The sequence below is a fragment of the Triticum aestivum genome, chromosome 6D (genome assembly GCF_018294505.1).
Source record: "Triticum aestivum cultivar Chinese Spring chromosome 6D, IWGSC CS RefSeq v2.1, whole genome shotgun sequence".
Classification (NCBI taxonomy): domain Eukaryota; kingdom Viridiplantae; phylum Streptophyta; class Magnoliopsida; order Poales; family Poaceae; genus Triticum; species Triticum aestivum.
In genome coordinates this window covers 114876771-114948859 of record NC_057811.1, presented here as the reverse complement: position 1 = coordinate 114948859, position 72089 = coordinate 114876771, and the positions used below count along the sequence as shown (strand labels likewise).

General features: G+C 44.3%; 3 protein-coding genes across 10 annotated transcripts; 1 reads left to right on the top strand and 2 right to left on the bottom strand.

Annotated features, from left to right (window-relative positions):
• Nucleotides 1-19975: 19975 nt before the first annotated feature.
• Nucleotides 19976-25085, bottom strand: LOC123143970 (uncharacterized). Its single transcript, XM_044562969.1, has 6 exons — nt 24423-25085; nt 23510-23602; nt 22714-22806; nt 21836-21981; nt 21655-21765; nt 19976-20695 (listed from the first exon to the last, which is right to left on the bottom strand). The coding sequence occupies exons 1-6, from the start codon at nt 25048-25050 to the stop codon at nt 20114-20116; spliced, it is 1653 nt and encodes a 550-aa protein (XP_044418904.1). The 5' UTR covers nt 25051-25085; the 3' UTR covers nt 19976-20113.
• Nucleotides 25086-36699: 11614 nt separating this feature from the next.
• On the bottom strand, nt 36700-44385 carry LOC123143968 (F-box protein At3g07870). 4 transcript variants are annotated; one of them, XM_044562966.1, is made up of 4 exons: nt 42102-42334; nt 41953-42024; nt 38063-39240; nt 36700-37295 (listed from the first exon to the last, which is right to left on the bottom strand). In XM_044562966.1, the coding sequence occupies exons 3-4, from the start codon at nt 39212-39214 to the stop codon at nt 37191-37193; spliced, it is 1257 nt and encodes a 418-aa protein (XP_044418901.1). In that variant the 5' UTR covers nt 39215-39240; nt 41953-42024; nt 42102-42334; the 3' UTR covers nt 36700-37190. The 4 variants fall into 4 exon arrangements, 2 of the variants coding, with proteins under 2 accessions (XP_044418901.1, XP_044418900.1); XR_006471161.1 differs by lacking the exons at nt 36700-37295; nt 38063-39240 and adding exons at nt 40297-41008; nt 42867-42937; nt 44097-44385 and having other exon boundaries at nt 41953-42774; XR_006471160.1 differs by lacking the exons at nt 36700-37295; nt 38063-39240 and adding exons at nt 40297-40988; nt 42867-42937; nt 44097-44385 and having other exon boundaries at nt 41953-42774.
• On the top strand, nt 40597-50577 carry LOC123143969 (uncharacterized). 5 transcript variants are annotated; one of them, XM_044562967.1, is made up of 4 exons: nt 40597-40875; nt 41518-41559; nt 41648-41729; nt 44107-44801. In XM_044562967.1, the coding sequence occupies exons 1-4, from the start codon at nt 40674-40676 to the stop codon at nt 44342-44344; spliced, it is 564 nt and encodes a 187-aa protein (XP_044418902.1). In that variant the 5' UTR covers nt 40597-40673; the 3' UTR covers nt 44345-44801. The 5 variants fall into 5 exon arrangements, 2 of the variants coding, with proteins under 2 accessions (XP_044418902.1, XP_044418903.1); XM_044562968.1 differs by having other exon boundaries at nt 43906-44801; XR_006471163.1 differs by lacking the exon at nt 40597-40875 and adding an exon at nt 43906-44006 and having other exon boundaries at nt 41005-41559.
• Nucleotides 50578-72089: the final 21512 nt, after the last annotated feature.

Sequence of the window (72089 nt, the reverse complement as noted above, 5' to 3'; positions counted from 1 at the left end):
AATACACATATATACCGTTTTTGTTGTGCCTACCCCTACCACCAAAGCTACGGCAAGTTAGCAAAGCTTCACAAGTCCATCGCTGTGAACTTGAGGCACCACCATCAACTTCACCTTGGACTTGGGGCACCACCATCAAATGTCCCATAAAGAGAATCATCTCGTTTCACTGCTCTAAACCGAGTTTCAGAATCATTCTTTTTTCAAACCATGCGTAGGATTGGATATGTTACAGAGTGGAGTCTTTACACAATTGGAAAACGATGGCTCTCCGGAAACCCTAGCAGATACCGAAAAACCTAGGGGGTGATCAAAGGACCCAAGCTCCCACCAACCCACTGCCTAATATCGGGATCGATGACCCTCTGGAACGACATGAAGACACTATCAAAGCCTGTTGTCTTGCTCCCTTCATATGCTCCAAATGACCAGAGAGATAAAGTCATTCATAATTTTCTTTCGCTCATCCTGCATTCTTGACCTAGCATCCTATCACCAGACTCGAAGAGCAGGATCAGTATGAGTGACCTCGTTTCAGAATTATTCTAAAAATAAAATATACCTAAAGGCCATCAATAGGAAAGAACACAAAATTCTTCAGTACTGACCAGGCTTCTTTATGTAAATCTGGATAAGAAACAAAAACCAAAGACATCACAACATAAACTGTATAGGGAAAATTCATTTAGATCACATGGACATGCTGGCTGCATGTATGAGTCAAATGTACAAAGAAATAAGACAGAGGGGCCAAGGTTGCTGCTATTTCAGTGCACACAAAACCGTATCTTGTATGAATCTACGAGTAGCCATTTGGCAACATCTATAGGAGAATTCCAACATGGGACCAATGAATAGTAGACTGGATTTATAAATCACACAGTTTCTAAATTAGCTGGAGCACAATTCTAATAAATGATTCGATGGAAGCTTCGGTTATATCTCACTATTGTTTGAGGTTTCATAATTTGAGAAGAAAAACACTGTTGTGAAGGATGCCTTTATTTTTCTCAGAATAGGTGTGTAGCTTCCATAGCCAAGAAAATTAATCATCAACTATTTATCCTAAGAAAATTGGACCATTTGATGGCGTGTTTAGCATATCATTATCTAATAGAAGCGGCAATGGCGTTGGTTCTATTAATCCTACATGAGTTTCTCGAGTTGACGCCGCCATTAAGCCCTTCCACGAATCCGAAGGAGGAGCAGTTGGTTAACTGGTAACAGGCTCACTAAACGGGTAAAAGGCAATCATACTATGCTCTGTGTTAACGGGTATTACACACAGATACTGGAGTACTGGACCATGAGAAGGTGTACACAAATTTAACTTCTTGGCCTAAAATAACATTAGTTCATCATCTAACAACAGGAGACTATACTGGTAAATAACTATAGAAAAAATTGTGTGTGCGGATATGATGATATATAACCCGATTCAACTAATAAGTGCACATCGAGCCGTCCCTTTCTTTTCTCAAACAAATAACACCAGGATCGTCTTCAGTAAGAAGTGCACATAACAATCATGCCTCAATTGATAAATAACAAAGCAGTAATAAGAATATATAAAAACTTGACTTAACCAATATTACATTGTCCCTTCTAAACATAAACCAAGCAAACTAACATGGGATCTTTAACCTGACCCACAAATAAGAGTTTAGCATAGTATTTTGCAGACCTTTAACTTTCACACCTTCCATATAAAGTGTCAGATTACTACAACTAGCGTAACTACAACACTTAGTGATGGCATACATGACAAACAAAAGATTATGTCTGGTCATTGCAGAATTCAGAGAGTGGCATGTTCAGATATTAATAAGTACCTCATACGACTTTGTTTAAATTTACATGGACCATTTATCATGCTCATGAATTTTACACTCATTTATATGTCAAATCAACCAAACACCAAATCTACAAATAATGTAGATGCCAACCATTCTCAATGGTGGCCGCTACTCTCAGTTTTACATTCATTTATATGTCCAAGTAACCATGGCTGGGTTAAGCGACTCTAAAGCAGTTGCCTATACATACAAAATATCTTGCGAAGAAACAAAAGTTGGATACCTACTGGCATAAGTCGCGAGTTGGCACCAGGATTAAGGCATTTGGTGCAGATTTCTGAATACGCCCTTCTTTGCACAACTTCAGCAGCTCTTGCAATAGCGGGAGAAGGTAGGCAAAGGTCTTTCTAGAACCAGTCTTGGCCTTTGCAACTACATCCTTCCCTTCTTGGAATCACATCATTAGGCTGTCGTTCAGTACCATGAAGGAAACCTAAGTTCTCGCACATAATTCAGTCAAATGGTTGTCCATGTAAGAACTGGTGCATTTTGAACTAAATTCTAGCACATAGTCAAGTCAATTGGTTGTCCATGTAGGAACTGGTGCCATCACAATCTTTTTGTTAATTGAATTATCTTTTATACCATACTTTATTGTGACACAAGAACATGGGATGAAAGGCACAATTACGCTCCACTGAATAAATTATCGAAAACTCTAAATAATACTGACGCTAGGCACTGGTAGGAATCCAGAGAAAAAAACAGTAAACCAAAGATTTCCGGTGGTTGTTCCTGATTGCATATGAACTTGGAGGAAATGGGAGCAAGTGGAGACTTGGATGAACAAACTATCTGTCTAATACTTTATTCCAACATTCTACTACTGAATAGATTAATCTGAGAAGTGGCAAAGTTATGCTCAAGCACATCCTAGAATCAATCAAAGTAACGCTATAATTTACTGCAAATAAATCACCCAATAATCATTTGGCTGCCCCGTAGAGCTCAGCTAAGTTAACTGATAAGCACTTAAGTAGTACCAATAATGGCTACAATCCGACAACACTATTTTCAGCAAGCTACCATGATGGCAGTTCGCAGAATAGTCCAACATAAACAAAGAAGTCGCAACCAACATGTGAGAATCAGGGAATATTAAAGCGAACATGGCCGCAAAGAAATACACGACTGAACTGGAGAAATATGGAAGAAGACCACTCCAAACATTACGCAACCTATAGTCGTTAGTGCGCAAACTAAATCTCATTGAGGTGGAGATAACTCATAACCTGCAGGTGAAAATAAGAGCTCACCTGCAGCTTGGGACCCTCGATCTAACCATGGAAGGCTAGCCATACAGAGTCGAGCTTCGATGCCGAAACCAAGGCAATCGTGGCAAGGTCCCACCTAACAACGCCCCATTTCCTCTTACTCTATCTATTTCCCATAACTTAGAAGCATAATCAAATAGTCAGGTGAAATAACAATCCCCGTCCGACAATAAGTTACAATTTAAGGAACTGATTTTATACCAAGATTACCTAAACTAACTTTCATCACAGGGATGACAAAACAAGCCAGTACTTGCCTCACTAAATCGGTGTACTATTCTCACACTATATCCTAACTTCAGTTTCTATATGTCCTTACATGTGTCCTTCTATTGTTCAGTGGAAATGGCCAATATCATAATTCCTGAAAGCTAAAATTTATGTGCCGCAAAAGTTCAGAACCAACAAACTATGTTTCCACAATACTATTGTGATTCAATAAATCTAGTCTTGAATATATATATATATATATATATATTAGGTACCTTCCATATGATAAGATCCACATAGTCTTGAAAGTGAAAATAAAATTTCTTCTTCAGATGCTGGACCCTCTGCAAATAAAAAAATACTATTTCAAACAAGTCAAGACAAAACATTTTTTCATTCACAACAAAGACCACACGACCAACAAAGAAAGGGGCGTAAGCAATTAAGCATAAGTTTGTTTCAACAATTCAAAAGATGCAAGATTCACTATACACAATAATGACAGGGAGTGTGAAAATTTCAGCAGTGAATGCAATAAGTTAGAGATGATTGTAAGCATCATAATTGACTTGAGCATTCAAAACATTGAGATCAATCTGGGAATAACCAATCAAGTAAGAATGCAAAGGACAGATCAAGATCATATAGCAAATGAATGAATTGCGTGCAAGATAGCTAAGTAGGTAACCAAAGCCTGTTCAGGTTCCTCATTCCAAGTCCTGCGGAAAATAAATGATGGCAACCGTTGCTTGATACCGGGAAGAAAAGAACTCCGTTGTGCAGCCTGCAAGAATAAACTCCATTATCAATTGCGTACTTCACAAGTTCAATATCAGACAATTTCCAACTAACCCTATGGTGTGATCCACGCGCGCACTCATATGATGGGCACCAAAGGACAGCAACATGACCACAAGCAAATTAAATCAATCATAGCAATTCATCAACCACCGATAGGACAACGAAAATCTACTCAGCATCATAGGATGGCAACACATCATTGGATAATAATATGAAGCATAAAGCACCATGTTCAAGTAGAGGGTACAGCGGGTTGCGGGAGAGTGGACCGCTGTAGATAGAGGGGGAAGGTGATGGAGAGGTTGGTGAAGATGGCGGAGGTGTTGGTGAAGATCGCGGTGATGATGATGGCCCCCGGCGGCGTTCCGGCGCCACCGGAAGCGAGGGGGAGAGAGCCCCCCTCCTTCTTATTCTTCCTTGACCTTCTCCCTAGATGGGAGAAGGGTTTCCCCTCTGGTCCATGGTCTCCATGGCGTGGGAGGGGCGAGAGCCCCTCCGAGATTGGATCTGTCTCTCTTTGTTTCTGCGCTCTGATTTTCTGCCCTTTCACCGTTTCGTATATATATGGAGATCCGTTACTCCGATTGGATTGAAACCTTCGCCAAGATTATTTTTTCCGAAAATTAGCTTTCTTGCGGCCAAAGAAGAGCAGCAACCGCCTTACGGGGGGCCACAAGGGGGGCAGGCGCGCCCCCTGCCTCGTGCCCCCCTCGGGCACTGTCTCGCGTTGATTCTTCTTCCCATATTCTCCAAATATTCCAAAAATATTCTCCGTCCATTTTTATCCCGTTTGGATTCCGTTTGATATGGGGTTTCTGCGAAACATAAAACATGCAACAAACAGGAACTGGCACTGGGCACTGGATCAATATGTTAGTCCCAAAAATAGTATAAAAAGTTGCCAAAAAGTATATGAAAGTTGTATAATATTGGCATGGAACAATCAAAAATTATAGATACGACGGAGACGTATCAGTCAATTTTGCTAATAATATGTAAAACCCTAAGCTTGGGGATGCTAGTTTTGCTATGTCTACTACTTGTTGCAATGATCATGATTGGGGTGATTTTTCTTATGATCTTGAAAATTTATTTAAGCCCCATGATGTATATGAGATTGATAATAGTGTTTGCAATATTATTGAAAGTGGGTTTGTAAGAGTGTCAACTTTAGATCCCACATATTTGGAGAATGTTCAATCTTATGAAAATTTTGATAAAAGTGGGTTTGGAGAGGTCATGACTCTAGCTAATGTTAATCCCACTATTTTGGAAGAGTGTCAACTTCGCATGCATATGGGTCGTATTGAGAATATGTTATGTGATAGCTATTTTGTTGAATTTTCTTATGATCCTACATGTAATTATTATGAGAGAGGAAAATATGGTTGTAGAAATTTTCATGTTACTAAATTACCTCTCTTCATGTTGAGATTGCTACCGTCACTTTCTTCTTCCTTGCATATGCTAGTTTTTGATTGCCTTGCAAATTTGTTTGCTTATAATATGCCTATGCATAGGAAGTATGTTAGACTTAGATGTGTTTGTCAAGGGTTTTATGATGCTCTCTTTGCGCTTCAATTCTTGTCTTTCATGTGAGCGCCATTAAAATTATCAATGCCTAGCTAAAAGGCTTGAAAGAAAAGCGCTTGTTGGGAGACAACCCAATATTTTTACTTGCTGTTATTCAATAAATCTTCCATCTATCCTCTGGTTAGATGTGTTTTTATGTTTTAATTAGTGTTTGTGCCAAGTTAAACCTATAGGATCTTCTTGGATGATAGTTATTTGATCTTGCTGAAAATTCCAGAAACTTTCTGTTCACAAAAACAATTGTTTAAAATCACCAGAACGTGATAAAATACGTATTCCAATTGAAGTAGATCAATAAACAAATTATATAGGTCTTCCTATTTTGGTAGATTTTTCTGAGTTCCAGAAGTTTGCGTTTGATACAGATTACTACAGACTGTTCTGTTTTTGACAGATTCTGTTTTCCGCGTGTTGTTTGCTTATTTTAATGAATCTATGGCTAGTAAAAGAGCTTATAAACCATAGAGAAGTTGGAATACAGTAGGTTTAACACCAATATAAATAAAGAATGAGTTCATTACAGTACCTTGAAGTGGTGTTTTGTTTTCTTTCGCTAACGGAGCTCACGAGATTTTCTGTTAAGTTTTGTGTTGTGAAGTTTTCAAGTTTTGGGTAAAGATTTGATGGACTTTGGAACAAGGATTGGCAAGAGCCTAAGCTTGGGGATGCCCAAGGTAAAATTCAAGGACAACCAAAAGCCTAAGCTTGGGGATGCCCCGGAAGGCATCCCCTCTTTCATCTTCATCTATCGGTAACTTTACTTGGGGATATATTTTTATTCACCACATGATATGTGTTTTGCTTGGAGCGTCTTGTATGATTTGAGTCTTTGCTTTTTAGTTTACCACAATCATCCTTGCTGTACACACCTTTCGAGGGAGACACACATGATTCGGAATTAGTTAGAATACTCTATGTGCTTCACTTATATCTTTTGAGCTATATAGTTTTTGCTCTAGTGCTTCACTTATACCTTTTAGAGCACGGTGGTGGTTTTAATTTTATAGAAATTATTGATCTCTCATGCTTCACTTATATTATTTTGAGATTATTAAACAGCATGGTAATTTGCTTCAATTGTGAAATTAATCCGAATGTGATAGGCATCCAAGATGAGCATAATAAAAAACTTCCATATTGAGTTCATTGAATATCATGAGAAGTTTGATACGTGATAAGTGTTTTGAGATATATAAAGGTGGTAATATTAGAGTGTGCTAGTTGAGTAATTGTGAAATTGAGAAATACTTGTGTTAAGGTTGGCAAGTCCCATAGCATGCACGTATGGTAAAAGTTGTGTGACAATTTTGACTTATAAGGTGTTCTTTTATTGCTTTCCTTATGAGTGGCGGTCGGGGACGAGCGATGGTCTTTTCCTACCAATCTATCCCTCTAGGGGCATGCGTAGTAGTACTTTGCTTCGAGGGCTAATAAACTTTTGCAATAAGTATATGAGTTCTTTATGACTAATGTGAGTCCATGGATCATACGCACTCTCAACCTTCCACAATTTTCTAGCCTCTACGGTACCGTGCATTGCCCTTTCTCGCCTTGAGAGTTGGTGCAAACTTCGCCGGTGCATCCAAACCCCGTGATATGATATGCTCTATCACACATAAACCTCCTTATATCTTCCTCAAAACAGCCACCATACCTACCTATAATGGCATTTCCATAGCCATTCCGAGATATATTGCCATGCAACTTTCCACCGTTTCGTTTATTATGACACGCTCCATCATTGTCATATTGCTTTGCATGATCATATAGTTGACATTGTATTTGTGGCAAAGCCACCATTCATAATTTTTTCATACATGTCACTCTTGATTCATTGCATATCCCGGTACACCGCCGGAGGCATTCACATAGAGTCATAATTTGTTCTAAGTATTGAGTTGTAATTATTGAGTTGTAAGTAAATAAAAGTGTGATGATCATTATTATTAGAGCATTGTCCCATGTGAGGAAAGGATTATGGAGACTATGATTCCCCCACAAGTCGGGCTGAGATTCCGGAGTAAATAAAAAAAAGGAGAAGAAGAAGAGGCCAAAGAAAAAAATGATAAGGCCCAAAAAAGAAAAAAAATGAGAGAAAAAGAGAGAAGGGACAATGTTACTATCCTTTTCCACACTTGTGCTTCAAAGTAGCACTGTGATCTTCATGATAGAGAGTCTCCTATGTTGTCACTTTCATATACTAGTGGGAATTTTTCATTATAGAACTTGGCTTGTATATTCCAATGATGGGCTTCCTCAAAATGCCCTAGGTCTTCGTGAGCAAGCAAGTTGGATGCACACCCACTTAGTTTCTTTTGTTGAGCTTTCATATATTTATAGCTCTAGTGCATCCGTTGCATGGCAATCCCTAGTCCTCTCATTGACATCAATTGATGGGCATCTCCATAGCCTATTGATTAGCCGCATCAATGTGAGACTTTCTACCTTTTTGTCTTCTCACATAACCCCCGTCATTATACTTTATTCCACCCATTGTGCTATATCCATGGCTTGCGCTCATGTATTGCGTAAGGGTTGAAAAGGCTGAAGCGCGTTAAAAAGTAGGAACCAATTGCTCGGCTTGTCATCGGGGTTATGCATGATGAGAACGTTTTGTGTGACGAAATTGAAACATGGCCTAACTATATGATTTTGTAGGGATAAGCTTTCTTTGGCTATGTTATTTTGATAAGACATAATTGCTTGATTAGCATGTTTGAAGTATTATTGTTTTTATGTCAACATTAAACTTTTATCTTGAATCTTTCGGATCTAAATATTCATACCACAATAAAAAGAATTTCATTGAAAATTATGCTAGGAAGCATTCCACATCAAAAATTATGTTTTTATCATTTACCTACTCGAGGACGAGCAGGAATTAAGCTTGGGGATGCTTGATACGTCTCCAACGTATCTATAATTTTTGATTGTTCCATGCTATTTATATTCTGTTTTGGATGTTTAATGGGCTTATTTATACATTTTTATATTATTTTTGGGACTAACCTATTAACCGGAGGCCCAGCCCAAATTGTTGTTTTTTTGCCTATTTCAGTGTTTCAAAGGAAAGGAATATCAAACGGAGTCCAAACGGAATGAAACCTTTGGGAACGTGATTTTCTGAACAAACTTGATCCAGAGGACTTGGAGTGGACGTCAAGCAACCAACGAGGAAGCCACGAGGCAGGGGGCGCGCCTACCCCCCTGGGCGCGCCCTCCACCCTCGTGGGCCCCTCGTGGCTCCACTGACCTACTTCTTCCTCCTATATATACCTACGTACCCCCAAACCATCGAGGAGCACCACGAAAACCTAATTCCACCGCCGCAACCTTCTGTACCCGTGAGATCCCATCTTGGGGCCTTTTCTGGCGCTCCGCCGAAGGGGGCATTGATCATGGAGGGCTTCTACATCAACACCATAGCCTCTCCGATGATGTGTGAGTAGTTTACCTCAGACCTTCGGGTCCATAGTTATTAGCTAGATGGCTTCTTCTCTCTCTTTGGATCTCAATACAAAGTTCTCCTCAATTCTCTTGGAGATCTATTCGATGTAATCTTCTTTTGCGGTGTGTTTGTCGAGATCCGATGAATTGTGGGTTTATGATCCAGATTATCTATGAACAATATTTGAAATTCCTCTGAATTCTTTTATGTATGATTGGTTATCATTGCAAGTCTCTTCGAATTATCAGTTTGGTTTGGCCTACTTGATTGATCTTTCTTGCAATGGGAGAAGTGCTTAGCTTTGGGTTCAATCTTGCGGTGCTCAATCCCAGTGACAGTAGGGGAAACGACACGTATTGTATTGTTGCCATCGAGGATAAAAAGATGGGGTTTATATCATTTTGCATGAGTTTATCCCTCTACATCATGTCATCTTGCTTAAAGCGTTACTCTGTTCTTATGAACTTACTACTCTAGATGCATGTTGGATAGCGGTCGATGTGTCGAGTAATAGTAGTAGATGCAGGCAGGAGTCGGTCTACTTGTCACGGACGTGATGCCTATATACATGATCATACCTAGATGTTCTCATAACTATGCTCAATTCTATCAATTGCTCGACAGTAATTTGTTCACCCACCATAATACTTATGCTATCTTGAGAGAAGCCATTAGTGAAACCTATGGCCCCCGGGTCTATTCTCTATCATATTAATCTACCGTTATTGCTATTACCGTTTATTTCACTTTCTTTACTTTTAATCTTTATCATAAAAATACCAAAAATATTATCTTATCATCTCTATCAGATCTCACTTTTGCAAGTGGCCGTGAAGGAATTGACAACCCCTTTATCGCGTTGGTTGCAAGGTTCTTATTTGTTTGTGTAGGTGCAAGGGACTCGAGCGTGGCCTCCTACTGGATTGATACGTTGGTTCTCAAAAAATGAGGGAAATACTTACGCTACTTTGCTGCATCACCCTTTCCACTTCAAGGGAAAACCAACGCAGTGCTCAAGAGGTAGCATAGACATGACCGAGACACGTCTCCGGTCAATAACCAATAGCGGAACCTGGATGCTCATATTGGCTCCTACATATTCTACGAAGATCTTTATCGGTCAAACCGCATAACAACATACGTTGTTCCCTTTGTCATCGGTATGTTACTTGCCCGAGATTCGATCATCGGTATCTCAATACCTAGTTCAATCTCTTTACCGGCAAGTCTCTTTACTCGTTCTGTAATGCATCATCCCGCAACTAACTCATTAGTCACATTGCTTGCAAGGCTTATAGTGATGTGCACTACCGAGAGGGCCCAGAGATACATCTCCGACAATCGGAGTGACAAATCCTAATCTCGATCTATGCCACCTCAACAAGTACCATCGGAGACACCTGTAGAGCATCTTTATAATCACCCAGTTACGTTGTGACGTTTGATAGCACACTAAGTGTTCCTCCGGTATTCGGGAGTTGCATAATCTCATAGTCATAGGAACATGTATAAGTCATGAAGAAAGCAATAGCAATAAACTAAACGATCATAGTGCTAAGCTAACGGATGGGTCTTGTACATCACATCATTCTCCTAATGATGTGATCCCATTCATCAAATGACAACACATGTCTATGGTTAGGAAACTTAACCATCTTTGATTAACGAGCTAGTTAAGTAGAGACAAACTAGTGACACTCTGTTTTGTCTATGTATTCACACATGTACTAAGTTTCCAGTTAATACAATTATAGCATGAATAATAAACATTTATCATGAAATAAGGAAATAAATAATAACTTTATTATTGCCTCTAGGGCATATTTCCTTCAGTCTCCCACTTGCACTAGAGTCAATAATCTAGTTCACATCGCCATGTGATTTAACACCAATAGTTCACATCACCATGTGATTAACACCCATAGTTCACATCGCCATGTGATCAATACCCAAAGGGTTTACTAGAGTCAATAATCTAGTTCACATCGCCATGTGATTAACACCCAAAGAGTACTAAGGTGTGATCATGTTTTGCTTGTGAGAGAAGCTTAGTCTACGAGTCTACCATATTCAGATCCGTATGTATTTTGCAAATTTCTATGTCAACAATGCTCTGCACGGAGCTACTCTAGCTAATTGCTCCCACTTTCAATATGTATCCAGATTGAGACTTAGAGTTATCTGGATCAGTGTCAAAACTTGCATCGATGTAACCCTTTACGACGAACCTTTTGTCACCTCCATAATCGAGAAACATATCCTTATTCCACTAAGGATAATTTTGACCGCTGTCCAGTGATCTACTCCTAGATCACTATTGTACTCCCTTGCCAAACTCAGTGTAGGGTATACAATAGATCTGGTACACAGCATGGCATACTTTATAGAACCAATGGTTGAGGCATAGGGAATGACTTTCATTCTCTTTTTATCTTCTGCCGTGGTCGGGCTTTGAGTCTTACTCAATTTCACACCTTGCAATACAGGAAAGAACTCCTTCTTTGACTGTTCCATTTTGAACTACTTCAAAAATTTGTCAAGGTATGTACTCATTGAAAAAACTTATCAAGCATCTTGATCTATCTCTATTGATCTTGATGCTCAATATGTAAGCAGCTTCATCGAGGTCTTTCTTTGAAAAACTCCTTTCAAACACTCCTTTTATGCTTTCCAGAAAATTCTACATCATTTCCGATCAACAATATGTCATTCATATATACTTATCAGAAAGGTTGTAGTGCTCCCATTCACTTTCTTGTAAATACAGGCTTCACCCCAAGTCTGTATAAAACTATATGCTTTGATCAACTCATCAAAGCATATATTCCAACTCCGAGATGCTTGCACCCGTCCATAGATGGATCGCTGGAGCTTGCACATTTTGTTAGCACCTTTAGGATCGACAAAACATTCTGGTTGCATCATATACAACTCTTCTTTAAGAAATCCATTAAGGAATGTAGTTTTGACATTCATTTGCCAGATTTCATAAAATGTGGCAATTTGCTAACATGACTCGGACAGACTTAAGCATCGCTACGAGTGAGAAAATCTCATCGTAGTCAACACCTTGAACTTTGTCAAAAACCTTTTTCGACAAGTCTAGCTTTGTATATAGTAACACTACTATCAGCGTCCGTCTTCCTCTTGAAGATCCATTTATTTTCTATGGCTTTCCAATCATCGGGCAAGTCAACCAAAGTCCACACTTTGTTCTCATACATGGATCCCATCTCAGATTTCATGGCCTCAAGCCATTTCGCGGAATCTGGGCTCATCATCGCTTCCTCATAGTTCATAGGTTCATCATGATCAAGTAACATGACCTCCAGAACAGGATTATCGTACCACTCTGGTGTGGATCTCACTCTGGTTGACCTACGAGGTTCGGTAGTAACTTGATCTGAAGTTACATGATCATCATCATTAGCTTCCTCACTAATTGGTGTAGGAGTCACGGGAACAGATTTCTGTGATGAACTACTTTCCAATAAGGGAGCAGGTACAGTTACCTCATCAAGTTCTACTTTACTCCCACTCACTTATTTCGAGAGAAACTCCTTCTCTGGAAAGGATCCATTCTTAGCAACGAATGTCTTGCCTTCGGATCTATGATAGAAGGTGTACCCAACTGTCTCCTTTGGGTATCCTATGAACACACATTTCTCCGATTTGGGTTTGAGCTTATCAGGATGAAACTTTTTCACATAAGCATCGCAACCCCTAACTTTAAGAAACGACAACTTTGGTTTCTTGCCAAATCACAATTCATATGGTGTCGTCTCAACGGATTTAGATGGTGCCCTATTTAACGTGAATGCAGCTGTCTCTAATGCATAACCCCAAAACGATAGTGGTAAATTGGTAAGAGACATCATAGATTGCACCATATCTAATAAAGTACGGTTATGATGTTCGGACACACCATTTCGCTGTGGTGTTCCAGGTGGCATGAGTTGCGAAACTATTCCGCATTGTTTCAAATGATGACCAAACTCGTAATTCAAATATTCTCTTCCACGATCAAATCGTAGAAACTTTATTTTCTTGTTACGATGATTTTCCACTTCACTCTGAAATTATTTGAACTTTTCAAATGTTTCAGATTTATGTTTCATCAAGTAGATATGCCCATATCTACTCAAATCATCAGTATGTATTATTTCCAACAAGTCTGTTGCTCGCTCCATTGTTCCGGAGAACGGAGTCTTAGTCATCTTGCCCATGAGGCATGGTTCGCAAGCATCAACTGATTCATAATCAAGTGATTCCAAAAGCCCATCAGCTGGATTTTCTTCATGCGCTTTACACCAATATGACCTAAATGGCAGTGCCACAAATAAGTTGCACTATCATTATTAACTTTGCATCTTTTGGCTTCAATATTATGAATATGTGTATCACTACGATCGAGATTCAATAAACCATTCACCTTGGGTGTATGACCATTGGAGGTTTTATTCATGTAAACAGAACAACAATTATTCTCTGACTTTAAATGAATAATCGTATTGCAATAAACATGATCAAATCATATTCATGCTTAACGCAAACACCAAATAACATTTATTTAGGTTCAACACTAATCCTGAAAGTATAGGGAGTGTGCGATGATGATCATATCAATCTTGGAACCACTTCCAACACCCATCGTCACTTCACCCTTAACTAGTCTCTGTTCATTCTGCAACTCCCGTTTCGAGTTACTAACCTTAGCAACTGAACTAGTATCAAATACTGAGGGTTTGCTATAAACACTAGTAAAGTACACATCAATAATAACATGTATATCAAATATACCTTTTTTCACTTTGCCATCCTTCTTATCCGCCAAATACTTGGGGAAGTTTTGCTTCCAGTGACCAGTCCCTTCGTAGTAGAAGCACTTAGTCTCAGGCTTAGGTCCAGACTTGGGCTTCTTCACTTGAGCAGCAACTTGTTTGCCGTTCTTCTTGAAGTCCCCCTTCTTCCCTTTGCCCTTTTCTTGAAACTAGTGGTTTTGTCAACCATCAACACTTGATGCTTTTCTTGATTTCTACCTTCATCGATTTCAGCATCACAAAGAGCTTGGGAATCGTTTCCGTTATCCCTTGCATATTATAGTTCATCACGAAGTTCTAGTAATAACTTGGTGATAGTGACTAGAGAACTCTGTCAATCACTATCTTATCTGGAAGATTAACTCCCACTTGATTCAAGTGATTATAGTACTCAGACATTTTGAGCACATGCTCACTAGCTAAGCAATTCTCCTCCATCTTGTAGGCAAAGTGCTTGTCAAAGGTCTCATACCTTTCGACATGGGCATTAGTCTGAAATACTAATTTCAACTCTTGGAACATCTCATATGCTCCGTGGCGTTCAAAACGTCTTTGAAGCCCCGATTCTAAGCCGTAAAGCATGGTGCACTAAACTATCATGTAGTCATCATATCGAGTTTGCCAAACGTTCATAACGTCTGCATCTGCTCCTGCAATTGGTCTGTCACCTAGCGGTGCATCAAGGACATAATTCTTCTGTGCAGCAATGAGGATAATCCTCAGATCACGGATCCAATCCGCATCATTGCTACTAACATCTTTCAACTTAGTTTTCTCTAGGAACATATCAAAAATAAAACAGGGGAGCTAAACGCGAGCTATTGATCTACAACATAGATATGCTAATACTACCAGGACTAAGTTCATGATAAATTTAAAGTTCAATTAATCATATTACTTCAGAACTCCCACTTAGATAGACATCCCTCTAGTCATCTAAATGATCACGCGATCCAAATCAACTAAACCATGTCCGATCATCACGTGAGATGGAGTAGTTTTCAATGGTGAACATCACTATGTTGATCATATCTACTATATGATTCACGCTCGACCTTTCGGTCTCTAGTGTTCCGAGGCCATATCTGCATATGCTAGGCTCGTCAAGTTTAACCCGAGTATTCTGCGTGTGCAAAACTGGCTTGCACCCGTTGTATGTGAACGTAGAGCTTGTCACACCCGATCATCACGTGGTGTCTCGGCACGAAGAACTGTCGCAACGGTGCATACCCAGGGAGAACACTTATACCTTGAAATTTTAGTAAGGAATCATCTTATAAAGCTATCGCCGAACTAAGCAAAATAAGATGTATAAAAGATAAACATCACATGCAATCAAAATATGTGACATGATATGGCCATCATCATCTTGTGCTTTTGATCTCCATCTCCAAAGTACTGTCATGATCTCCATTGTTACCGGCATGACACCATGATCTCCATCATCTTGATCTTTTATCAATGTGTCGTCACATGGTCGTCTCACCAGCTATTGCTTTTGCAACTATTGCTATCGCATAGCGATAAAGTAAAGCAATTACATGGCACTTGCATCTTATGCAATAAAGAGACAACTATAATGCTCCTGCCAGTTGCCGATAACTTTAACAAAACATGATCATCTTATACAACAATTTATATCTTATCATGTCTTGACCATATCACATCACAACATGCCCTGTAAAAACAAGTTAGACGTCCTCTACTTTGTTGTTGCAAGTTTTACGTGACTGCTACGGGCTGAGCAAGAACCGTTCTTACCTACGCATCAAAACCACAACGATATTTCATCAAGTATGTGTTGTTTAACCTTCAACAAGGACCGGGCGTAGCCACACTCGATTCAACTAAAGTTGGAGAAACTGACACCCGCCAGCCACCTGTGTGCGAAGCACGTCGGTAGAACCAGTCTCACGTAAGCGTATGCGTAATGTCGGTCCGGGCCGCTCCATCCAACAATACCACCGAATCAAAGTATGACATGCTGGTAGGCAGTATGACTATTATCGCCCACAACTCACTTGTGTTCTACTCGTGCATATAACATCTACGCATAAACCTGGCTCGGATGCCACTGTTGGGGAACGTAGTAATTTAAAAAAAATTCCTACGCACACGCAAGATCATGGTGATGCATAGCAACGAGAGGGGAGAGTGTCGTCCACGTACCCTCGTAGACCATAAGCGGAAGCGTTATGACAACGCGGTTGATGTAGTCGTACGTCTTCATGATCGACCGATCCTAGTACCGAACGTAAGGCACCTCCGCGATCTGCACACGTTCAGCTCGGTGACGTCCCACGAACTCACGATCCAGTAGAGCTTCGAGGGAGAGTTCCGTCAGCACGACGGCGTGATGACGGTGATGATGAAGCTACCGACGCAGGGCTTCGCCTAAGCACCGCTATGATATGAACGAGGTGGATTATAGTGGAGGGGGGCACCACACACGGCTAAGAGATCAATGATCAACTTGTGTGTCTATGGGGTGCCCCCCTCCCCCGTATATAAAGGAGTGGAGGAGGGGGAGGAGGTCGGCCTCCTAGGCGCGCCCCAAGGGGAGTCCTACTCCCATTGGGAGTAGGATTCCGCCCCTTCCAAGAGTAGGAGTAGGAGGGAAGGAAGGAGGAGAGAGGGGGAGGAAAAAGGGGGGGCGCCGCCCCCCCTTCCTTGTCCAATTCGGACTAGAGGGGGAGTGGGCGCGCGGCCTGCCCTGGCCGCCCCTTCCTCTCTCCACCAAGGCCCATGAGGCCCATTACACTCCCCGGGGGATTCCGGTAACCCCCCGGTACTCCGGTATTCGTCCAAACTCACTCGGAACCCTTCCGAAGTCCAAACATAGTCATCCAATATATCGATCTTTATGTCTCGACCATTTCAAGACTCCTCGTCATGTCCGTGATCATATCCGGGACTCCGAATTACCTTCGATACATCAATACACATAAACTCATATTACCAATCGTCACCGAACGTTAAGCGTGCGGACCCTACGGGTTCGAGAACTATGTAGACATGACCGAGACACGTCTCCGGTCAATAACCAATAGCGGAACCTGGATGCTCATATTGGCTCCTACATATTTTACGAAGATCTTTATCGGTTAAACCGCATAACAACATACGTTGTTCCCTTTGTCATCGGTATGTTACTTGCCCGAGATTCGATCGTCGGTATCTCAATACCTAGTTCAATCTCGTTACCGGCAAGTCTCTTTACTCGTTCTGTAATGCATCATCCCGCAACTAACTCATTAGTCACATTGCTTGCAAGGCTTATAGTGATGTGCATTACCGAGAGGGCCCAGAGACACCTCCCGACAATCGGAGTGACAAATCCTAATCTCGATCTATGCCAACTCAACAAGTACCATCGGAGACACCTGTAGAGCATCTTTATAATCACCCAGTTACGTTGTGACGTTTGATAGCACACTAAGTGTTCCTCCGGTATTCGGAAGTTGCATAATCTCATAGTCATAGGAACATGTATAAGTCATGAAGAAAGCAATAGCAATAAACTAAACGATCATAGTGCTAAGCTAACGGATGGGTCTTGTCCATCACATCATTCTCCTAATGATGTGATCCCGTTCATGAAATGACAACACATGTCTATGGTTAGGAAACTTAACCATCTTTGGTTAACGAGCTAGTTAAGTAGAGGCATACTAGTGACACTCTGTTTTGTCTATGTATTCACACATGTACTAAGTTTCCGGTTAATACAATTCTAGCATGAATAATAAACATTTATCATGAAATAAATAATAACTTTATTATTGCCTCTAGGGCATATTTCCTTCAGCCACCGAGGCATTTATGCATCTTAGGATTCGTGGTCGAACCTCCACCAAATAGTAGGAAAAAAATCACAATGTCAATTGTGTTTGCAATCCCTTTTTTTTACCCCCATACTCTCTTGCAAGTTTCGCTTCTGCATTCATATGTTGTTGTAGACTTGCATGTATAGGTGTTCCTAAGATTCCAAGTACAAATGGCTAACTTTGCCAACTAAATTTTGGAGTTTCTTTTTTGTTAGGACCATTCACCCCCACCCCAACCCCCTCTAGTCCATAGAAGTCAATCCATTGTTTTGTTGGTTTCACTTTTTGGCTTACTTCTGCTTAGTGATTGCCATCTATAATTATTCGACTAACCATCATGGGATGCTGGAGTATTTGGACTCAATAGAAGATAACATATTCAGAAATGTTGTTCAAGATATCAATGGTTGGAGACATTATCTCGAAGAATGTCTCAAGATCACTATGTTATGAAATAACAAAGGGCAGAACTATTAAAGAATTGGTACACAGTTAACTTGTGAACCATAGAGTTTACGGTTCCCTTCATTTTTCCATGTGGCCTAGAAAAGGAATTGGATAGCTTTTCTTTATTTTAATTTTTACTTTGCATATATTTTGTACATTATTATTAATATGAAATTACTATGAAACAATTGTTCTACGGTTCATGGGTCAAAAGAAAAATTCTTTGACTAATCGATCAACCTTTCTCAAAGTGATAAATCAAGAGTTTCAAGCTTTGCACCTTTTTAAGATTAGGAGGGTCCATTGCCAACACTACCAATTAGTTAGCCTAATGACCAATGTGGTATTTTACTTCTTGGGCATTTTTGCCCCCTTTCCTTCCTCTTTTGTCAACAACTGTCATTTGAGGTTTTGTTTGATGACCACATATATATGTGTGAGTGATCTTGGCTTTGTATCCCGGTTTCAATTCTCTTTCCGTCCATGTTCATTTTTTCCAAGAATTTAGCTTGTATTCCCTTTCCATTTGTGTTGATTCAAAACTTTCTAAGAATTGTCTTTCCGTGTGACCATTGTATGGATCACATAATATGCAAAATGTATCAAAACCACCCATATCAATCCCCTCGCTTTCCAAATGAAAGTAGGTAACTACATGGATGTAGATCCATGCATCCATAATGGCAATTCTTTTTTTATGGCGTCTCAATAAGAGTTAACTAAATCTTACAAATCATGTTGCAGTTGTACATGTTCACCAGTTTAGCACCATACATGTTTTCTTCTAATTTTGTGTTCATCTACCGTGTTGCTCCACACCAGTGTTGTATTCTTATATATTTTTTTATTTTTTTCACGTACATAATTAATGTTTATTATACATATTTCTTCTAGTTTTTTTTAAGTTCTAGGTTTGTCGTAAGTAAAACTTTTTAAGTTTGACAACTTCATGGATTGTTTTTGCTAAATATCTACAATATCACACATAGTAGTGGTACGGAAGTATATGTTATAGTGAATCTAATGAAGTTGATTTGGTGTTGTAGATGTTCGTATGTTTTTCAATAAACTTGGTTGAACTTTAAGTTAGACTTAGGACAAACCAAAAACTTCAAATATTTTGGTTATTTAGAACGGAAGTGGAATTGCAGTACATGTCATTCCAGTATGGTAAGATACAGGATAAGTAGGTGGGAATTTTGTGTGTTATAAACCCATCACGCTTTAGATGATACTCCCTCTGTCCCAAATTATTTGTTGCAGAAACGGATGCATCTGGAACTAAAAATACATGTAGATACATCCATTTCCGTGACAAATAATTCCGGACAAAGGGAGTACTTCTCACCCTTGTCTCAGACTTCATAAAGAATATCATCACAAATACATCTATGGAACCAACAAATGAGGAAATCAGAGCAAGATACAAGAATGCCCAAATGAAGCAGAACGCAGAATTACTATTGCAGCTGCAAGCTTAATTGTTGGCACGGTATCCTCAGTTGGAACTTGGAACCAAGCGAAGAACATAGATGAAACTAGGGTTTCATACCAGCATCGCGGTAATGCTTTCGTTTCATATTTTGCGTGACACGGCCAGCCGCTGCTGGAGGCAGCCCCTGCTTGGGCACTGTCATGCAAAACTAAAATTGAGCACGATAAAGACAGAACGTTTCCCCAGTAACTGAAGTAAACAGTAGGGGACAGAAACGGTCTCTAAGTTATCTTCTCAACCAGGGGTAGAGATACTTCATACATACTTTCCATTGGGCTACAAAATTCACCGCCACTACTACTACTACTACTTCTACTAGGGAACGTTTTTTCACCATACTTTTCAACCTGATGATGCGTAGGTGATGCTCAGAACAAGCCCGAAGTGGTCGCTAGGCAACACAGGATACTCAATGTTCTGGACTACCTTGCGGACTGTCTTCTCCTTGTAGTGTGATATCCCAGGTATCGCCTCCTTGCCGATCATCTCGATGGTGTCGATCTCGAAATCCGGCAGCTTGCACACGAACCGGTCCAGCCTCTTCTGCAGCTTGCGGTTGCCTGCCAGCATGCCGTTAGCCCTCGTGTCGTACGTCCAGCCGTCCTCACCTGGCTTCAGCTCAGCCCAGGCATCGAGCCAGCCGTCTGAGAGAGGGAAGGGCCCGTCGCCTTTGTCGTCCCAGTTCATGTCTCCGCAGAATATCACGTTGCGGAACTTGTCCAATATCCTCATGGATGCATTCGCCTGAGTTACTCGTTCCTTGCTGTACATCTGATTCCACGCGCAGGGGCTCTCCAGGTGGCTTGTGGCCAACACCAACTTGGTCGCGCCTCCAATGTTGATGTCTGCCACGCACAGCTCCCTTTCCATGACTGAGTTGGAAAATGGGATGCATTCGAATGAACTCACGGGCAACTTGCTCATCTGCACTTATTGCAATCAAATCACATTACTGAAATACATGAATGAAATGATAAGAGGATGCATGCTCTAAAGCTGCAAAGGGGAGCAATAGAATGTTTGAGAGCAGTAGCGCTTTACATGGCATTATATAAACAGATTGGTCATATGTGCATCTTTTTTTTTTGATAGTAATAGACTTTTATTCCTCAAATAATGGATAGATCGTTTACAAGCAAATGAGAAATAAAGTCAGGGATGGACATATCCCATGAACTAGAAGATCTAGAGCTAAACGAGTTGCAAGCTAGTTCATCTGCTACTTGGTTTGCCTCCCGGTAACAGTGCATGTAGGTCACTTTAGCAAAGTCCAGAGATAGTTGTTTACACTCCATAAGTGTCGCCGTATCAGGCCCTAGGTACTCATCCATCAGCTGTACCGATCTACTGCAAAGGCGCAGTCAGATTCTATCTCCACCATGTTACAGCCTATGTTTGCTGCCAGAATCAGTCCGTTCTTGATGGCCATAATTTCCGCCGAGTCTACAGTACTAACATGTGGTACAAACCAAGTTGCTGCTGAAATATAATCTCCTCTATCATCTCGAGCAACAGCCCCACAAGCTCCTGACAGTGTCTCTGCATTGAACGATGCATCAACGTTGATCTTTATGGTTCCACGGTTAGGCTTTTTCCACATATGCTCCTTCAACCGGTTGGAATTTTTTGACGTACATGATCTTATATAATTTGTTGCCAAAACCCGAATTGAAAGAGCAGTTGCATGCAAACAGTTGGTCATATGTGCATCTTGGTGGCCATAATATAGAAGGCACACTTTATTTTAATGGAGATTAAAAATTAACAGTTGCATGCAAACTGTAGAAGAAGATGAGTAAATCAAAATTCACAAAAAAATAAAATCAAAATTCACATATGCTTGCACTCGCCCATATATGAAGTTTGCAAGAAGCGGTGAATACCTGCATGCAGTAATACTGTCTCTGCATGGCCATCCTAGCTGACAGCGAGCATTTGTATTCTTGCCACCAGCCAGATTTTTGTAGAAGCATATATATGTTTGGTGTAACCTCCTGCAGTTAGACAGGGAAATTGAGAAGGGGAAAATAAGTAACAATAAGTTCAAACTGAAAAACTCTGGACCTGGAAGCATATAAGATCTGGGTTGTGGTGCTGAATAAGATTTCCAAGAGCATACATCCTTTTTGTCAGTTCCAAATCCTCCCGAAACCATACGTTGTATGTCATGACTTTGATGGTCTTCTTATCCAAATGAGTCTCAGAATTTACTGTGGAAAGCATTATAAATATTTAGCTTCTAACCAGCATAAAGTAGCTAGAAATATTTGTTTAGTTCATCAGTTTAGACAAACAACATAGAAGGGTTCACTGGTTTCAAGATAAGTTCATGCTGGGTTTCAAGACAAAGAACATATGATATCTAAGATAAATCTGTTAGTGACTTTTATAAGGATCATGCATTCATGCTGAGTTATATTCAGCATAACAGGAAACAGACTATATAGACTCGGCATCAGTCTGTAGGCAATATACTACTCCCTCCGCCCCATATTAATTGTCGTTCAAACGGATGAACGACTAATATGGGACAGAGGGGGTACATTTGAACAGATTCAGATGAAAGGACACCATCAATCAGGAGAGACATAATACAGAAGCAATTCTTCCACATTCCACAACTAGAAAACTCCATCGTCCAATATATCTAGACATGTTTTAGTGTTGGATACATCCGTATCTAGATAAATCGAAGGCAATCTTTTTGGGACGGAGGTAATATTATATATATACAACGTACCCACGTATCTGTGTTTTTGAAAAAATGACGTATCGCAGTGTCCGTATCCGTATCCATATTGCTGTATCCATGCATTATAGGGAGAGACGTAGTAGAGGAGCGATTTTTGCACATTCAACAACTAGAAAACTCCAGTACTTCATTCAGAAAAGGTATACCAAAATAAATAAATAAATCCTTTTTACTTTAACCCTAGATAAACCTTTTTCGTTGGTTGTCTCATCCCTTTCATTGGAGCCGGCGTCCTCATGGACGATATCTGGTGACGCCACGCAGCCTCTCTTCCTTGAGCACTCTAGATAAATGAAGTAAATATTATTGCACAGACAAGGTTATGCTGTAGAATAAATTTGACAACAAAGTCAAGACTATCTTATATAAAAAAGTACTCCCTCCGTCCCATAATATATGAGCGTTCTTTACACTAAACGCTCTTATATTATGGGACGGAAGGAGTAATACATTAAGCAGAAACTGCAAACCCTGTGTTGTATTACCCCCATCCCAAATTACTTGTCTTAGATTTATCTAGATACGAATATATCTAAAACTAAACACTAAAAAGTGTTAGACACATCTGTATCTAGACAAATCTAATTTGGGACAGAGGGAGTACTAATTAGTAACCATGGTAAAGGCTCAAATACAATTCAAGTGAACACAAATTGGAGCAAAAACCGAAAACCAATATATCCCTCGTCATTGTACATCAATTTTCTAGTAGTTTACTATGTTGTGAAATTCCATATGTGCCCATTTGACATGGGAATTTAAGCCCCTTCCAAGATTTGATTTACATTATTACTTGTTCCCAATTATACAACTTGACTTTAAAATAGTTTACTCGAGTGCATTATGAAACAATATGAGATAAATCAGGAGCAGTTACTCTTCTTTTACCTCACTAATTATAGATAAGCAGAAAAACTCCAGTACTTGATTTGTTAAAAAACATACAAAATCAAAATAATCCTTTTTTACTTTAACCCTAGAAAAACCTTTTTCAGCGGTCGTCTCATCCCTTTCGTTCGAGCCGTCGCCCTCGTGTACGATGTCTGACGTTGCTGCGTGGCCTCTCTTCCCAGAGCACCCTAGATAAACCAAAGGAAATATTATTGCATGGACAAGGTCATATTGTAGAAGAAATTTGACATAACAAAGTGACATTATTTTGCATGAAAAATTAATACATTTAGGCAGAAACTGCAAGCTCTATGTTGTACTCCCTCTGTAAACTTTTATAAGACATAAGACGTACTTTTATAAGACGTTTGACCTAAAATGTCTTATAAAAGTTTACAGAGGGGAGTACTACTTAGCAACCATGCTAAAGCCTCAAACACAATGAAGATCAGATATATCTCTCATCATAGTACATCAATTTTCTCATATAGTTTACCATGTTTTGAAATTCTATCTGTGGCCATCTGACATGGGAATTTAAGCCCATTTACATATGCCATTAGCATTATTACTCGCTCCTAATTACTCAGGTTGATTGTACCATAGGTATCCAACTCTGTTAACAAACAATTTAAGGGCAATCACGAGCATTACTCTCTTTTACCTCACTAACTATAGTTAACTTGTCGTGATTTAAGATGTGTCAGACTGAAATTTGTATAAGATCCCAACATTTCATCCAAAAACAAGAAAGATCCATTGTTACAAAATAACATTTGAAAGATTCAGATAAAAAGACAGCAGATCAGGAGAACACAACGGAGAATCGGTTTTTGCACATTCAATAACTAGAAGAACTCCAATATTTATTTTTTTAAAGCACACAAAATCAAAATAACCCTTTTTAATTCAATCCTAGATACTGTAGAAGAATCTTGATAGGGAACTCAAAGTAAAGATTATTTTGCATACAGAATAAGCAAAAAATATATATAACCCTAGATGAACCTTTTTCGGCGGCAGTCTTATCCCTTTCGTTCGAGCCGGCGCGCTCGCAGACAGCGTCCGGCGACGGCGCGCGAGCTGACTTCATCGCGGCATCAGAGCGGCCTATGTTCCTCGGGTCCCGACGGAGCGGGAGGAACGAGGCGCCGGCGACGGCGGAGAAGTCCAGCTCGTCGCCGTCGTCAACGACCACGGGGCGCGCGGCGCCGCAGACGGCGCAGGCGGCGGAGCTCCCGGGGTTGACGAGCGTGCAGCGGGCGCAGGACCACTGGGCCGGCGGGAGCGGGCGAGACGACGAAGAGGCGACGACGGCGGACAGGCCCAGCGACGCGCCGTCGACGTCCACGGGGCGCACGGCGTCGCACGCCGCGCAGGCGGCGGCGCTCAGCGGGTTGCGGAGCGTGCAGCGGGCGCAGGGCCACTCGGGCGGCGGCGGGGAGCGACTCGGGGGCCCCGGCGGAGGGAGCTTCGAGGGGGAAAGGGGCGGCGGGGGCGAGGAGGCCATGGTGAGTCTCGGGGAGCGGAGGCGGAGGGTTCTACTGGGAAGGAAGAGGGGTTTGGGCTGGGGGAGGAGGCGGCGGAGGGGAAGGAGGCCGCTGTGAAAAGGGGGGCGAAAGAGGAACGTGGCCATTGGAAAATTTTGAATTTTGAAGTCGGGGGCTCCGTCCGCCGGTGCGTGTGGTGCGCGAGGCCGAGCGTCCTCTCGAAGGAACCGGGTCTTCCAAAGGCCGGTGGATAATACCATCCTTTCTTTCAAGGGAAAATATACCATCGAAATATACCATCTTTTTTTTTTTGAACATCACTACAAGCACAAGGGCTCATACATACACGCATACACTCACCCCTATAAACACACGCACATCCTACCCTATGAGCACCTTCATGAGACTGAGTTGGCATGTCATCTTCAAATTTACAAAGTCACCGTAGGCGTCTCGTCGTCGACGGGAACGTCTCCTCACACTGAAAGCGCATCGTCGGAAATCCTGAATTAAATCCAGAAATAATGCGAGCACAAGTACTTGAACCCTGGCGGGCTGGGATACCACTGTCCCTCTAACCATCCAACTAAATTTGCCATCCTCGGCCAATATAAATTGTCATGCAAATCGTTCGCAACGGCCATGCTTCCTTTGTTGGGGAACGTAGTATTTCAAAAAATTTCCTACGATCACGCAAGATCTATCTAGGAGAATGTGACGCCCGGATAATTAAGCCACAGTAACTTTCTACTAATGATGCCACGTCACCTCGATTACTGTTGCTAATCTCGCGTTAGTTCGAAACTGATTCAAATTCAAAATCAAGCAAACAATAAAAGTTTTTAAATATTAAAACTAAAATGTTCGGGGTGAGCCAAATAATCCATACTAAATATTGGTGTAGAAACCACACTCCTCTAAAGTATTTAAATGCACCATAGTAATTAAAACAGCGGCAAAACTGTTATTTAATAAATACTTTTAAATAATAAATAATTACAAAACTATTTTATTTAGGTGCCAAAGTTAATGTGGCAGTAGTATATTTATAAATACAAATTTAGGTGCTAGTGTTAATTTTTATAAAACTGAAATAAAAAGGAACAAAAATAAAACAGAAAAATAACAACAAAACTAATCTACTGGCCTAGTGGCCCATTAGCCGAAAACACGGCCCACTTAACCCCTTCCCCATTCTCGTGTTCACCCCCGTCGCGCTGAACGCGCGCACCGCGTCCATGGCCGAAGATGGCCACGGGGCGGCCATCCGGTGCCCCCCGGCTCCTTTAGGTCGACGGCGACCCCTCCCCGAACCCCCCCTGACGAACCCTAGCTCACTCTTCCATCTCCCTCGCGCCACTCTCTCCTTCCTCGCACGACCCCGAAGCACTGCCATCATGGCTTCCGTCGATCTCACGGCCACCGTCGCCCCCACGCCTCGAGATCGCGCCTAGGAGGTGCGCCGTCGTCCACTACGTCCTCTACGAGGACTAATTCGAGCTCTGCGCCTCTCCATCGCCGGATCCGCATCGTCTTCTACCTCCAGCCACTGAAGCTCCGCCGCGTCGCTTCGCCGCCCCCGTGCGCTCCGAGACCTCAACGAGCCTTCCTTGTGCTCCCCGGTGAGCTCTGCCTTTTTCCCCTCTTCTTTCTCCACGGATCCGTGCCCACAGCCTAGTAGCCGCCTCCGCTGTAGCTTGCCTCCACCGCCGTGCTCGTCGCCGTCAGCACCGTCACCGACGAGCTCGTCCGAGCATGTAGCCGTACTCGGCGCACGCATAGGAGCTCAACGCCACCGCTAGCTCGCCCTGCCATGCCCCGCATCACCGTTTGCGCTCACGCCCAACTCCGGCCGTCCGCCGATGTGCTCGCCGCCGTCACTTCCAGCCACCTCCAGCCACGCCACTGGATGCGGCTCACCGCACTCGTTCAAACGCCACCTCCCGCGCTCGAAACGAGCCACCGTAGCCGAAACCCGGCCACCTCCCGACGCGCGCCGCCGCAAAACGTGGTCACCGGAGTTACTCCGGCGACGGCGCTGACCTGGCGCTACGTGGCGGCCTACTGGGTCACTGACCCGTGGGCCCAGGGCCCCTAGGTGACTGGGTTGACCAGTCAACCCTGCTGACTGGGCGCCATGTGCCACCGACATGTGGGACCCCCCTCAGTTAACTAAGACTAATCCAAATTTTAAACTTAAACTATAACTAATATTGCCACTGACAGTGGGGGCCACCTGCTAATTAGACTATGTTAGGTTTAAATTAAACTCTAGTTAAGCCTCTCTCTATGACATGCGGGACCCACTGGTCAGGGTTGACCTGGACCATCTGAGGTTTGACCGCTGATGCCTGGATGATGTCATGCTGACATCACCGGTCACTGTTTTGGATAATTCAAATTTAGATAATTAAATTAATTCCAGAGTATTAATAAAACTTTAAAAATTAATATAAAATAATCTGTAACTCGGATGAAAATACTTTATACATGAAAGTTGCTCAGAACGACGAGGCGAATCCGAATACGTAGCACGTTCGTCCGCCACACATCCCTAGCATAGCGAACACGCAACTTTCCCCCTCCGGTTCATCTGTCCGAAAACGCGAAACTTCGGGGATAATTTCCCGGATGTTTTCCCCCTTCGCCGGTATCACTTACTACCGCGTTTGGGCACCCCTAGCAACGCTCATTGTCATGTCATGCATCGTCATGCGTATGTTTGCATTATATTTATTGTTTCTTCCCCCTCTTCTCTCGCTAGACACCGATACCGACACCGCTGCTACCCAGTACGACTACGGTGTTGACGACCCCTCCTTCTCGACTGAGCTTCCAGGCAAGCCCCCCCCCCCCCTTGATCACCAGATATCGCCTATTCTTCTCTATACTCTTGCATTAGAGTAGTGTAGCATGTTACTGCTTTCCGTTAATCCTATTCTGCTGCATAGCCTGTCTTTGCCACTATTGTTGTTACCTTTACCTGCAATCCTACATGCTTAGTATAGGATGCTAGTATTCCATCTGTGGCCCTACATTCTTGTCCGTCTGCTGTGCTATACTATCGGGCCGTGATCACTTGGGCGGTGATCACGTGTATATACTTATATACTTTATACATGATACATGTGGTGACTAAAGTCAGGTCGGCTCGAGGAGTACCCGCGAGTGATTCACGGATTGGGGGCTGAAAGGACCTTTGTCCCGACGGCCCTCTGGGTGGATCTTTGTGGCGGAGCGACAGGGCAGGTTGAGACCGCCTAGGTGAGAGGTGGGCCTGGCCCTGGTCGGTGTCCGCGGTTACTTCAAAATAACACGCTTAACGAGTTCTTGGTATTTGATCTGAGTCTGGCCATTTGGTCTATACGCACTAACCAACTACGCGGGAACAGTTATGGGCACTCGACGTCGTGGTATCAGCCGAAGCCTTCGTGACGTCAGCGACTGAGCGGCGCGCGCCGGATTGGACTGGAACGCCTGCTAGGCTAGGTCTGCTTTCGGCCGCCCTCGCAACGTGCAGGTGTGCAATGGGCGATGGGCCCAGACCCCTGCGCCATAGGATTTAGACCGGCGTGCTGACCTTTGTGTTGTGCCTAGGTGGGGCTGCGACGTGTTGATCTTCCGAGGCCGGGCATGACCCAGGAAAGTGTGTCCGGCCAAATGGGATCAAGCGTGTTGGGTTATGTGGTGCACCCCTGCAGGGAAGTTTATCTATTCGAATAGCCGTGTCCCTCGGTAAAAGGACGACCCGGAGTTGTACCTTGACCTTATGACAACTAGAACTGGATACTTAATAAAACACACCCTTCCAAGTGCCAGATATAACCCGGTGATCGCTCTCTAACAGGGCGACGAGAAGGGGATCGCCGGGTAGGATTATGCTATGCGATGATACTTGGTGAATTTACCATCTACTCTCTTCTACATGCTGCAAGATGGAGGCTGCCAGAAGCGTAGTCTTCGACAGGATTAGCTATCCCCCTCTTATTCTGGCATTCTGCAGTTCAGTCCACTGATATGGCCCTTTACACATATACCCATGCATATGTAGTGTAGCTCCTTGCTTGCGAGTACTTTGGATGAGTACTCACGGTTGCTTTTCTCCCTCTTTTCCCCTTTCCTTTCTACCTGGTTGTCGCAACCAGATGTTGGAGCCCAGGAGCCAGATGCCACCGTCGACGACGACTCCTACTACACCGGAGGTGCCTACTACTACGTGCAGCCCGCTGACGACGACCAGGAGTAGTTAGGAGGATCCCAGGCAGGAGGCATGCGCCTCTTTCGATCTGTATCCCCGTTTGTGCTAGCCTTCTTAAGGCAAACTTGTTTAACTTATGTCTGTACTCAGATATTGTTGCTTCCGCTGACTCGTCTATGATCGAGCACTTGTATTCGAGCCCTCGAGGCCCCTGGCTTGTATTATGATGCTTGTATGACTTATTTATGTTTTAGAGTTGTGTTGTGATATCTTCCCGTGAGTCCCTGATCTTGATCGTACACGTTTGCGTGCATGATTAGTGTACGATTGAATCGGGGGCGTCACAGAGAAGCATAGCAACGAGCAGGGAGAGTGTGTCCACGTACCCTCGTAGACCGAAATCGGAAGCGTTTAGTAACGCGGTTGATGTAGTCGAACGTCTTCGCGATCCAACTGATCCAAGTACCGAACGTACGACACCTCCGCGATCAGCACACGTTCAGCTCGGTGACGTCCCTCGAACTCTTGATCCAGTTGAGGCCGAGGGAGATTTCCGTCAGCACGACGGCGTGGTGACGGTGATGATGAAGTTACCGGCGCAGGGCTTCGCCTAAGCACTACGACGATATGACCGAGGTGTGTAACTATGGAGGGGGGCACCGCACACGGCCAAAAGATCAACTTGTGTGTCTATGGGGTGCCCCCTGGCCACGTATATAAAGGAGGGGAAGAGGTGGTCGGCCCTAGGGGGCGCACCAGGTGTGGGGAATCCTACCAAGACTCCCCAGTCCAAGTAGGATTCCCCTCCTCTTTCATATTCCTAGTAGGAGGAGAGAAGGAAAGCCCCCCCCCCTCAACCCTAGTCCAATCCGGTTTGGGCTAGGGGGCGCGCGCCACTCCCTGGCCAGCCTCTTCTCTTCCACCACTAGGCCCATGAGGCCCAATGGGGGGGTTCCGGTAACCCCCGGTACTCCGAAACTCATCCGGAACGACCCAAACCATTCCGGTGTCCAAATGTAACCTTTCAATTTATGAATCTTTATGTCTCGACCATTTCGAGACTCCTCGTCACGTCCGTAATCTCATCCAGGACTCCGAACAACCTTCGGCCATCAAATCACGTAACTCATAATACAAATCATGAACGTTAAGCGTGCGGACCCTACAGGTTCGAGAACTATGTAGATATGACCGAGACACATCTCCGGTCAATAACCAATAGCGGAACCTGAATGCTCATATTGGCTCCTACATATTCTACGAAGGCTTTATCGGTCAAACCGCATAACAACATACGTTGTTCCCTTTGTCATCGGTATGTTACTTGCCCGAGATTCGATCGTCGGTATCATCATACCTAGTTCAATCTCGTTACCGGCAAGTCTCTTTACTCATTCTGTAATGCATCATCCCGTAACTAACTCATTAGTCACATTGCTTGCAAGGCTTATGTGATGAGCATTACCGAGAGGGCCCAGAGATACCTCTCCGACAATCAGAGTGACAAATCCTAATCTCGATCTATGCCAACTCAACAAACACCATCGGAGACACCTGTAGAGCATCTTTATAATCACCCAGTTACGTTGTGACGTTTGATAGCACACTAAGTGTTCCTCCGGTATTCGGGAGTTGCATAATCTCATAGTCATAGGAACATGTATAAGTCATGAAGAGAGCAATAGCAACAAACTTAAACGATCATAGTGCTAAGCTAACGGATGGGTCTTGTCCATCACATCATTCTCTAATGATGTGATCGCGTTCATCAAATGACAACACATGTCTATGGCTAGGAAATTTAACCATCTTTGATTAACGAGCTAGTCTAGTAGAGGCATACTAGGGACACTTTGTTTGTCTATGTATTCACACATGTACTAAGTTTCTGGTTAATACAATTCTAGCATGAATAATAAACATTTATCATGATATAAGGAAATATAAATACCAACTTTATTTGCCTCTAGGGCATATTTCCTTCATCCTCTTGGCTGGTTTAGCCGGATGATGGGTGATATTTTTTCCCTTTTTAGAGCATCTCCAACAGGCGCCCACAAACTGCTCCGTGCGCTAAAATTCGTCTTTTTGGGCGTCGGAGACGCTCCAGCAGATGCTGCAAAATAATGCCCGCGCAAAAAACTGCTCCGCACGCGCTAAAAAGCGCTATCGAACGCTGCAAATGTTGGGCGCTGGACCGCGCGCACTTCATAATTTGCACTGCGTGTTTTTTGGGCGCGCGTTTTTTGGCATCTGAAAAACCAATGTTGGCTGCGGCGGGCTAAAAGTGCTACAGTGGCGATGTAAAACTACTTTAGTGCTCGATATTTTTGCGCCTCCGTTGGAGATGCTCTTAGAAGAGTGAGAGGGAGCTTTGATCCTTTTAATTGGGCCTTGGTGGCCACCTCACCCATCTCGTATGGCTTAAAAACCTGAAACAGTGGTCTGAAAAACAGTACAAATATATTTGCACTAGGACGTGCACAATTTGTATTAGTTTGCATTTTTATCAAAAATCTATACATTTTGCTAGTAAGCCTTTGGGGTGGTTACACGTCGTGTCGTTTTTGGGGGGGCTTGTATTCTTTATGGTGACGTAGTTTTGGATTTCTTGTTTGCACAATGTATGGAGCAAGATCATTTTATTGTCTTCCAGTTTTATGCCTTATATTTTATGTTTATGAAATGACTCTTACATTGTGATAAGTTTTAGTAATCATTTTGTGTGTGCTGGTTCTTTTGTGTTAACTTGGCGCCATCATTTGCACATGAATGCCCTGGGAGGTGTATTGTTATGGTTTGGTAATGTGAAGGGGCAGAGGTGTAGTCCTTGGCCTGGGGCGTGGCCATGAAATCCTTCGTTGCCTACAGCTACGATTGCTACTGTTGGAACTTGTGTAACACCCCCAGTGTCATGCTACAGTAATCCCCTGTTAATGGTGCCATGTCATCATTTTTCACTGTTGCTAAAATCCCCCTTTGATTCAATCCGGTCCTAATTCAAATTTCAAATTCTAAGTGAACTCCAAAAGTTCGCAAAACATGAAAATTTAAAATGTTGATCATGTGACAATTTTTCATTTGTTAATATTGGTGGTGAACCAAAATTCTTGCAAATTGGTTGAATGCCCTAAACTAAAATAAAACAAAGTGCTAAAAAGAAAAATAGAAAATGCCTCCCTTTCCCTCGTGGGCCTCGGCCCACACCCAGCGAGCCCACCCCGCGACTCCCTGGCCTAGATGGCTCTAGGCCCAACCACCCACCACTACTAACCCCCTGGCACCTAACCCTAGCCCGATCCACCACCACACTCCCACTTCCCCCACGATCCCCTCGCTCCTCCCCCTTCCCCCTCGATCCAGATCGGGCGCCCCTGGCGCCAATCGACACCAACTCCGCCGCCGCTCGGACCCTCCTTCGCTGGACCGCCTCGCCCCACCGACATCGCCCTCGACTTCTTCGTCCCCGATGGCGCCACCTCGTCCTGATGTCGCCCCGTCGCCTCGTCCTCATCACTGCGTCGTGCTCAACCTCCTCAACCGCGGCTCCTCCGAGCCTCGCCGGCGTTCCCCTGCAACGGGGGTGAGCCGCCGTCCGTCCTCCTCTTCCCCCTCTGCCCCGATGCGTCCACCACACCCCGCGCATCACCCCACCGTGGCCACGCGTCGGTCGCGCCCGTGTAGCGCCGGCCACGCCCGACGCGCGCGCCCACGAACCGCGGCCCTTCTCGGCGCCCTCACTGTGCCCGCGCCCCGCCTCTGTCCCGCGACCGCGCGCCCGCCGGAGCTCTGCCGCTCGGGTCGCCGCTGAAACTACATCCTCCTAGCGCCGCAACGCCGCCGCCCTGCAGCCCTGTCGCTACCGCCACACCTAACTCCGCCGGCTCTGCTCCGTCCCGCGACCCCGTTCGCCGTAGCTCCGGCCACCCCCGTGACCGCGCCGGTCGTTGCCTGTCCTGGCCTTGGCCACCGACGCCCCTGTGCCCGTGCGAGGCCGGGCAGGGAGGCCGGTTGTGCCTCTGCTAGTGGGCCAACCCAACTAGATTAGGGGGCCTAATTAACTCATTTAACTTAACCTTTTACTAACCCATCACTTACATGTGGGTCATCTTGCTAATAAAACGTGGCTAAATAAGTTTACTAAAACTGTGTCAATGACATGTGGCCCCGAGGGTAATATAAAAGGTTTAATTTAACTCTAGTTAAAACCCGGCTCCATGACATGTAGGCCCCACAGAACTGTTCACCTTTGACCAGTTAACTGTTGACTCCTCAGTCAACAGTTGACCTGGCCCCACCTGTCATACTCTAAGGCTAGCTGTTGCTGTGTATAAAAGAGTTTTGCACTGTTTTGGATAATTCAAATTAAATAATTACAGAAATTCTAGAAAATTAATAAATCTTAGAATTCATAGAAAATAAACCGTAGCTCGGATGAAAATACTTTGTCCATGAAAGTTGCTCAGAACGACGAGATGAATCCGGATACGTAGCCCGTTCGTTCGCCGCACATCCCTAGCATAGCAAACACGCAACTTTCCTCCTCCGGTTCATCTGTCCAAAAACGCGAAACACCGAGAATACTTTCCCGGATGTTTCCCCCCTTCGCCAGTATCGCCTAGTACTGCGTTAGGTCACCCCTAGCACCGCGTATTGCCATGTTATGCTTTGTGATGCTTTGATTGCTCTGTTATTTATTGTGTTCCCCTCCGTTACTTCTTTTCGGTAGACCCCGAGACTGCCGGCGGCCCCCAGTTCGACTACGGTGTTGACGACACGTCCTTCTTGCCAGAGCAACCAGGCAAGCCCCCCCTTTGATCATCCCGATATCACCCATTCCATTCCCTCATGCTTGCATTAGATTTTGCTACTGTAATTGATTGCTCCTATTCTGATGCATAGCCTGCTTTTGTAACCTGCTTATTGTTACCTACCTGCTTATCCTAAACTGCTTAGTATAGGTTGGTTAGTGATCCATCAGTGACCCCCACCTTGTCCTTGTTGCCCCTGCTTCATCATTGAAGACCCGATCAACGAGATCGAAGACCAGGCCCCGGCACCGCACATCACTTTCCCCTTAGCTGCTCGACACTACTGGGTTACTATCGAGTGCCGAGGGTGAGACCTCTACAGCACTTCTGATGTTAACCCAGTAGTGTAGCAATTCGGTCATGGTCATCGAGGGTGATTTCGCCTTAACCACTTCCGATACGACTCTGTCGTGCAACCCCTCAAGTGTGAACCTCGGGGGTGGTTCCTCTTACGTTCACCTTGATGATTAAATCGAGTGGAATCCACCGGGGGTGATTCCTCAGGTTTTCCCCTTGATGTTTGGACACACAGTCACTATGGTTACTATGACTTTACACTGAACCATGTTACTAAAGACGGGTCGGCCCTGAGGGGTACCCGCGCGAGCTTAATTGCGAGTGATGTGGAGACGGGTTGACCTGTAGGGTGCCCGCGAGATAACTACGAGGCATGGTCGGGCATTCCTAGCCCTTGCCGCAAGTCCTCGAGACGGGGCAACGGGGTCACATCTTTCGTGAGTCTCTGCTTGTTACCGCGCGTTCCTAATTCACTACGATTTGGATATTTGATCCGAGGGGCCTCTGGCCTGATAGCACTAACCATCACGTGGGCATAGTATGGGCGTTCTGCGTCGTATACATCAGCCGAAGCTTAATAGATGTCAGCGACTGAGCGGCGCACGCCGGGTTGGACTGCGTAAGCACCTGCCTTGTCGAAGGAGGTAGCTAGGTCTGCTCACCGGCCGCCCACGCAACGTGCAGGAGTTCCCGGGGAGATGGCCCATGACCCCTGGGGGCATAGGTTTAGTCCGGCGTGCTGACCTCTCTATTAAGCCTAGGTCAGGTTGCGGCGTATTGTTTGGCCGAGGCCGGGCATGACCCAGGAAAGTGTGTCCGGCCGGAGTTAAGCGAGTGTGGTGGGTAAGTTGGTGCACCCCTGCAGGGAAGAAAACATCTATTGATAGCCTGTCCTACGGTAACGGACACTTGGAGTTGTATCCCGATCGATACAACTAGAACTGGATACTTGTGATGAGAAATGGATTGTGATGATAACTGGATAGTATGGCTCTGGGATTGCTTTCTCGCAGGGAGTCGAGAAAGGATCTCTGGCCGAGGTTGATAACACTACTACTACTTTACTTTATGCTACTCTACTCCCTCCTGTTGCTGCAAGATGGTGGTTTCCAGAAGATGCTAGTCTTCGATAGGACTAGGTTCTCCCCTCTATTCTGGCATTTCTGCAGCCCAGTCCACATATATAGCCTTCCTTTGATAATGTTGCATATGTAGTGTAGATCCTTGCTTGCGAGTACTTTGGATGAGTACTCACGGTTGCTTTGCTCCCCCTTTTCCCCCTTTCTTCTTCTTTCCGGTTGATGCAACCAGATGTCGGAGCCCAGGAGCCAGATGCCACCGTCGATGCCTACTACTACGTGGAGACCGCCGACGACCAGGAGTAGTTAGGAGGCTCCCAGGCAGGAGGCCTTGCCTTTTCGATCATTGCTACTTTTGTGCTAGCCTTCTTAAGGCAAACTTTTCTAACTTATGTCTGTACTCAGATATTGTTGATTCCGCTGACTCTTGTGTATTCGAGCTTATGTATTCGAGCCCTCGAGGCCCCTGGCTTGTAATATAAAGCTTGTATTATCTTAATTTGTGTCTAGAGTTGTATTGTGATATCTTCCCGTGAGTCCTTGATCTTTATCGTACACATTTGCGTGTATGATTCGTGTACGATTGAATCGAGGGCGTTACAACTTGAAACTGCTCACACTGTGGTACTGAGACTGGCCAACGCATGGCTCATTCCTGGCTATGCAGCTGGTAATGTGTGTCGTTGATTGTATCATCTATTTATATTAGTTTGATATATTTCTATGTTTTTTCATTTTTCATTTTGTTTGTCCTCGGTCGAGGTGTTCCACCAAGAAAAGTCTCTGCAATCTTCTCTTTTGGTGGTCTCTTATTTTATTTTAGATGGATGTATATATGTTGAATATGAGAAAGTTTTTAAGTAGGCTGTGAGGATTTGTTTGATTTTGGTTTAGGCCTGATGTGCATGATTTCTCATGGTGATATATTGGTTGTTGGCCAATGGGTGTGCGCATTTTGTCAGTTGATTTATATATTTGATTCCGATGAGTGTGTATTATGTATGCAGAGGACTAGTCCATGGAGGGAAACGTTTGGAACCAGATGTATGTGCACCCGTTTAAAAAAAAGTAATTGTAAAAATGGTTGAAAAATCACGAATTTTTTGGCAACAAACTTGCTCACGCGTTACACTCGTCTAAATTTCCTTTCCAAGAAATGACTCTTGTTGGTGAAAAAAACAAAATCAACATCAACACTATATTAAAGTTACTATTCACTCTATTGTCCTTTAAACTTTATTTTGTTCGCAAAGATTTTTTGGGTGATTTTTTCTTAGTCAAAATTTTTATACGAGTACGCCAGTAGGTCAAGTTTGTTCGAAAAAAGTTTCGACGATTTTTTACCTTTTCCTGAATTGCAAAGAAAAAAAAACTTATCAGGTTCATCACGGTATTTTCCACTAGCCCGTACACTACTTTGGAACAAGGTCAAAAACAAACAACAAAATCCTGACTTGTGCGGCCGGCTAGATCAGCTTGTTCCGACTGTTATAGGCGACGCTAGGCTCACGCTTGGAAGAGAGCAGCGCCAGATTTCTTGCCACAGATTCCAGATTTTTTTTGTTCCACAAGGCTTCACTCTTTTCCAGGTCCACAATGGTAAATCCATATACTGCATCAGGAAATCACAAGATCAAGCATATTTTCTTCCGTACCAAACATAAATATATGTTTCAAAACAAGCTCCATCAAGAAAAGACTCGCAACAGCGTTCTCCAAAATCCAACTAGGGAAGCATTTGAAAACTAAATTTGTTGGATCATACTTGAAATTGTCTATTGGCAGTTGGTAAAAACCTAATGGATGCCCAGTTCACCGCAGCCTTCCAAATGCAAGAATGGTGTGCGCTGCATACACACCTAGAGCCAATATGGACCGTGGCGAAAAGATGCCCGGGAAGTTCAACATGCCCATGCATATGCACGCAACATACAATCTTCACAGGTGTCAGAACATTTATCAGCTTCGAGGGTGAAATAGCAGCCGCAGGTAGTGCATCGTTCAGCCTGTAACAAAAAAGGGGTGCATCAGATCTGGATTTAACAAAAAAGGGGTACACCATAAAATGTAGATAACCTGTCAATCTATAACATACTTAACCAACAGCATATAAATAGGACGAGCAGCCACAAAAGTAAACTGCACAAATCTGAACATCGGTGCTATAGGTAGGTTTGTAGCGACCATGGCAAATCAGATGCTTGATTTTCTTAAATTTTTTATTCTATATTTGAGTGCTATGACACACATCGACAGATGGACACTTCTTACATGTGATACTCTCACTGGTGGATCTTTGAATAAGACCCACTTCTCAAAAAGATCCATCATACAGTCAGCATTCTAAATTTATCAATGCGACCGTAATTTCCACCTAAAAAGGGAAGGGATTATAATCTGCGGTTGCCCAAAACTGCAACAGTTTGACACTACAATAAAAATTGAATATAGAACAAAAATCATCAATCAGACCTAATGACCATCATTTGATTCCTATAAATACATACAGATCAATTTGAAGGGCATATAATCAATTGAAAAACATGACCATAAATATAGGAAAAATCCATATGCTAGTGTTGCGCATCACAACTATGACACTGCAACAACTGCTTTTGCTAAAAATGCACCTACAATTCTTTAACCCATAGGTGTTCCCCACAGTCACCTAGAAAATTATCTCAAAGATACAATAAGAAAAGCAAATAGTACTGACAGGACAACCATACATAGATAATAGCAAAATATACGAGGATAAGTGGATAACACTCACCTCAGAAGTGAAAGTGCTCTCTGAAGACAATAGACTTCCAGTGTAAGTACCAACAGATGTGGAATTCCCCATCCCAAAATCAATGTAAGTCTTGGTAACTGGGTTATAGAATCTTAGCAATCCTGATGCAGAGATGACTATCCTCCCATCATTTAGAATGTCTACTGGTTGAGCAAAGAGATTTTCACGTTGGGGATCTATGCTGTACCTTTTATTCCAGAGACATTTCTCAATATCCATCAAAAACCATAAGTCCCAAGGGCCATATTCAGGATCGTGTGCCATAACTAAGAAGCCATCCAAACATACCAGTGATAGCTCCATGTCTAGACTAAAGTAACTGGACCTGCCATTGCTGTCCTCAACAAAGCTGCGCACTGGCATTGGACCTTTGAGAATCCCCATCCACTCCTCTGTCTCAAGGTTGAACAAAGCCATGCTACCCGGTTCGACATGGTCCCCAGAAAATGTGGGACATCGAAATTCCAACAAGAAATGGGCAACTCCATTTACAACAACACTTTTGTCACGCCTACGTGCGATAGGGGCCGGAGGGCCCTGTTTGCCCCTCCATCTTGCATGGCGGCCATCATCAAGGGTGATGACCTCACAGAGCAACAGGTCGGACTGACTATTGGAATTATCGAAGCTGACACAGCGTATAGCCTTGTACTCTCCCGTGGAGCCAACCTGTCCAAAGTCAAATGATACGGGGAAGAAATGTTCCACATGTGCATGCTCCTTTGCACGGTGAATGGGCAATGCAAACGTATCCCCTGTGGCAGGGTTGATCACATGGCAGGTCGCAAAGTGGTTACTTCCAGTGACACAAATAAGATCCAAGCGGCATGTGCGCACCAACCTGGGAGCAGCCATGCTGGTGGCTATCCGTTTAACAACAGAGCCAGACAAGTCCAGAATGTCAATGGTGCCTCTTCCATACAATCTACTACATGTGGCGATTAGTGGCCCAGAGTGGTGGGACTTGTGCGCTGCAACAAAGAGCGGATCTGAGAGGAGGAACCTCCAGGATCGGCAGACCGCTCGGAAGAGGCATATCATCTTTGCCGGGAGGCGCACAAGGATTTGAAGCAGCATGTCTTCAGGCAGCACGCCATCGCTGGATGCGGCGACGCGCAACTTCTGCGGCATCACTGAGGGCAGGAGTCACACTTCGTCTGCAACAACAACAGGGGAGTATGCTTATCGTGTTGCCCAATAATCAGGCGAGCAAGAACACCCAAATATGCACAATAGAGACAACAGGTTCACATCAAGTGTGCATTTTTTTTTCATTGTACCATTCACCACCCTTAGGTCTATTGCATTGTATTGCCCTTGCCTATGACCACGGGGTTATGAAATTAGTAGGTGCCACTGCAAACGTCTAGGGTTCCGGAAGCTGATTAAGACCGAAAGCCCCCATAATAGGGGCTTAAGCGGCGATAAGGGGTCGGCCAGGAAAGAGGAAGGGGTTGTTACCACGGAGGCGAAGCTGGTGAGGTGCGCAGGCGTGCGGCCGGGATGGATGGATGGCGGCGAGATCGGAGGCGGCGCGGGAGCAGTGACGAGTGGAGACTGGAGTCGCCTAGTCCCCGGGGGCGGCGCGGGAGCAGTGACGAGTGGAGACTAGAGTCGCCTAGTCCCCGGGGGCGGCGCGGGAGCAGTGACGAGTGGAGACTGGAGTCGCGGGCGTGCGGCCGGAGGAGGGGTGGATGCCTACGAGGCCGGAGGCAAAGCGGAAGAGGTGGCGACTGGCGAGCGGAGAGACGCCCCTATGAGCACCGACTGAGCCGGCATATCATCTTTAAATTTACGAAATCACCATAAATACCTCGTCATCAACGGGAACATCTCCTTCACTGAACTAGTAAGCATGCACGTGCAACACACGTCTCTCAAATATAACACATGCTTTTAGAAATCTATTTACTCCTGAAGTTGATTTTTTATCGAATTGATTTTTACTTAGTTCCCCCACCCAAATAGGGTATCATGGGCCTAACGGTTTAAGCATGAGAGTGCAATGTACGATTCACACACACAACAATTTTTTAAATCGACAAACCATGAAAATATGTGACTGAATATATATATATTTTTGGGATTTTATGACATTCCAAAAATAAATTTTCATGCGCGGAGCACGTGCTCCTGGGAGCCCAAATGGATTTCCCATGTTTTCAATAGCTTCATACTCATCAGACATATACTGTATTATGCAATAAAGAATATCCAAAAATCTTAATAATTTGAATTAAAATTTAACTTCCAATGGGTTCTTTATATTATTCACAACCTAAAGCACTCCTTGACTGACTTGATAAAAAAATGACACCCGTCGGACACACGCACGCACACGCCGTGGCCACACACACCACTGACACACTCTCTCATCTTGCTCCCGGACAAGCAGCGCCTCCGCCCTCCCCACTGCATCCCGCCGCCGGCACAGGGACCCCCCCTTGCTGCGCGCTGCTTCGGCAGGGACTGCCCCTCTGCCTCCCCAGTCCCCATCGCTGCTGAGACGGCCGCCCTTCTCTTGCCTCTCCACCTCCGTCGGCGGAGGCGCAGACTTCCTCTCCACCAGATCCTCGGTCGTGGACTCGACATGAGAGCTGGAGGGCTCCCCTACGCCTACCTCCTCCTCCCGCGGGACAAGACGCAGAATCGGAGCGAGCGCCGAGGATCGCCGGCTAGGACGCCTTGCTCCGATGGGTTGGGCGTGTCGCGAGCCTCACCGTGGCCAAGTACCACATGCTCCAGAGTGGATGGTCGACGCCCTCCCCACCTGGCCACCTCACCCATGACTGGTATTTCGTCATCCCGCCTCTGCTCGATTCGGCTCCGTCCGATGGCGCTGCTTGCGCCTTGATGACGCCGCCGTAGCCACAGCCCCACGCCTCGCACGATGGCCGCCAGAAGCCTATGCCTTGGCCACTTTAGCTATTGTGCATAAGCGTGATCTAATAATCAGAAATGTTTTAATGTAATCCATTGCTCATGCAATTCTATAGTCTGTGGAAACTGCTCTTTTACACTGGTACAATTGCAGTCTTAAGTTGGAACTTATTTGTAGTTTATTCAATGACTACATAATATCTCTATATAATGCCATACCAATAAGGCATATTTGATTAGTCTTGCTTGGTCTGAACATTCTTAAATGTAATTCAGGATGCTCTAGCTAATCTTTTTTCTCATTTCTGACAAGATGCATTGTTGTTTATCTGAATAACAGTTTCGTGGCATGAAAAATAACATATATATAACAATGCATTCCATGGGGCTGCAGTACTGGAAAATTTCCTGATCGTTGAGGCAATCAACATGCATTTGCATAGCTTCTGTAACTCAAATGAATGCTATGTAAATAATATTTTTTTCGTCTAACTATTATCAAAATGCATGCAAGTTTAGCTCTGACAGAATCAAGTCAATCAACTATGGGACAGGTACAGTATGCAGTTGGGTTCTAGTGTTTAGCTACAGTGCAGGTACATCTTCCTTGCTTAGTCTAATTGTGATTGTCAAATGTTCCTTGATTGCTAGATTTTTGTGAAATCTTCTTGTGCATATGTGAAGGGAAGCAAGCTTGGATTCACTGGATGATGTATACACACCAAGTGCACCTCGCTTTCATAATAGCAAGCAACCTCATATTGAGGTACGTTCTCTTCGCTTGCAGCCTTTTTAAGAGTTTGGTTTTTCCAGTTAGTCTCTTCTGATGGTGATGCTTGATAAGTGGTGTTTATCAGCGTGTTGTCTCAGAAAATCGCTTTCTCCGGTGGTTGATAATTTTAGCTCTATATGCTTGTGTTGCAAACAGCAGAAGCAACTGGACAACCATTTGTTTCATAAACTCAAACCATTGAACTTAAAAACATCACCTTCCGCAGCTGGTGTGTATCGCAGTTGAGTGAAAGCAGATTGCCCAGTGGGCTTCTCCGCAGTGTGAAAATCTGTCAGAAAGAATTGATCATAGATATGATTATACTTGTGACTGCTACATCATAAAGAACAGAAAAAATGGACAAACCAGGTGATATGGCCACGGGTGTCTTAGATGGAGTGCGCTTTCAATTTAGAAAGGAGATGTAGCTTTGTTATTATCCCTTGCCTCGTGTCTTCTTTTTAATATCTCATCCCTGTTTAGTGCATACCTCTCCTTTCCCTTTGTTTCTTTAATTCTTTTGGATCTGCTTTTTGACCTGTCTCCAAGAAAATCTTCAGGATCTATAAGGTCCAAGTAGGTAAGAGTTGGTGATATATTTATTTACCCTGGGTAAATAGCAAATCAAGTAAATAAGAAAGTCTTGTACATCTCATTTTGGAAATTTCAGAAATGATCAAGAGGTGAAGTCCACTTTGATTTTTACCTTGTGCAGACTTAGGTTTGTTGTAGGTCCTTGTAGTCATGGTTTTCTTTAAAAAAAATCATACATCATCGAACCATGCTGAACTCACGTGTACAGAGTATGCTGTCATCATCTTACATAGCATCTTCTATAAATCGTACACAAAATTTCGGAATCTGAACTACACAACTTTGAAACAAACTGAAAAGTTATCAGCATCTGCACTAAACATTGGTAAGTTAGCTTTAGGAGAAACATACTCAAAGAATATCTGAGTTGGCCGTTATTCATCTTGACAGTAAGGCACGATAGTCATTAAAGTCGTATTACGATTCTTCATGCCAACACTACAACCTACAACAGTAAATCATATATATAACTATGTCCGAAACTTGACATCATACAATGTGGAAGAAGGAATTAAATTGCCAAACATATATACATACCTTACTCTTTAACTGCGTTTACTCGATTGCTGAGTCTGATGAATTGCTACATAAATAGCCCAAATGATTGCCTGGCCATATGTAATGTTGGTAAACATACAATGTAAGTACCAGAATTCGATCAGAATAAAACTTCGGCAAACCAACATTTAGTTATTTAAATAAAAGTTCACCTTATTGAGTACAGAAGTGGCACTTGGATTAAGCATTTGAAAAACATTAATGCATGGTACCCAATACCAATTGGCAGGCCAACATATAAGAACAAATTTTGCTTAATTGTATTTCAGATATATAGAGAAGCATGTACTGATTTTTATTTGCACAAAATGATTAGTCGTAGATTGTCATAGAGATTTTGTAGTCATTTCATTCAAATGGCTTAAAACTAACATAAAAATGTGGCAATCCATTGGCACAAATAGACTTCATACAGTACTCCCAAGTCTACAATACAATACCAATTGGCAAGCCAACATTCAGAGAAGCATCTACTGAACTTAGGTTGTAGAATTCAGAGAAGCATGTTCTGGATTTAGCAAGTAGAAATTCAGAGAAGCATGAGTGGAGGAGCCGATTCTACCGTTTCGTGTATGTTGTCTACCTTTTCCTATTATCAGTTGGATGTCACTTTTTCTGTCTTCCATGCTCAGGGTCTTTTGATATAGAACTTGTTGACTATCTCACTTCCATGCTACAAAAGATAGGCATCTCCTAAATTATGTTTGCTAATTCTTTCATTTAGCCAAGTTGGATGTCAGTCCTCCCAATTATGTGCTTATATAATAACAGAACATATTAGAGAATAGAGATATTTTCAGTGACATGCATTCTGTTTCATGCAAAGCACATAAACTCTATATTATAGGCCATTGCATTTTGTTTACTCGGTATATTAAGAAATAGGAGTACAATTGTAGTCATGTTTTTTTTATGTTACTCTTTGTATTTATGAATTTTGACCCAAATCTGCCACGAGGTGAACTTTGACTGATGTCCGTCATTTTGGTCAATATTTATTTTGTTGTCTCAATCGCAGATTCTTCTAATTACGGTACTCCTAATAATTGAATATGTGGGGAGAGTCAGTGTTCCATGAAACCAGATTGCTTTCCTTGCTACAGAGTATGAGCCACCTAGGTTTGTTTCCCGTCAGCTAACTTCCTACACCAAGCCGGCGGCTTGATGTTGAGGTAAAGTCTTAAAGAAAATTCTGATCGAAGCTTGTACCTGATCAAAGTTTGCTGGCTTGGTGGCGAGGGCGTCAACATGGCGACGGCGGCAGCCCGCGCTCGCATCCGTTGGTCAGCAGAGGAGAGCAGCAGGCGGCCACGGCGCCCCGCGCTCACTTCCATGGGCCAGCAGAGGTGAAGCCGACGGTGGCGCCGGAGACTCTCGCTCCGTCGCTCGCATCCATGGGGCAGCGTAGGAGAGGCAAGTGGCGACGGCGGTCTGTGCTCGCGTCATTGGGGCAGTAGAGGAGCGGATGGCGGCGATTGAGTCCCGTGTTTGCGTCTGTGGGGTAGCAGAAGAGGAGCGGACAAGGGACAACGGCAGCGTCGATCCGCGCTCACGCCCATAGGCAGCAGACAACAGAGGAGGAGCGGCGGGCGGTGGCGGCGATCTGCGCACGCGTCTGTGGGGTAGCAGAGAGACGACGTGTTGTGAGGCAGAGAGAAAATTACGGGACAGAAACCCCCCTATCCACGTTAATTGAGGGCGAACCAGTGTGCCGGGCAGTCTGCTTGGCAGAACATTTAATCTGGGATGTTCATGTGCGTGGCAGACCCTTGATGTGATATGGACTGTTAGATGCTATTTAGTTGGATTGATCTAACGCCTCTGATAATCCTGTGTACACTTTGTGGTGTGTCTCTAAGGGAATTCATGTTTGCTCTTTTAATAGTAGTATAGATATAGATAATCCTGTGTACACTTTGTGGTGTGTCTCTAAGGGAATTCATGTTTGCTCTTTTAATAGTAGTATAGATTAATAGTAGTATAGATATAGATGCGCATCACCAGAAATGCTAAAATAATCCAGGAATAAATGCGAGCATCAGGACTTGAACCCTGATAGGCTGGGATACCACAGTTCCTCTAACCATCAAATCACGGGTTGGTTCGCATAACATACAATATTTTGAAAATCCTTTTTTGTTTAGACTATTTTTTGTTTACGAGATGTCTGAAATTCCTTATTTATATTGCATGGAAAAGAAGAGAATTCAAGGCAAAGGCGAGAACAATAAAATTATTATTATTCCTTTTTTTGGAAGGATTGCATGTCTTTTTAATCGTCTATTCGACACAAGAAAAAGGCTTTTTATGCCGATTTTTCTTGTATTAAAATAAGAATCTTTTTTCTTCCTATTTCATCAAAGATTATTATTTCTTCTTTATTCAGGTCTATCTCTTGGACCTCTTTTTCTTTTGCTTAGGTTTAGCCAAGGTAGTGGACAAATAGAGGGGAAGAAAATATGGCAGGGGACATATTTCTTATGATTGTGAGCAAATAGAATTGCTTGGCTTGTTTAATTGAGTCCAACTTCAAAATTACATAAATTTTAAGAGTACAAGAGCATCTAGCAGATCCTGAAAGGGTGGTCAAACCTATAAATTTACAGTTTTGGTCGAAACCCAAAAAACATTTTCCAAGTCCCTAGATGTTATCGCCTACATACCCCGTATTTGCAGTTTTGAAGTCGATTTTTTTAGGTGAACGGGAAACGAGTTAACGCTCCCGCGGGCACCGGCACATACGACTCTTGAGCTCGATTCCGGCATCAATCTTCGTTTCCCGGCGAAATCGTGGCATGTTTGAGTACCTCTATGGAAGCACCTCTATGGCCAAGCTTCCACATGGGAGCACCTCCACGGAAGGAGGCGGGTCAAAGGCGAGGCAGGCCAGCGCTAGGAGAGCCAGGCGAGGGCCCGAGCCGGGCTGGGGTGGTCGTGCTTGCAACCCATGGAAGCACCTCCATGGCCAAGCTCCTGTTGGGAAACGTAGCATGCAATTTCAAAAAAATTCCTACGCACACGCAATGATCTATCCATGGAGATGCATAGCAACGAGGGGGAGAGTGTGTCTACGTACCCTCGTAGACCGTTAGCGGAAGCGTTTGATAACGCGGTTGATGTAGTCGAACTTCTTCTAGCTCCGACCGGTCAAGTACCGAACGTACGACACCTCCGAGTTCTGCACACGTTCAGCTTGGTGACGTCCCTCGCCTTCTTGATCCAGCAAGTTGTCGAGGCGATGGTGAAGTGATCCGCGCAGGGCTTCACCTAAGCACTACGAAGATATGACCGTGGGAGTAAAGGGTGGACGGGGGCGCCGCACACGGCTAAGACAATGTTCTGTCCTTGTGTGGCGCCCCCTCCCCACATATATATAGGTGGGAGGGAGGGAGGAGCAGCCAAAGGAGGCGCCCAAGTAGGAGGAATCCTACTTGGAGTCCCTCTCAAGCTGCGCCCCCTCCTACCTTATATAGGCGCAGGGAAAAGGCAGGGGAGGGTGGCGCCCCCCCTTTTCCTTTCTCCCATGAGAGGGAAAGGCAGGAGGGGCTAGCCATCCCCCCTTCCTTCCCTTAGGGCCGGCTGTCCAAAGAAGGGGTGCACCAGAGGCTGGTCCGTTCCCCCTTTGGCCCATTAGGCCCATATCTTTGCCGGGGGTGCCCAAAACTCCTTTCCGGTGACCCGATAAGTACCCGGTACCCTCCGAAACACTTCCGGTGTCCGAATAGCATCGTCCTATATATCAATCTTTACCTCTCGACCATTTCGAGACTCCTCGTCATGTCCGTGATCTCATTCGGGACTCCGAACAACATTCGGTCACCAAATCACATAACTCATATAATATTATATCGTCATCGAACGTTAAGCGTGCGGACCCTACGGGTTCGAGAACTATGTAGACATGAACGAGACACCTCTCTGGTCAATAACCAATAGCGGAACCTGGATGCCCATATTGGCTCCTACATATTCTACGAAGATCTTTATCGGACGAACCGTTATGACAACATACGTAATTCCCTTTGTCCATCGGTATGTTACTTGCCCGAGATTCGATCGTCGATATCTTCATACCTAGTTCAATCTCGTTATCGGCAAGTCTCTTTAATCATTCCGTAATACACCACCTCATGACTAACTCCTTGTGACGCCCGGATAATTAGGCTACAGTAATCCCACGTTAATGATGCCACGTCACCACGATTACTGTTGTTAATCTCGTGTTAGTTCAAAATCGATTCGAAATTCAAACTAAAAATAAAGTCAAACGGTAAAGATTTTACAAATATTAAAACTAAAATGTTCGGGTGTTGCCAAATAATGCATAGGTAATTATTGTGGAGAAACCACATTTTTATAAAAGGTTTAAATGCACTTAAATGATTAAAACAGTAGGTAAAACTATTAAATAAATACCTTTTAAATATTATAAATTACTAAACTATTTTGATCAGGGGTAAATCTTTCTGTGAAAGTAGTTGGAGTTGTAACTCTATTTTAGATACGGGTTTTACTTTTGTAAAACTATAAATTATTAAATAGATAAAAGAAAATAGAAAAGAAAAATAAATAAAACAAAACACACACAGGGCAGAGAACCCCCTTGGCCCAACTGGGCCTCGGCCCAGCCGTCCCCACCTGGCCGCTAACAGGCCGGCCCACCCACTCCCCTCCATAACCCCCCACTCTCCTCGGTCCAACCCTAACCGACACCCATTCCCCCCCCCCACGATCCCCACTCCCCCCACGATCCCCACTCCCCCTGGATCCACTCCCCCTCTCCCTCCCACTGGATCGGCGCCGCCGCGGCAACCCTCGCGCCCGATCCCGTCCTCCACCGCCCCCAACCGCTCCGTCCCCCCACTCCCTCTCGATCTCTCTCTCGCCCTTCCCCGATCTGGATCGGGGCAACCCCCCCGATCCCATCGCCCCCTCGCCGCCTCGACGCCGCCGCCACCCGTCCCCATCGCTCGACGCCGGCGCCCTGCCACCTCGTCGCCCCGCCCACGACCGCGCCGTCGCTGGACCCCGACCGGAGCTACCTCGACCCCGCCTCCCCAACGCCGCGTCGCCGGACTGCCTCCTTGTCTTCCCCAGCGCCGCACGTCGTCCCCGTCCTCCTCCCCAAGGGCTTCACCGAGCCACGCCGACCCTCTCCCCGGCAACGCTAGTGAGCGCCACCCCCTCTCCCCCTCGTCTAACGCGGACACGTCGTGGTCGCCGCGCCCCGCGTGCGCTCGGCCGCGTTCACCGCATCCTCGCCAGCCACCCGTGCCCGACCGCGCCCAGCCCTACCGCCGCCCGGCCACCACCGCCTCCATCCCGCGACGCCTGGCCGCACCCGCCAGGGCCGCCCCTGCTCCCCGCCACCTGCCGCTGTCGAGCGAGGCCGCCGGCGCAACTGGGCCTCGTGCCCTCGCTGCGATGGCCTCGGGCACGGACACCCATCGCCCGAAACCGCAGCGCCCCTACGCCCGAATCGCCCGGCGCCCGTTGGCCCGACCCGATAGGCGCCCAGGGCCAATGGCAAGTGGGGCCCAGCCCTTGAGAACGTTTAATAAAAAAATTAAAATAATAATAATAAAAATAATAAATTAATTAATAAAAATTAATAAAGAAAATAAAGATAAAAATAAAAATAAAAAATAATTAATTAATTAAGTTAATTAACCCTGTTTAAATTAATCTAATTAATTAGTTAATTTAATTAATAGTTAATTAATTAGTTAACCCTAATTACCCTGATCAGTCTATGACATGTGGGACCCACGTGTCAGATGACTGTTGACGTCAGCATGATGTCATGCTGATGTCATCACAACACTGTTTCGGATAATGTATATATTAAATAATTAAATAAATTCCAGAAATTAATTTAAATCTTTTAAAATTCATATAAAATAAACCGTAGCTCGGATGAAAATACTTTGTACATGAAAGTTGCTCAGAACGACGAGACGAATCCGGATACGCAGCCCGTTCGTCCGCCACACATCCCTAGCATAGCTAACTCGCAACTTTTCCCCTCCGATTCATCTATCCGAAAACGTGAAACACCGGGGATACTTTCCCGGATGTTTTCCCCCTTCACCGGTATCACCTCATACCGCGTTAGAACACGTCTAGCTCTGCCTGTTGTCCTGTTATGCACTTGCTTGCTATGTATTTACTGTTTCTCCCCCCTCTTCTCTTCGGTAGACCCCGTGACGATGCTGATGCCCCTGTGGTCGCCTACGTCACCAACGACCCCTCCTTCTTGTCTGAGCAACCAGGCAAGCCCCCCCCTTGATCACCAGATATCGCCTATTCTTCTCTATACTGCTTGCATTAGAGTAGTGTAGCATGTTACTGCTTTTGGTTAATCCTATACTGATGCATAGCCTGTCATTGTTGCTACAGTTGTTACCCCTACCTGCTATCCTACTGCTTAGTATAGGATGCTAGTTTTCCATCAGTGGCCCTACATTCTTGTCCGTCTGCTGTGCTATACTATCGGGCCGTGATCACTAGGGCGGTGATCACGGGTATATACTTATATACTCTATACATGACACATGTGGTGACTAAAGTCGGGTCGGCTCGTTGAGTACCCGCAAGTGATTCTGATGAGGGGGCTGAAAGGACAGGTGGCTCCATCCCGGTTGCGGTGGGCCTGGGTTCCTGACGGCCCCCGACAGTTACTTTATGGCGGAGCGACAGGGCAGTTTGGGACCACCCAGGAGAGAGGTGGGCCTGGCCCTGGTCGGCGTTCGCGGATACTTAACACGCTTAACGAGTTCTGGGTATTTGATCTGAGTCTGGCCATTTGGTCTATACGCACTAACCATCTACGCGGGAGTAGTTATGGGTATCCCGGCGTCGTGGTATCAGCCGAAGCTCTTCTTGACGTCAGCGACTGAGTGGCGCGCGCCGCATTGGACCGTAAGCTCGCGCTTGTATTAAGGGGGCTAGGTCTGCTTCCGGCCGCGTACGCAACGTGCAGGTGTGCATAGGGCGATGGGCCCAGACCCCTACGCGCATAGGGTTAGACCGGCGTGCTGACCTCTCTGTTGTGCTTAGGTGGGGCTGCGACGTGTTGATCTTCCGAGGCCGGGCATGACCCAGAAAAGTGTGTCCGGCCAAATGGGATCGAGCGTGTTGGGTTATGTGGTGCACCCCTGCAGGGAAGTTTATCTATTTGAATAGCCATGTCCCTCGGTAAAAGGACGACCCGGAGTTGTACCTTGACCTTATGACAACTAGAACCGGATACTGAATAAAATACACCCTTCCAAGTGCCAGATACAACCCGGTGATCGCTCTCTAACAGGGCGACGAGGAGGGGATCGCCGGGTAGGATTATGCTATACGATGCTACTTGGAGGACTTCAATCTACTCTCTTCTACATGCTGCAAGACGGAGGCTGCCAGAAGCGTAGTCTTCGACAGGATTAGCTATCCCCCTCTTATTCTGGCATTCTGCAGTTCAGCCCACTGATATGCCCCTTTACACATATACCCATGCACATGTAGTGTAGCTCCTTGCTTGCGAGTACTTTGGATGAGTACTCACGGTTGCTTTTCTCCCTCTTTTCCCCTTTCTATACCTGATTGTTGCAACCAGATGTTGGAGTCCAGGAGCTAGAGATCCCGAGGATGATTCTACATGGAGTTCGGCTTCGAAGAGTAGTTAGGAGGTCCCAGGCAGGAGGCCTTGCCTTTTCGATCGTTGCTACTTTTGTGCTAGCCTTCTTAAGGCAAACTTGTTTAACTTATGTGTGTACTCAGATATTGTTGCTTCCGCTGACTCGTCTATGATCGAGCACTTGTATTCGAGCCCTCAAGGCCCTTGGCTTGTATTATGATGCTTGTATGACTTATTTATGTTGTAGAGTTGTGTTGTGATATCTTCCCGTGAGTCCCTGATCTTGATCGTACACATTTGCGTGCATGATTAGTGTACGGTCAAATCGGGGGCGTCACACTCCTTAGTCGTTTGCTTGCAAGCTTATGATGTGTATTACCGAGAGGGCCCAGAGATACCTCTCTGATACTCGAAGTGACAAATCCTAATCTCGATTTATGCCAACTCAACAAACACCTTCGGAGATACCTGTAGAGCATCTTTATAATCACCTAATTACGTTGTGACGTTTGATAGCACACAAGGCATTCCTCCGGTATCCGGGAGTTGCATAATCTCATAGTCGAAGGAATATGTATTTGACATGAAGAAGCAATAGCAATAAAACTAAACAATCAATATGCTAAGCTAACGGATGAGTCTTGTCCATCACATCATTCTCCTAATGATGTAATCCCGTTATCAAATGACAATACATGTCCATGGTTAGGAAACCTTAACCATCTTTGATCAACGAGCTAGTCAAGTAGAGGCTCACTAGGGACACAATGTTTGTCTATGTATTCACACATGTATTTAGGTTTCCGATCAATACAATTCTAGCATGAATAATAAACCTTTATCATGAATAAGGAAATATAAAATAACAACTTTATTATTGCCTCGAGGGCATATTTCCTTCAGTCTCCCACTTGGACTAGAGTCAATAATTAGTTCACATCGCCATGTGATTTAACACCAATAATTCACATATATGTGATTAACACCCATAGTTCACATTGCCATGCGACCAACACCCAAAGGGTTTACTAGAGTCAATAATCTAGTTCACATCTCTATGTGATTAACACCCAAAGAGTACTAAGGTGTGATCATGTTTTGCTTGTGAGAGAAGTTTAGTCAACTGGTCTGCCACATTCAGATCCGTATGTATTTTGCAAATTTCTATGTCTACAATGCTCTGCACGGAGCTACTCTAGTTAATTGCTTCCACTTTCAATATGTATCCAGATTGAGACTCAGAGTCATCCGGATCAGTGTCAAAGCTTGCATCGACGTAACCCTTTACGACGAACTCTTTGTCACCTCCATAACCGAGAAACATTTCCTTAGTCCTCTTTAGGTACGACCGCTATCCAGTGATCTACTCATGGATCACTATTGTACCCCCTTGCCAAACTCATGGCAAGGTACACAATAGGTCTGGTATACAGCATGGCATACTTTATAGAACCTATGGCTGAGGCATAGGGAATGACTTTCATTCTCTCTCTATTTTCTGCCGTGGTCGGGTTTTGAGTCTTACTCAACTTCATACCTTACAACTCAGGCAAGAACTCCTTCTTTGACTGATCCATGTTGAACTCCTTCAAAATCTTATCAAGGTATGTACTCATTGAAAGTCTTATCAAGCGTCTTGATCTATCTCTATAGATCTTGATGCCCAATATGTAAGCAGCTTCATCGAGGTCTTTCTTTGAAAAACTCCTTTCAAACACTCCTTTATGCTTTCCATAAAATTCTACATCATTTCCGATCAACAATATGTCATTCACATATACTTATCAGAAAGGCTGTAGTGCTCCCACTCACTTTCTTGTAAATACAGGCTTCACCACAAGTCTGTATAAAACTATATGCTTTGATCAACTCATCAAAGTGTATATTACAACTCCGAGATGCTTTCACCAGTCCATAGATGGATCGTTGGAGCTTGCACATTTTGTTAGCACCTTTAGGATAGACAAAACCTTCTGGTTGTATCATATACAACTCTTCTTTAATAAATTCATTAAGGAATACAGTTTTGTTATCCATTTGCCAGATTTCATAAAATGCGGCGATTGCTAACATGATTCGGACAGACTTAAGCATCGATACGAGTGAGAAAATGTCATCGTAGTCAACACCTTGAACTTGTCGAAAACCTCTTGCGACAATTCGAGCTTTGTAGATAGTAACACTACCATCAGCGTCCGTCTTCCTCTTGAAGATCTGTTTATTCTCAATGGCTTGCCGATCATCAAGCAAGTCCACAATTTGTTCTTATATATGGATCCTATCTCAGATTTCATGGCCTCAAGCCATTTATTAGAATCTGGGCTCATCATAGCTTCTTCATAGCTCGTAGGTTCGTCATGGTCTAGTAACATGACTTCCAGAACAGGACTACCATACCACTCTGGTGCGGAACGTGCTCTGGTTGACCTACGAGGTTTGGTAGTAACTTGATCTGAAGTTTCATGATCATCATCATTAGCTTCCTCTCTAGTTGGTGTAGGCATCACTGGAACGGTTTTCTGTGATGAGCTACTTTCCAATTCGAGAGAAGGTACAATTACCTCATCAAGTTCTACTTTCCTCGCACTCACTTCTTTCGAGAGAAACTCCTTCTCTAGAAAGGATCCATTCTTAGCAACAAAGATCTTGCCTTCGAATCTGTGGTAGAAGGTGTACCCAATAGTTTCTTTTGGGTATCCTATGAAGACGCACTTCTCCGATTTGGGTTCGAGCTTATCAGGTTGAAGCTTCACTACGATCAGAGACCCTTCGATGAAACTGTGTGCGATGCCATAATCACAAACGATGGTGTAAAAAACCATAAAAAAAGGTGCAAAAATGTTTGCGATGGAGGATGCATCAAACACGGTTCAGATTTTAGTTGCGTGTGCGATGCAGGGCATACGGTTCAGTTCAATTAACTGTTTGCGATGAGGAGGAACAAAAGAAACGGGTAGCCATATGAAGGTGTGTGCGATATACAGCTTACGGTTCACTCGGATGAACTGTTTGTGATTAGGCAACACAAAAGAAACGTTCAGCCAGATCAAGGTGTGTGCGATATACGGCATGCGGTTCACTCGGATGAACTATTTGCGTTGAGACATGAGAACAGAAACGGTTCAACTTAACAAGATGTGTGTGATACGCGGCAAACATGCCTGTAATCGGAAACGTGTGCAAAGATCGATAACAACACAGACGATTACTGCTAACAAGCCGTGTGTGTTGTGAGCAAACGATTGCTGGTATACAATTGTGAGTGATTGATGAAAACATCACCGACGGGTTCCATTGTTTAGTCCATGTGCGATGTGATTTTCTTTGTCTGCACAACATCTAGGCTCTGTCTACAGAGCATCAACATATATACTTAAAAAGACAGCATTGCATAACCAAATTAAGCATACAATTACACAAGTGACTACACACATAACATTTCCACACACCAAAGTAAGCAATTACATGCATACTAAAGTAGGAGAAACAAGGATCTAATCATCTACTTATTGTTGCGACGACGCTTGCCATTGCTCTGCTTCCGGCTGGATCCCTGGCCGTTTTGGGGAAGGAGGCACTTCCTCATGTCAACGATCCGCCTGTACATGTCGTAGCTCGTGTATGCCTCGCCCGCAAACACAACGTGAGCTTTGTCGAGTTTCTCCATCCAGGCCGAGTGCCAGGCACGCTTGTCCCTGTTGCACGAATCCTTCATGTCTTTGTAGTAGGGGTCGATGATGGCCTCGGCGAGGTGAACCAGTGGGTCCTTCTCATGCTCCTTGTTGCCCCAGATCTTGTATTAGCCCTGGATGTCGACAAGATTCTGGCAGGCGATGCCTGAATTCTCGAGCGCCTTTACATCGTTGGTGATGTCCATCGTAGCGAACATGTAGTGGGGGATGTTGACAAACCTAGCGAAACGCTTGCAAGGCCTTGTGGCCAGGCAGTAGTGGTAGACGAGGACATGGTGGTGCATGCACATCTGGGCGACGGCGACCTTGGGACGAGACCCGGCACGAGCGCGGGTGTACTCGAGGTCGAACCCGACCACCTTGTACTTCTCCTCGGCAAGCAATAGCTCCATGATGTGGATGGAGTGCTCCACCCAGACCGGGTCGTTGGTGTACACCACCGAGAGGTCCATGAACCTTCTGTGGGTGTCCACCACGACACGCATGGTGAACTGCTGCTCGTCGTCGCCAGCCGCTCGGAGCGCCATTGGAGCCGCGCAGTGAAGGAAATATGCCCTAGAGGCAATAACAAAGTTATTATTTATTTCCTTATAACATGATAAATGTTTATTATTCATGCTAGAATTGTATTAACCGGAAACATAATACTTGTGTGAATACATAGACAAACAGAGTGTCACTAGTATGCCTCTACTTGACTAGCTCGTTGATCAAAGATGGTTATGTTTCCTAGCCATAGACATGAGTTGTCATTTGATTAACGGGATCACATCATTAGGAGAATGATATGATTGACTTGACCCATTCCGTTAGCTTAGCACTTGAACGTTTAGTATTCTGCTATTGCTTTCTTCATGACTTATACATGTTCCTATGACTATGAGATTATGCAACTCCCGTTTACCGGAGGAACACTTTGTGTGCTACCAAACGTCACAACGTAACTGGGTGATTATAAATGTGCTCTACAGGTGCCTCCAAAGGTACTTGTTGGGTTGGCGTATTTCGAGATTATGATTTGTCACTCCGATTGTCGGAGAGGTATCTCTGGGCCCTCTCGGTAATGCACATCACTATAAGCCTTGCAAGCAATATGACTAATGAGTTAGTTGCGGGATGATGTATTACGGAACGAGTAGAGAGACTTGCCGGTAACGAGATTGAACTAGGTATTGAGATACCGACGATCGAATCTCGGGCAAGTAACATACCGATGACAAAGGGAACAACGCATGTTGTTATGCGGTTTGACCGATAAAGATCTTCGTAGAATATGTAGGAGCCAATATGAGCATCCAGGTTCCGCTATTGGTTATTGACCGGAGACGTGTCTCGGTCATGTCTACATAGTTCTCGAACCCGTAGGGTCCGCACGCTTAAAGTTTCGGTGACGATTGTATTATGAGTTTTTGTGTTTTGATGTACCGGAGATAGTTCGTAGTCCCGGATGTGATCACAGACATGACGAGGAGTCTCGAAATGGTCGAGACATAAAGATCGATATATTGGACGACTATGTTCGGACACCGGAATGGTTTCGGGGAGTATCGAACATATACCGGAGTACCGGGGGGTTACCGGAACCCCCCGGTGAGTTTAATGGGCCAAGATGGGCCTTAGTGGAGAAGAGGAGGGGCTGCTAGGGCTGGCCGCGCCCCCCCTCCCCCTCTAGTCCGAATTGGACAAGGAGGGGGGGGGGCGGCGCCCCCTTTCCTTCCCCCTCTCTCCTTCCCTCCCTTTCCCCTCCTACTCCAACTAGGAAAAGAGGGAATCCTACTCCCGGGGGAGTAGGACTCCTCCCTGGCGCGCCCTCCTCCTGGCCGCCGGCCTCCTCCCCCTGGTCCTTTATATACGGGGGCAGGGGGGCACCTCTAGACACACACGTTGATCTGTTGATCTATTCCAGCCGTGTGCGGTGCCCCCCTCCACCATATTCCACCTCGGTCATATCGTAGTGGTGCTTAGGCGAAGCCCTGCGTCGGTAGTAACATCATCACCGTCACCATGCCGTTGTGCTGATGGAACTCTCCCGTGAAGCTCTGCTGGATCGGAGTTCGCGGGACGTCATCGAGCTGAACGTGTGCTGAACTCGGAGGTGCCGTACGTTCGGTACTTGGATCGGTCGGATCGTGAAGACGTATGACTACATCAACCGCGTTGTGCTAACGCTTCCGCTTTTGGTCTACGAGGATACGTGGACATACTCTCCCGTCTCGTTGCTATGCATCACCATGATCTTGTGTGTGCGTAGGATTTTTTTGCAATTACTACGTTCCCCAACAGTGGTATCAGAGCCTGGTTTTATGCGTAGATGTTATATGCACGAGTAGAACACAAGTGAGTTGTGGGCGATACCAGTCATACTGCTTACCAGCATGTCATACTTTGGTTCGGCGGTATTGTTGGATGAAGCGGCCCGGACCGACATTACGCGTACGCTTACGCGAGACTGGTTCTACCGACATGCTTTGCACATAGGTGACTGGCGGGTGTCAGTTTCTCCAACTTTAGTTGAACCGAGTGTGGCTACGCCCAGTCCTTGAGAAGGTTAAAACATCACTAACTTGATGAACTATCGTTGTGTTTTTGATGCGTAGGTAAGAACGGTTCTTGCTCAGCCCGTAGCAGCCACGTAAAACATGCAACAACAAAGTAGAGGACGTCTAACTTGTTTTTGCAGGGCATGTTGTGATGTGATATGGTCAAGACATGATGCTATATTTTATTGTATGAGATGATCATGTTTTGTAACCGAGTTATCGGCAACTGGCAGGAGCCATATGGTTGTCGCTTTATTGTATGCAATGCAATCGCCCTGTAATGCTTTACTTTATCACTAAGCGGTAGCGATAGTCGTAGAAGCATAAGTTGGCGAGACGACAACGATGCTACGATGGAGATCAAGGTGTCGCGCCGGTGACGATGGTGATCATGACGGTGCTTCGGAGATGGAGATCACAAGCACAAGATGATGATGGCCATATCATATCACTTATATTGATTGCATGTGATGTTTATCTTTTATGCATCTTATCTTGCTTTGATTGACGGTAGCATTATAAGATGATCTCTCACTAATTTCAAGATAAAAGTGTTCTCCCTGAGTATGCACCGTTGCGAAAGTTCTTCGTGCTGAGACACCACGTGATGATCGGGTGTGATAAGCTCTACGTTCAAATACAATAGGTGAAAAACAGTTGCACACGTGGAATACTCAGGTTAAACTTGACGAGCCTAGCATATGCAGATATGGCCTCGGAACACTGAGACCGAAAGGTCGGGCGTGAATCATATAGTAGATATGATCAACGTAGTGATGTTCACCATTGAAAACTACTCCATCTCACGTGATGATCGTACATGGTTTAGTTGATTTAGATCACGTGATCACTTAGAGGATTAGAGGGATGTCTATCTAAGTGGGAGTTCTTAAGTAATATGATTAATTGAACTTAAATTTATCATGAACTTAGTACCTGATAGTATTTTGCTTGTCTATGTTGATTGTAGATAGATGGCCCATGCTGTTGTTCCGTTGAATTTTAATGCGTTCCTTGAGAAAGCAAAGTTGAAAGATGATGGTAGCAATTACACGGACTGGGTCCGTAACTTGAGGATTATCCTCATTGTTGCACAGAAGAATTACGTCTTGGAAGCACTGCTAGGTGCCAGACCTGCTGCAGGAGCAACACCAGATGTTATGAACGTCTGGCAGAGCAAAGCTGATGACTACTCGATAGTTCAGTGTGCCATGCTTTACGGCTTAGAACTGGGACTTCAACGACGTTTTGAACGTCATGGAGCATATGAGATGTTCCAGGAGTTGAAGTAAATATTTCAAGCAAATGCCTGGATTGAGAGATATGAAGTCTCCAATAAGTTCTACAGCTGCAAGATGGAGGAGAATAGTTCTGTCAGTGAGCATATACTCAGAATGTCTGGGTATAACAATCACTTGATTCAACGGGGAGTTAATCTTCCGGATGATAGCATCATTGACAGAATTCTTCAATCACTACCACCAAGCTACAAGAGCTTTGTGATGAACTATAACATGCAAGGGATGGATAAGACGATTCCCGAGGTCTTCGCAATGCTAAAGGCTGCGGAGGTAGAAATCAAGAAGGATCATCAAGTGTTGATGGTAAACAAGACCACCAGTTTCAAGAAAAAGGGCAAAGGGAAGAAGAAGGGGAACTTCAAGAAGAACAGCAAACAAGTTGCTGCTCAGGAGAAGAAACCCAAGTCTGGACCTAAGCCTGAGACTGAGTGCTTCTACTGCAAACAGACTGGTCACTGGAAGCGGAACTGCCCCAAGTATTTGGCGGATAAGAAGGATGGCAAGGTGAACAAAGGTATATGTGATATACATGTTATTGATGTGTACCTTACTAATGCTCGCAGTAGCACCTGGGTATTTGATACTGGTTCTGTTGCTAATATTTGCAACTCGAAACAGGGACTACGGATTAAGCGAAGATTGGCTAAGGACGAGGTGACGATGCGCGTGGGAAATGGTTCCAAAGTCGATGTGATCGCGGTCGGCACGCTACCTCTACATCTACCTTCGGGATTAGTTTTAGACCTGAATAATTGTTATTTGGTGCCAGCGTTGAGCATGAACATTATATCTGGATCTTGTTTGATGCGAGACGGTTATTCATTTAAATAGAGAATAATGGTTGTTCTATTTATATGAGTAATATCTTTTATGGTCATGCACCCTTGAAGAGTGGTCTATTTTATTGAATCTCGATAGTAGTGATACACATATTCATAATATTGAAGCCAAAAGATGCAGAGTTGATAATGATAGTGCAACTTATTTGTGGCACTGCCGTTTAGGTCATATTGGTGTAAAGCGCATGAAGAAACTCCATACTGATGGACTTTTGGAATCACTTGATTATGAATCACTTGGTACTTGCGAACCATGCCTCATGGGCAAGATGACTAAAACGCCGTTCTCCGGAACTATGGAGCGAGCAACAGATTTGTTGGAAATCATACATACAGATGTATGTGGTCCGATGAATGTTGAGGCTCGCGGCGGGTATCGTTATTTTCTCACCTTCACAGATGATTTAAGCAGATATGGGTATATCTACTTAATGAAACATAAGTCTGAAACATTTGAAAAGTTCAAAGAATTTCAGAGTGAAGTTGAAAATCATCGTAACAAGAAAATAAAGTTTCTACGATCTGATCGTGGAGGAGAATATTTGAGTTACGAGTTTGGTCTTCATTTGAAACAATGCGGAATAGTTTCGCAACTCACGCCACCCGGAACACCACAGCGTAATGGTGTGTCCGAACGTCGTAATCGTACTTTACTAGATATGGTGCGATCTATGATGTCTCTTACTGATTTACCGCTATCATTTTGGGGTTATGCTTTAGAGACGGCTGCATTCACGTTAAATAGGGCACCATCGAAATCCGTTGAGACGACGCCTTATGAACTGTGGTTTGGCAAGAAACCAAAGTTGTCGTTTCTTAAAGTTTGGGGCTGCGATGCTTATGTGAAAAAGCTTCAACCTGATAAGCTCGAACCCAAATCGGAGAAATGTGTCTTCATAGGATACCCAAAGGAAACTGTTGGGTACACCTTCTATCACAGATCTGAAGGCAAGACTTTTGTTGCTAAATTTGGATCCTTTCTAGAGAAGTAGTTTCTCTCGAAAGAAGCGAGTGGGAGGAAAGTAGAACTTGATGAGGTAACTGTACCTGCTCCCTTATTGGAAAGTAGTTCATCACAGAAACCGGTTCCTGTGACGTCTATACCAATTAGTGAGGAAGCTAATGATGATGATCATGAAACTTGAGATCAAGTTGCTACTGAACCTCGTAGGTCAACCAGAGTAAGATCCGCACCTGAGTGGTACGGTAATCCTGTTCTGGAGGTTATGTTACTAGACCATGACGAACCTACGAACTATGAAGAAGCGATGGTGAGCCCAGATTCCACGAAATGGCTTGAAGCCATGAAATCTGAGATGGGATCCATGTATGAGAACAAAGTGTGGACTTTGGTTGACTTGCCCGATGACCGGCAAGCCATTGAGAATAAGTGGATCTTCAAGAAGAAGACTGAAGGTGACAGTAATGTTACTGTTCATAAATCTTGACTTGTTGCAAAAGGTTTTTGACAAGTTCAAGGGATTGACTACGATGAGACTTTCTCACCCGTAGCGATGCTTAAGTCTGTCTAAATCATGTTAGCAATTGCCGCATTTTATGATTATGAAATTTGGCAAATGGATGTCGAAATTGCATTCCTGAATGGATTTCTGGAAGAAGAGTTGTATATGATGCAACTGGAAGATATTGTCGATCCAAAGGGTGCTAACAAAGTGTGCAAGCTCCAGCGATCCATTTATGGACTGGTGCAAGCCTCTCGGAGTTGGAATAAACATTTTGATAGTGTGATCAAAGCATATGGATTTATTTAGACTTTTGGAGAAGCCTGTATTTACAAGAAAGTGAGTGGGAGCTCTGTAGCATTTCTGATATTATATGTGGATGACATATTGTTGATCGGAAATGATATAGAATTTCTGGATGGCATAAAGGGATATTTGAACAAGAGTTTTTCAATGAAGGACCTCGGTGAAGCTGCTTATATATTGGGCATCAAGATCTATAGAGATAGATCAAGACGCTTAATTGGACTTTCACAAAGCACATACCTTGATAAAGTTTTGAAGAAGTTCAAAATGGATCAGGCAAAGAAAGGGTTCTTGCCTGTGTTGCAAGGTGTGAAGTTGAGTCAGACTCAATGCCCGACCACTGCAGAAGATAGAGAGAAAATGAAAGATGTTCCCTATGCTTCAGCCATAGGCTCTATCATGTATGCAATGCTGTGTACCAGACCTGATGTGTGCCTTGCTATAAGTTTAGCAGGGAGGTACCAAAGTAATCCAGGAGTGGATCACTGGACAGCGGTCAAGAACATCCTGAAATACCTGAAAAGGACTAAGGATATGTTTCTCGTTTATGGAGGTGACAAAGAGCTAGTCGTAAATGGTTACGTCGATGCAAGCTTTGACACTGATCCGGACGATTCTAAATCGCAAACCGGATACGTGTTTACATTGAACGGTGGAGCTGTCAGTTGGTGCAGTTCTAAACAAAGCATTGTGGCGGGATCTACGTGTGAAGCGGAGTACATAGCTGCTTCGGAAGCAGCAAATGAAGGAGTCTGGATGAAGGAGTTCATATCCGATCTAGGTGTCATACCTAGTGCATCGGGTCCAATGAAAATCTTTTGTGACAATACTGGTGCAATTGCCTTGGCAAAGGAATCCAGATTTCACAAGAGAACCAAGCACATCAAGAGACGCTTCAACTCCATCCGGGATCAAGTCCAGGTGGGAGACATAGAAATTTGCAAGATACATACGGATCTGAATGTTGCAGACCCGTTGACTAAGCCTCTTCCACGAGCAAAACATGATCAGCACCAAGGCTCCATGGGTGTTAGAATCATTACTGTGTAATCTAGATTATTGACTCTAGTGCAAGTGGGAGACTGAAGGAAATATGCCCTAGAGGCAATAATAAAGTTATTATTTATTTCCTTATATCATGATAAATGTTTATTATTCATGCTAGAATTGTATTAACCGGAAACATAATACTTGTGTGAATACATAGACAAACAGAGTGTCACTAGTATGCCTCTACTTGACTAGCTCGTTGATCAAAGATGGTTATGTTTCCTAGCCATAGACATGAGTTGTCATTTGATTAACGGGATCACATCATTAGGAGAATGATGTGATTGACTTGACCCATTCCGTTAGCTTAGCACTTGATCGTTTAGTATTCTGCTATTGCTTTCTTCATGACTTATACATGTTCCTATGACTATGAGATTATGCAACTCCCGTTTACCGGAGGAACACTTTGTGTGCTACCAAACGTCACAACGTAACTGGGTGATTATAAAGGTGCTCTACAGGTGTCTCCGAAGGTACTTGTTGGGTTGGCGTATTTCGAGATTAGGATTTGTCACTCCGATTGTCGGAGAGGTATCTCTGGGCCCACTCGGTAATGCACATCACTATAAGCCTTGCAAGCATTGTAACTAATGAGTTAGTTGCGGGATGATGTATTACGGAACGAGTAAAGAGACTTGCCGGTAACGAGATTGAACTAGGTATTGAGATACCGACGATCGAATCTCGGGCAAGTAACATACCGATGACAAAGGGAACAACATATGTTGTTATGCGGTTTGACCGATAAAGATCTTCATAGAATATGTAGGAGCCAATATGAGCATCCAGGTTCCGCTATTGGTTATTGACCGGAGACGTGTCTCGGTCATGTCTACATAGTTCTCGAACCCATAGGGTCCGCACGCTTAAAGTTTCGGCGACGATTGTATTATGAGTTTTTGTGTTTTGATGTACCGAAGATAGTTCGGAGTCCCGGATGTGATCACGGACATGACGAGGAGTCTCGAAATGGTTGAGACATAAAGATTGATATATTGGACGACTATGTTTGGACACCGAAATACTTTCAGGGACTATCGAACATATACCGGAGTACCAGGGGGTTACCGGAACCCCCCGGGGAGTTTAATGGGCCAAGATGGGCCTTAGTGGAGAAGAGGAGGGGCGGCTAGGGCTGGCCGCGCGCCCCCTCCCCCTCTAGTCCGAATTGGACAAGGAGGGGGGGCGCCCCCTTTCCTTCCCCCTCTCTCCTTCCCTTCCTTTCCCCCTCCTACTCCAACTAGGAAAAGAGGGAGTCCTACTCCCGGTGGGAGTAGGACTCCTACCTGGCGCGCCCTCCTCCTGGCCACCGGCCTCCTCCCCCTGGTCCTTTATATGCGGGGGCAGGGGGCACCTCTAGACACACAAGTTGAGCTGTTGATCTATTCCAGCCGTGTGCGGTTGCCCCCTCCACCATATTCCACCTCGGTCATATCGTAGCGGTGCTTAGGCGAAACCTTGCGTCGGTAGTAACATCATCACCGTCACCACGCTGTCATGCTGACGGAACTCTCCCGTGAAGCTCTGCTGGATCGGAGTTCGCGGGACATCATCGAGCTGAACGTGTGCTGAACTCGGAGGTGCCGTACGTTCGGTACTTGGATCGGTCATATCGTGAAGACGTACGACTACAGCAACCGCGTTGTGCTAACGCTTCCGCTTTTGGTCTATGAGGGTACGTGGACATACTCTCCCCTCTCGTTGCTATGCATCACCATGATCCTGTGTGCGTAGGAATTTTTTTGAAATTACTATGTTCCCCAACAGTGGTATCAGAGCCTGGTTTTATGCGTAGATGTTATATGCACGAGTAGAACACAAGTGAGTTGTGGGCGATACAAGTCATACTGCTTACCAGCATGTCATACTTTGGTTCGGCGGTATTGTTGGATGAAGCGGCCCGGACCGACATTACGCGTACGCTTACGCGAGACTGGTTCTACCGACGTGCTTTGCACATAGGTGGCTGGCGGGTGTCAGTTTCTCCAACTTTAGTTGAACCGAGTGTGGCTACACCCGGTCCTTGAGAAGGTTAAAACAACACTAACTTGACGGACTATCGTTGTGGTTTTGATGCGTAGGTAAGAACGGTTCTTGCTCAGCCCGTAGCAGCCACGTAAAACTTGCAACAACAAAGTAGAGGACGTCTAACTTGTTTTTGCAGGGCATGTTGTGATGTGATATGGTCAAGACATGATGCTATATTTTATTGTATGAGATGATCATGTTTGTAACCGAGTTATCGGCAACTGGCAGGAGCCATATGGTTGTCGCTTTATTGTATGCAATGCAATCGCCCTGTAATGCTTTACTTTATCACTAAGCGGTAGCGATAGTCGTAGAAGCATAAGTTGGCGAGACGACAACGATGCTACGATGGAGATCAAGGTGTCGCGCCGGTGACGATGGTGATCATGACGGTGCTTCGGAGATGGAGATCACAAGCACAAGATGATGATGGCCATATCATATCACTTATATTGATTGCATGTGATGTTTATCTTTTATGCATCTTATCTTGCTTTGATTGACGGTAGCATTATAAGATGATCTCTCACTAAATTTCAAGATAAAGTGTTCTCCCTGAGTATGCACCGTTGCGAAAGTTCTTCGTGCTGAGACACCACGTGATGATCGGGTGTGATAAGCTCTACATTCAAATACAACGGGTGCAAAACAGTTGCACACGCGGAATACTCAGGTTAAACTTGACGAGCCTAGCATATGCAGATATGGCCTCGGAACACTGAGACCGAAAGGTCGAGCGTGAATCATATAGTAGATATGATCAACATAGTGATGTTCACCATTGAAAACTACTCCATCTCACGTGATGATCGGACATGGTTTAGTTGATTTGGATCACGTGATCACTTAGAGGATTAGAGGGATGTCTATCTAAGTGGGAGTTCTTAAGTAATACGATTAATTGAACTTAAATTTATCATGAACTTAGTACCTAATAGTATTTTGTTTGTCTATGTTGATTGTAGATAGATGGCCCGTGCTGTTGTTCCATTGAATTTTAATGCGTTCCTTGAGAAAGCAAAGTTGAAAGATGATGGTAGCAATTACATGGTCTGGGTCCGTAACTTGAGGATTATCCTCATTGCTGCACAGAAGAATTACGTCTTGGAAGCACCGCTAGGTGCCAGACCTGCTGCAGGAGCAACACTAGATGTTATGAACGTCTGGCAGAGCAAAGCTGATGACTACTCAATAGTTCAGTGTGCCATGCTTTACGGCTTAGAACCGGGACTTCAACGACGTTTTGAACATCATGGAGCAAATGAGATGTTCCAGGAGTTGAAGTTAATATTTCAAGCAAATGCCTGGATTGAGAGATATGAAGTCTCCAATAAGTTCTACAGCTGCAAGATGGAGGAGAATAGTTCTGTCAGTGAGCATATACTCAGAATGTCTGGGTATAACAATCACTTGATTCAACTGGGAGTTAATCTTCCGGATGATAGCGTCATTGACAGAATTCTTCAATCACTGCCACCAAGCTACAAGAGCTTCGTGATGAACTATAACATGCAAGGGATGGATAAGACGATTCCCGAGCTCTTCGCAATGCTAAAGGTTGCGGAGGTAGAAATCAAGAAGGAGCATCAAGTGTTGATGGTCAACAAGACCACCAGTTTCAAGAAAAAGGGCAAAGGGAAGAAGAAGGGAACTTCAAGAAGAACAACAAACAAGTTGCTGCTCAGGAGAAGAAACCCAAGTCTGGACCTAAGCCTAAGACTGAGTGCTTCTACTGCAAACAGACTGGTCACTGGAAGCGGAACTGCCCCAAGTATTTGGCGGATAAGAAGGATGGCAAGGTGAACAAAGGTATATGTGATATACATGTTATTGATGTGTACCTTACTAATGCTCGCAGTAGCACCTGGGTATTTGATACTGGTTCTGTTGCTAATATTTGCAACTCGAAACAGGGACTACGGATTAAGCGAAGATTGGCTAAGGACGAGGTGACGATGCGCGTGGGAAATGGTTCCAAAGTCGATGTGATCGCGGTCGGCACGCTACCTCTACATCTACCTTCGGGATTAGTTTTAGACCTGAATAATTGTTATTTGGTGCCAGCGTTGAGCATGAACATTATATCTGGATCTTGTTTGATGCGAGACGGTTATTCATTTAAATCAGAGAATAATGGTTGTTCTATTTATATGAGTAATATCTTTTATGGTCATGCACCCTTGAGGAGTGGTCTATTTATATTAAATCTCGATAGTAGTGATACACATATTCATAATATTGAGGCCAAAAGATGCAGAGTTGATAATGATAGTGCAACTTATTTGTGGCACTGCCGTTTAGGTCATATTGGTGTAAAGCGCATGAAGAAACTCCATTCCGATGGACTTTTGGAATCACTTGATTATGAATCACTTGGTACTTGCGAACCATGCCTCATGGGCAAGATGACTAAAACGCCGTTCTCCGGAACTATGGAGCGAGCAACAGATTTGTTGAAAATCATACATACAGATGTCTGTGGTCCGATGAATGTTGAGGCTCGCGGCGGGTATCGTTATTTTCTCACCTTCACAGATGATTTAAGCAGATATGGGTATATCTACTTAATGAAACATAAGTCTGAAACATTTGAAAAGTTCAAAGAATTTCAGAGTGAAGTTGAAAACCATCGTAACAAGAAAGTAAAGTTTCTACGATCTGATCGTGGAGGAGAATATTTGAGTTATGAGTTTGGCCTTCTTTTGAAACAATGCGGAATATTTTCGCAACTCACGCCACCCGGAACACCACAGTGTAATGGTGTGTCTGAACGTCATAATCGTACTTTACTAGATATGGTGCGATCTATGATGTCTCTTACTGATTACCGCTATCATTTTGGGGTTATGCTTTAGAGACGGCTGCATTCACGTTAAATAGGGCACCATCAAAATCCATTGAGACGACGCCTTATGAACTATGGTTTGGCAAGAAACCAAAGTTGTCGTTTCTTAAAGTTTGGGGCTGCGATGCTTATGTGAAAAAGCTTCAACCTAATAAGCTCGAACCCAAATCGGAGAAATGTGTCTTCATAGGATACCCAAAGGAAACTGTTGGGTACACCTTCTATCACAGATCTGAAGGCAAGACTTTTGTTGCTAAATTTGGATCCTTTCTAGAGAAGGAGTTTCCCTCGAAAGAAGTGAGTGGGAGGAAAGTAGAACTTGATGAGGTAACTGTACCTGCTCCCTTATTGGACAGTAGTTCATCACAGAAACCGGTTCCTGTGACGTCCATGCCAATTAGTGAGGAAGCTAATGATGATGATCATGAAACTTCAGATCAAGTTGCCACTGAACCTCGTAGGTCAACCAGAGTATGATCCGCACCTGAGTGGTACGGTAATCCTGTTCTGGAGGTTATGTTACTAGACCATGACGAACCTATGAACTATGAAGAAGCGATGGTGAGCCCAGATTCCGTGAAATGGCTTGAAGCCATGAAATCTGAGATGGGATCCATGTATGAGAACCAAGTGTGGACTTTGGTTGACTTGCCCGATGACCGGCAAGCCATTGAGAATAAGTGGATTTTCAAGAAGAAGACTGACGCTGACGGTAATGTTACTATTTATAAAGCTCGACTTGTTGCAAAAGGTTTTCGACAAGTTCAAGGGATTGACTACGATGAGACTTTCTCACCCGTAGCGATGCTTAAGTCTGTCCGAATCATGTTCGCAATTGCCGCATTTTATGATTATGAAATTTGGCAAATGGATGTCAAAACTGCATTCTTGAATGGATTTCTGGAAGAAGAGTTGTATATGATGCAACCGGAAGGTTTTTTCGATCCAAAGGGAGCTAACAAAGTGTGCAGGCTCCAGCGATCCATTTATGGACTGGTGCAAGCCTCTCGGAGTTGGAATAAACATTTTAATAGTGTGATCAAAGCATATGGATTTATACAGACTTTTGGAGAAGCCTGTATTTACAAGAAAGTGAGTGAGAGATCTGTAGCATTTCTGATATTATATGTGGATGGCATATTGTTGATCGGAAATGATATAGAATTTCTGGATGGCATAAAGGGATATTTGAACAAGAGTTTTTCAATGAAGGACCTCGGTGAAGCTGCTTATATATTGGGCATCAAGATCTATAGATATAGATCAAGACGCTTAATTGGACTTTCAGAAAGCACATACCTTGATAAAGTTTTGAAGAAGTTCAAAATGGATCAGGCAAAGAAAGGGTTCTTGCCTGTGTTGCAAGATGTGAAGTTGAGTCGGACTCAATGCCCGACCACTGCAGAAGATAGAGAGAAAATGAAAGATGTTCCCTATGCTTCAGCCATAGGCTCTATCATGTATGCAATGCTGTGTACCAGACCTGATGTGTGCCTTACTATAAGTTTAGCAGGGAGGTACCAAAGTAATCCAGGAGTGGATCACTGGACAGCGGTCAAGAAGATCCTGAAATACCTGAAAAGGACTAAGGATATGTTTCTCGTTTATGGAGGTGACAAAGAGCTAGTCGTAAAGGGTTACGTCGATGCAAGCTTTGACACTGATCCGGACGATTCTAAATCGCAAACCGGATACGTGTTTACATTGAACGGTGGAGCTGTCAGTTGGTGTTGTTCTATACAAAGCATTGTGGCGGGATCTATGTGTGAAGCGGAGTACATAGCTGCTTTGGAAGCAGCAAATGAAGGAGTCTGGATGAAGGAGTTCATATCCGATCTAGGTGTCATACCTAGTGCATCGGGTCCAATGAAAATCTTTTGTGACAATACTGGTGCAATTGCCTTGGCAAAGGAATCCAGATTTCACAAGAGAACCAAGCACATCAAGAGACGCTTCAACTCCATCCGGGATCAAGTCCAGGTGGGAGACATAGAAATTTGCAAGATACATACGGATCTGAATGTTGCAGACCCGTTGACTAAGCCTCTTCCACGAGCAAAACATGATCAGCACCAAGGCTCCATGGGTGTTAGAATCATTACTGTGTAATCTAGATTACTGACTCTAGTGCAAGTGGGAGACTAAAGGAAATATGCCCTAGAGGCAATAATAAAGTTATTATTTATTTCCTTATATCATGATAAATGTTTATTATTCATGCTAGAATTGTATTAACCGGAAACATAATACTTGTGTGAATACATAGACAAACAGAGTGTCACTAGTATGCCTCTACTTGACTAGCTCGTTGATCAAAGATGGTTATGTTTCCTAGCCATAGACATGAGTTGTCATTTGATTAACGGGATCACATCATTAGGAGAATGATATGATTGACTTGACCCATTCCGTTAGCTTAGCACTTGATCGTTTAGTATTCTGCTATTGCTTTCTTCATGACTTATACAGGTTACAATGACTATGAGATTATGCAACTCCCGTTTACCGGAGGAACACTTTGTATTTCGAGATTAGGATTTGTCACTCCGATTGTCGGAGAGGTATCTCTGGGCCCTCTCGGTAGTGCACATCACTATAAGCCTTGCAAGCAATGTGAATAATGAGTTAGTTGCGGGATGATGTATTACGGAACAAGTAGAGAGACTTGCCGGTAACGAGATTGAACTAGGTATTGAGATACCGACGATCGAATCTCGGGCAAGTAACATACCGATGACAAAGGGAACACCGTATGTTGTTATGCGGTTTGACCGATAAAGATCTTCATAGAATATGTAGGAGCCAATATGAGCATCCAGGTTCCGCTACTGGTTATTGACCGGAGATGTGTGTCGGTCATGTCTACATAGTTCTCGAACCCGTAGGGTCCGCACGCTTAAAGTTTCGGTGACGATTGTATTATGAGTTTTTGTGTTTTGATGTACCGAAGATAGTTCGGAGTCCCGGATGTGATCACGGACATGACGAGGAGTCTTGAAATGGTTGAGACATAAAGATCGATATATTGGACGACTATGTTCGGACACCGGAATGGTTTCGGGGAGTATCGAACATATACCGGAGTACCGGGGGGTTACCGGAACCCCCCGGGGAGTTTAATGGGCCAAGATGGGCCTTAGTGGAGAAGAGGAGGGGCTGCTAGGGCTGGCCGCGCCCCCCCTCCCCCTCTAGTCCAAATTGGACACGGAGGGGGGCGCCCCCTTTCCTTCCCCCTCTCTCCTTCCCTTCCTTTCCCCCTCCTACTCCAACTAGGAAAAGAGGGAGTCCTACTCCCGGTGGGAGTAGGACTCCTCCCTGGCGCGCCCTCCTCCTGGCCGCCGGCCTCCTCCCCCTGGTCCTTTATATATGGGGGCAGGGGGGCACCTCTAGACACACAAGTTGATCCGTTGATCTATTCCAGCCGTGTGCGGTGCCCCCTCCACCATATTCCACCTCGGTCATATCATAGCGGTGCTTAGGCGAAGCCCTGCGTCGGTAGTAACATCATCACCGTCACCACGCTGTCGTGCTGACGAAACTCTCCCATGAAGCTCTGCTGGATCGGAGTTCGCGGGACATCATCGAGCTGAACGTGTGCTGAACTCGGAGGTGCCGTACGTTCGGTACTTGGACCGGTCGGATCGTGAAGACGTACGACTACATCAACCGCGTTGTGCTAATGCTTCCGCTTTCGGTCTACGAGGGTACGTGGACATACTCTCCCGTCTCGTTGCTATGCATCACCATGATCCTGTGTGTGCGTAGGAATTTTTTTGAACTTACTACGTTCCCCAACACGCAGGATACCCGCTAAGAATTTCTCGTGGTGGTTGTGCTTCTTGCAATGGGGGGGGGCGCAATCGGAAGGTTGGCCGCTGTAATAAATGGGGGCCGGCCGGCCTGTAATCGTCACGTTTTGTCACGGTGTTCATAGCGGAGGATTCCAGTGCACGCTTGACAACACCGCACCGCACGCGTGGGCTCGAAGAGGCGCAAAATTTATCGTCGGTGAGCCTGTTCCCATGCTACCGCGCAGTTTACCACGCAAGGTTTCCGCCCGGCTAGTTTGGCCACGCGTCGGCTAGAAGAGGGACAAATCGTGGGCGTTTATTGACAAAAAGCTTTGTAAAAACGAAGTGTGTGGAATGACTTCGGTCATAAGTTTACCCGTGGGTGATAAGGTCAAAGTTACACAGAAGGGTGATGATGGACACTCGAGTGCGATAATTAATTCTGCGCTCTACAGGGCACACGGTGGAAGAAACCAACTGTGTGCAATAATGTCGAAGATCGCAGTCGAGTTTGCTATACAGATCATGTGCTGTGAGATCGACAAGGTAAACAGATTCGAGAATGGTTAATAAAATCTAAGACCATTGCATATTAAGGTCAAAATAGTGCTACCAATATACGAGTCTCATACGATGCCATTTCAACGATTGTACCACAAAAGCTCGAAATATTACAAGGTTCAAATTCCAGAGTTATATGGCTCAAATTCGAAGATTACAAGGTTCAAACTGATATTAGAAATGAAATTCAGCTCATCAGCTGCAAATGCTCGCGCTGATCCGCTGAACGTGGATATCAGAGAGGTTCAAACTAATATTACCACTTCTAAGTCTGGTTTGGAAACCTCACAATTTTTGCAAAGGGGTCAGCCACTGAGAAGTCATGTATGGGGTTGACACGATGACTTCTGATTACTCTGTCATTTGAAGTTCCAAAATGAAATTCAGCATTTTTGGAGCCTATTCCATTCTGCCACAGGCGCCGGCGCTGATCAACAAACCATTTGTTTTTGCAAAATAAATGTAGGGCAAACCTCATTTCCTTCAGCACCCTTGCTTTGAGAACAAAGAACCTGGCGAATATAATCTCCGGTAAGGTCCCTCGGTAGGAGTTCAAAGTAATTTATGAGAGATGCAGATCTAGGCATTCGACGTGATTGTTATATTGTATCACATTATCCACCACTGGGCCTAATCTTATCTGCAAAAGAAGAAAACGTGTTAGTGCCTACATGCAGTTTTGAACATTACTACATGCCTATTTGGTTTGCAGGATTTGTAAAATGCACTGACATGCCATCTTCAATCTGACATGATTAACATGGGCATTTGATTACATTCTAGAAAAATGTAGCCTTCTTCACAAGAGGTTGGAGTGGATGAAAAGTTCCCTAAGAAAACTAGTACAGATGAATCCAGAGGAGAAATGCTTATTGATTGTAACCATATGGATCAAGAAACCAATATGGGGGGGGCATGTATGTACTGAAATCCTCCAAAAGAATCCTTCGGAGATCGTAGTACATTGTTATTGTAAACTTGGAAAAAGGTGTCACAAATTGAACTCCATTATGGTTAACATTTAACAGGAAAGGAACATCACCTCGATATATAGCTTCTCCAGGCACGGAAAGCATCTCAGGAAACTGACAACTTGCTCCAGGTTGGGGCCGATAGATTCTAGTGCCAAGACCTTCACTTGCGCAGTTTCGGGGTCAAG

Bases quoted from the DNA above. Each gene is read 5' to 3' on its own strand.
- LOC123143969 (XM_044562967.1), top strand. From the start codon at position 40,674: ATGAGAGCTGGAGGGCTCCCCTACGCCTACCTCCTCCTCCCGCGGGAC. The intron at 41,560-41,647 runs GTACATCTTCCT...GCATATGTGAAG, and splicing joins AGTGTTTAGCTACAGTGCAG to GGAAGCAAGCTTGGATTCAC. The intron at 41,730-44,106 runs GTACGTTCTCTT...ACCTGATCAAAG, and splicing joins GCAAGCAACCTCATATTGAG to TTTGCTGGCTTGGTGGCGAG.
- LOC123143970 (XM_044562969.1), bottom strand. From the start codon at position 25,050: ATGGCCACGTTCCTCTTTCGCCCCCCTTTTCACAGCGGCCTCCTTCCC. The intron at 23,603-24,422 runs GTTCATCTAGGG...TGGTTTATCTAG, and splicing joins TAAGACTGCCGCCGAAAAAG to GGTGCTCTGGGAAGAGAGGC. The intron at 22,807-23,509 runs GTTTTTCTAGGG...TCATTTATCTAG, and splicing joins TGAGACGACCGCTGAAAAAG to AGTGCTCAAGGAAGAGAGGC.
- LOC123143968 (XM_044562966.1), bottom strand. From the start codon at position 39,214: ATGCCGCAGAAGTTGCGCGTCGCCGCATCCAGCGATGGCGTGCTGCCT. The intron at 37,296-38,062 runs GTGAGTGTTATC...TTTTTGTTACAG, and splicing joins AGAGCACTTTCACTTCTGAG to GCTGAACGATGCACTACCTG.